At 37.4% G+C, this 72,089-nt stretch overlaps 1 long non-coding RNA gene across 1 annotated transcript; it reads left to right on the forward strand.

The window, feature by feature from the left end:
- The first annotated feature begins 20,327 nt into the window (after positions 1-20,327).
- Positions 20,328-50,483, forward strand: LOC117062104. The gene is made up of 3 exons (XR_004428218.1): positions 20,328-20,478; positions 40,303-40,312; positions 50,473-50,483. It is a non-coding gene; the product is annotated as an uncharacterized LOC117062104 (long non-coding RNA).
- Positions 50,484-72,089: the final 21,606 nt, after the last annotated feature.

Consider the following 72,089-nt stretch of genomic DNA (forward strand, 5'->3'; position numbering starts at 1 on the left):
CTCCCAGAGGGTTCGTGGTCTCGCTGACTTCAGGAATGAAGGTGCAGACCTCGCTAAAGGTAGCCCCAACCCAAAGACTCAGCAGCAGCAAGATTTATTGTAAAGAGTGAAACAACAAAGCTTCCACCGCCTGGAAGGTGAAGGAGCCAGTTGCCACTGCCAGCTCAGGGGGCCAGCTTTTATTCCCTTATTTGGCCCCACCCACATCCTGCTGATTGGTCCATTTTACAGAGTGCTGATTGGTGCATTTTTACAGAGTGCTGACTGGTGTGTTTATAATCCTTTAGCTAGACACAGCTGGCTGACTCATGCATTTACAATCCTTTAGCTAGACACAAAAGTTCTCCAAGTCTCCACCCCACCCAGAAGCCCAAAGGGCTTCACCTATAAATAGCAGACTAGTGCAAAGGGAACAGACATCTTTACCCACCGGCCACTATTTGATAACTAGGTTATGCCTGCATTTTAATAGTTCCTTTAGAGTCATAGCATACTAGTGTGAAGGGAACAGACATCTTTACCCACTGGACACTGTAATGATTCAAGAGAGTCTAAAACTCAAGTGTGAGATTTCAACTTCTGAGATGTAAACCTCCTATATAAGAATTCCAATCAAGTCATAATCAATGACTCTGGGAGATCCCACCAGAAAGAAGCCTGGCATTTGAGCTCCAATAAGGCACTCAGATTAATTCCAAACAGGGGTGGGGTTTACTCATGCACACTGACAAGAATAAGCACTAAGGCTCCTTGCCCAAAGAAAAATACAGATGTAGCCCCTGTTTTTCAATATCACCTTTGTATTGACATAAAGCATACATGTAATAAAGTGTATAAATTGGAAGTTCATAACTCAGTGAATGCTCATAAATGCATATGCCTGGCCAGGCATGATGGCTCACACCTGTAATCCCAGCACTTTGGGAGGCCAAGGCAGGTGGATCATGAGGTCAGGAGTTCGAGACCAGCCTGGCCAATACGGTGAAACCCCATCTCTACTAAAAATAGAAAAAAAATTAGGCAGGCATGATGGCACGCACCTGTAGTCCCAGCTACTCAGGAGGCTGAGGCAGAAGAATGGCTTGAGCCCGAGAGGCGGAGGTTGCAAGGAGCCGAGATAGCACCACAGCACTCCAGGCTGGGTGAGAGAGCAAGACTCCATCTTAAATAAATAAATAAATAAATGCATATGCCTATGAAGCCATCATTCAACTTCAGTTGCAGAAAAAAGCTAACATCCAGAAAATTTCTTTGTGCACCACCAAGTCAAGAATCCTCATTCAGAGTGAACCATTCTTCTCATTTTTATTAGCATGACCATTTTTCTTTCTATTTTTGAATTAGGTATAAATAAATAAATGGAATGATATAAAATGTATTTTTTTGTGTGTCTGGCTTTTGTGCCCACCATTAGACTATGGAGTTACCTGTGTTATGGTACATAGCAGTACTTTGTTTTGATTACTATTTAAGGTCTCTAAAATAACATAATATAATTATTCATTCACTGTACTGCTGATGAACCCTTGGGTTTTTTTCTAGTTTGGGGCTGTTGTAAATAAAGTTGTCATGGGCATTATTATACAAATCCTTTGTTTAGTTCTTAAAATTTAATGTTTAATAAGTATTTATTATTAATTCATTTCCTTTAGATCTATGCTTAGTAAAATAAATACTGAACATTTCTTATATTTTTAGCATTAACAGATAGCTACTAACAATTTTTCGAAGTGATTATACAAATTGATACACTTACCTTCAAAGTGTGGGTGTTCTAGCTGCTATAAACACTAGCTTACTCTTGATGTCATTCGTCTTTTCAGTCATGGTATCTCACTGTGTTTTAAATTTGCATTTTGGATGCATAATGATGGTGAGTCTCTTCCTTACTGTCATTGGTCATTTGAATTTCCTCTTTTGTAAAGCGACTATTCAAGCTTTTCACCAATTTCTTTTTTTAATTTTGTGTGTGTGTGTGTGACTTTTTATTATGTATCTGTCAGAATACTTCATATTTTATGGAAATGAGTCTTTGCCACCGATTTGTATCATGGATATTGTCACTCACAATGATGTTTTTTGATGAACAGATGCTCACAATTTTAAAGTACATTTATCAATATTATATGTGCCTTCTTCAAGAAATTGTTGTCTATTCTAAGCCGAGTTCACTAAGATACTTTCTTATATATATTTAGATACATTGTTTTGCTATGTCTCCCAGGCTGGAGTGAAATGTTGTGATCAGGGTCCAAGGCAGCCTAAAACTCCCCCTCAAGGGATCCTCTTGCTTCAGCCTCCTGAGTAGCTGGAATTACAGGCATGAGCCACCTTGCCAGGTACCTATGCTTTCTTTAAACATTTTGTTATTTTATCTTTTACATTTTGAAACTCATGGGCAACATCAGAAGCAGAGACAAAGAAGCTGTGTCTAAAGTGGACAAGAACAATGGAGTAAAAAGAGACCATGTGCGTGGCGCACGCCTGTAATCCCTGTACTTTGGGAGGCAGAAGTGGGAGGACTGCTTGAACTCAGGAGTTTGAGACCAGCCTGGGCAACATATCAAGGCATTGTATCCACAAAAATAAAAAAATAAATAAATGAGTTTGGTGGTGCATGTCTGTAGTCCCAGCTACTAGGGAGGCTGGGGTGGGAAAATTCCTTGAGAGGTTGAGGTTGCAGTGAGACATAATCACCCCATAGCACTACAGCCTGAGTGGCAGAGTAAGACCCTGTCAAAAAGAAAAAAAAAAAGAAAAAAGTAAGAGATAGACATATGCTGGTAAGTGAATTTTAAAAAGCAATGCTAAAATGATATCTTTTCTTAAATCTACCTGATTTTCTAAGAACTTTCTACTTAATTACCTTTTGGGGGCAACCATATGCATATTTGCTGGCTCTGCCAAAACTCTAGAAGATCATCTATAGTATTCTAAGCCACTACTGGCTACTGTTACTTGACCTAGAGTTATTTTATCTTTATTCTATTATAACAATATTAGATCAAAGACAATGTAAAAGAAAAGTCCAAGGGAATAAATTGGGAACCAGCAGGCAGGCTGAGGAAGAGCATGCTACTCAGATGGTACTAAAATGTGTAGCCCGCAGCCAGCGAAATAAAGATCGGGAGAGGGAAGAGAATATTGCAAATATATTTTCCCAGAAATTTCGATTTTCCCATTGGAAGAAGACCATAACACACAACAATATAAAATATCTATTCCTCTTTGACATCTCCCAGAGCACATTTGAGCTTTTTATAAAATGTAATTGGAGGAACAAAAACAAGAAAAATACTCAACCAGAAAGGTAACACACTTGTGCACTAAAATGATACAACATTAATGAAAGACATTTTAAAAGACATCTCATATCCATGGATTAGGAAAATTAATATTAAAATGTCCCTACTACTAAAAACTATCTACAAATTCAATGTGATCTCTATCAAAAGTCCAATCGCATTTAGTTACAGAACTAGAAACAGCAATTATAAGCTAAATATGAAACCACAAAAATCCTCAAATAGTCAGAACTATATTGATCAATAATAACACAGATGGAGGCATCATACTTCCTAACTTCAAATTATTTTATAAAGGTATAATAATCAAAACAGTACTAGCATAAAAACACACATATAGACCAATGGAACAGAATACAGAGCCCAGAAATAAGCCCAAATGTATAAAAATCAACTAATCTTTGACAAGGGCACGAAGATTACAAAATAGGAAGCAAACACACCCTTCAATAAATGGTGTTAGAAAAACTTCATATTCATAACCAAAAAAATAAAAGTGTAACCTTTCCTTACTTACACACACAAAAAAACTCAAAGTAGACTGAAGACTTAATATAAACCTGAAAATGTAATATCTCCTAGAAAAACAAAAGCACAGCAGAAAAATTCCTGGGTATTGGTCTTGGCAATGAGTTTTTGGACATGACACCACAACACAGGCAATAAAGGCAAAAATAAACAAGTAGGACTACATCAAACTAAAAAATTTTTGTAGAGCACAGGAAACAATCACCAGAATGAAAGGGCAACTTACAGAAACATTAAAAAATGTCCAAACCACATATCTAAGAAGGAGTTAATATTCAAAATATATAAGGAATTCATACAACTATATATTAAATAATCAAATAAAAAATGGGAAAAGGACATAAAGAAATACTTCTAAAAAGAAGAAATTAAAGTGGCCAAGAGGTATATGAAAAGATGCTCAACATCTCTAGTCATCAGAGGAATGCAAATCAAAACCACAATGAGATATCACTTCACAACCTGTTAGGATATCTATTATCTAAAAGATGAAAGATAACTACTGCCAAGGACATGAAGAAAAGGGAACTCTTCTATGCTGTTTGTGGGAATGTAAATTTGTACAGCCATTATGGAAAAGAATATGGAAGCTTTTCTAAAAATTAAAAATAGTACTACTAGTAGTACAACACACACACTACTACTGCAACATACACACACACACACACACACACACACACATCTCAGTGTACATCAAAAGTAATGAAAATCAGGATCAGGAAGAAATACCTGTCCCCTCATCCCTCACATTAATTGCAGCATTATTCACTATAGTTAAGTTATGAAATCAACCTAAGGTCCTCTGATAGATGAATGAAGAAAGAAAATCTGTTTACATATATATATACATATATATATGTATGTATATATATGGGTATATGTAAAATATACACACACATACATATATATGTGTATCTATATCTTTATCTATCTTACATAAGAACGTCAAGTTGTAAATCTTACATATCTATATGTATATACAATTTTATATATTAATATCTTAAAGGTGTTAGCAAAAGATGCCATTTTTAAAGACGGAATTTAATTGGAGAGGACAGAGATAATCTCTCCACCTGTTTCATGTTAAAAAACTAGCTCTGTTTAATGGAAATAGGCACCTATTATCTGATCAGTTCTTCTCTTTGTTTCTTTATAAAAAGATTTTTTATAAAGGAGGAGACTTTTTTTCTGACTTAGAGCAGTGAGATTTCATTAAACATACACGTACAAACACATTCACAAAAGAGGACTCTCTAGCCAGATATGGTCTCATCATGTCGTGTTTCTAGCAAGATAATTATGGTGTAACACATAGAAAACAATGTGGGTACAAAGAGCTTCATTTTCTGCCTAGCTTGCTGAAGGTCAAAGTTTGGTAACCTGTGGAGGAAGCCTTCTAGTGTGAGCACATCATCACATCATGAACAGCAAATATAGCATCAGCTTCCCTCCTGAGCCTTGTGATTGTTCTGTGCTGGAAGGGGATAATCAGTACAGGACATCCTGAGGAAGTGAAAATCAACTTTGCCTTACTTCATTTGTACCAGCTTTCAGAACAAGATCATATTGCCACTGATGAGTTTCTTTTAAATGACTGTTTTCTCCAGCGGTGTTTTATAAATGGTTGTTGCATTAAAGAGTAAATGAAACTTCCCTGAAGAACACACTCCACCATGCCTTTAGTGTCTTTACTGACACATCTGTGAAGACGGATGGACCCTAAAAAGCTAGCTGCAAACTAAGTGAGTCACATTTGTCTCCCAGGAATGTTTTATATGCTGCAAAATGTGACAAAGGCCATTATGGAGATTATATTTCCCAGCAATGAATCCGCTGTCCATCCTCTGCTATTCCAAACATTCAGAAAATTGCTCAGGAATTACTGATGGCCCAGAAAGCAAGCAGTCATTGACTAGCTGCCCTAATATTTTCCCTGAAGATAGGGCAATGACAGTAAATTTCTTAAATTGAGAATGGGTGTTGAAATATATGAAAAAAATAACTTTCTAAATTCTACTCATTCAAAGTTTTATATGAAATATTTTCTACAGTTTACGTTGATAATCAGGTATATGTTACTATCAGCTAAAGGAAAAATTTCAGTGTTGCAAATTATATATTCTTGGCTTTCTTCTAAAATATATAATCTTTGCCACCTATTTGTTTACAAATGTTAAATTGTTTAAGTCAACTAAATCCTTGTACTACTTACTGATAATTTTTAAACTAGGAACACGGTCTCTGACCTTGAGAAGAGTATGAAAATAAAATTAAATGACACATATGCAGGAAAGGTGCATAATTAAGGAGTAGACTATTTGATGCATATCTGGACACATTAGTAGTAGATACACTTACAGGATGCAATAATTGTCAATGTTTCCAGGAAGCAAGTCCAATTCGTGGTGGTCATTAAAGGATGAACTGTTAATTTGACAAGTCCAAATACGGGATGCACTTTTAAGACACTTATGGATTCAGTAAAAATGTATGTGTTGTTTATTAAAGCCACATCACATCTAGGCATGAAAGATGCTGTTTGGCCCAACACACCCATCAGCTCTGACTACAGGCTTTCATGCTGCATTTGGTTTACACCCTGTGCCTGGGTTCTCAAATGGCTCAGTTTCAAAGCTCTCTCGGAACCACAGCTTTTAGCCCTGATTTTCAGCATTTCCACAATTTTGTCCTTTGAAACTCCCAGTAACACCTTCGTAAGGCGTTTCACTTTATATACAAGGCTCTGTTTCTCAAATCAAGCACAGCAACTCCTGATTTCTCTCCATTGACCTCTGGAACTAACTTCACATGCTCCTGGAATAGGACCATGCTATACTTACTGGTGACAAATAGCAAACAGAATGTCAGTCAGAAACATAACAAAACAAAACATCAAAAACAGCAACAATGTATGTTTCTTTACCTGGGCATTAATTTTCCTGAAACTAACTGTTTGGGCATATCAGAATGACTTGTGAAGCTCTTACCCATAACATTATCCATCATCCGTAGTATTATTATGTTTGTGTTTTCAATCTATAACTGAAATCCAGCAGCTTCATCCTGCCTCTTACCAAGAGAATCTATAATGCTCAGTGAAGAACCTGGCGTGGCCCCACAAATACAGTCTTATGAAAACAATTAAGTGTAGAGAGTGAACCCACTCTCTGTCACCTCAGAAGGACAATCAACTTTTAGGACCATTCTTACATTTAAAGGACTTGGGGCAGATATAGCAGGCAAGAAAAAAACATAAAAAGACTGAGACTTAATATAATATAGAATTGATCTTGCATAGCTGAGAAACTTCCAGCTCCTGCATATTCCTTTATTACTGGAAAACTCTGAACTTACTGCTTTTATCTGGGTCCCATCTTACTTACTGCCATATTGAATAGTAGTCAGTTACTTAGAAACAATTAATATAGCTTATTGTAATTAATTTCTTCTTCACCCTTAAAAAATATGTGTGTGTGCATGCATTTGGGTATGTAATAAAAGCATAGCATACAAATATATGTATTCATTTTTATTATACGGTTTGCCAGTTCTAATAAGTTATCAAGAAGGAATTAATTATCAGGCCATGATATAAGAGGTGAGGGAAAACTTACTTCTCAACAGTCAGGTCAGCATCAAAGAGAAGCTGATTGAATTGACTTGGAACACAGCAGAAAATGGGAAGTAATGTCGGGAGCTCAGGAAGACAGAGTAGAGTTGATAAATCAGTCCCGAACATGCAAAGTCATTATTGTAAAGGGCAGTGAAAATACCAAGAAGTGAGCATGATAGAGCTGGATGAATCAGTGGTTAGCCAGGAGGCCTAAAGATCTGAAATCGTTAGTTGAGCCTTGAGTATTTTCTGCTTCTACACCTTTCTACTTCACGAGCCAACCCACTTTTTAAAAAAGGCAGACTGTCTTGTACTCCAAAAGAATGTAGCAGAGAAAATCAAGACATAATTGTTCACACAACATTTTTCATTTTATTTTAGAAAAATGTATCCATATTCTATAATTAAATATATTTACAATATCAAATATATCTATAATTTATCATTATAAATTATATAATCTTTATATATACAGAAAAAGAAAAAAGAAGAAAGAGAGAAGTGGAGATTAGAGAACTCTTGAGACATTCTGAAATGGGCTTATATGAGAAATCCAAAGAATGAATGTATCCACAAATAAAGGACTACATGTAGAAGAGTTAAACAGGTACATATCACAGTAGGTGCCCATGTCTTCATCTAGGCTTGAGGAATAATAGACTGTGTCTATGGAGATTGTCTCTACCTAGCATATTCTTATTAACCATATTTTGGTTAGTGTCACAAGTTAATAACTAAAATAAATCATAGCTATTCATTATTTTACACCACATGTGCCTACTATTATCCCAACAGGTGATTACCAAACAGCTTTCTAATTTAAATCCTTGTTGCTCATTATTCTTCCAAACTTTGTGCTTAGGATTACTGAAATATTCCAGATGTAGCCTAATTTTCCAGTTTTTCTTCTTTATAATGGATTGTTTTGTGTTATACTAAGATGATTGCTGTGCAATCACCTGGTATATGTCAGCATGTTGTAACACTTTGAGTAATTTAACCTTACTTTGTACATACTGCAACTCATTACAAATGAATGCATAAAAATATGAAATATGTATCCCTAGCAAATCATGATTACATAAAGGCATTCAATTTTGTTTTTCCACAGGAAATGTGGAAGTAGGAAATGTGGAAGTAACTTCTCTTCATAGGCAACATACAGTGTTGAACCCTTAGCTCTGGGGTATCCACTGATGAGAACAGTTGGTGAAATAAAGATCATGCTCCCAACAGTAGGTATTTTCAAGTAGTTCTACTTGGCAATTTGTTTTAGTGGTTCCTGTGGCTCCCTGTAAGAGAGGACCACCTCGAATTTCACTTACAGTCTCTCTGGTGGAGGAGGAAAAACCTCTCCTTCTATTCAGCTTTTATATTATATTTATAGTTGTTTGTCAAGTTTAGCTCTGGAGTAGAAGTAATATATTTTACTTCCATAATATAACTATAGGAAACAGTCATATATCTATAATTGTATAAAATTGTATGATTTCAGGTGTTCCTAAAATTGTTGGGTTGTTGGAATCACACCTTATTCCTCTGTCATGAAATTCCGTTCCAAGAGTCCACCATTATAACATATTTTCCCTATAATTTAAGAATTAATTTGTTGCTAAAATAAAGTCAACTGGATTATATAACTATTTAAATGTCTTTAGTTGCTTACACCATATAGTATTTGAAAGATATGGACATCAATATTTATAGGAAGGTACAGATTTTTTTTTTTTTTTACTTACCATGGTAGTAAGGAAGAAATGGCCATTACTGCTTGTACATTTAGTCACATAAGAAATACTACATGTGAAGTTTCTATGTAAACTGTAAAGTAGATATTCAGAATGAGCAATTATTATACAAAGGTAACTGGTATTCTTTCCATTTAGTATGTTAAACCCCAGCCTCTAAGTGATAAATCAATTCATGGGTAATAATGTGCTATCAGATATCAAAATAATTTTGTGTCCAGAGACACAGAAAGAATATAACTGTTAGACTTGACCAAATATGACTTGGAATCTTAATTCTCACACTTACCTTTTTAGCTTGAACAAATCATGTCACTTCTCTGAGTTACCTTCTCTTCAATTATAAAATATGAAGAATGATCGATAAGCCATAGGCCTGCTATAATTAGTTCTGGACATTCTGTAATATGTGACAGGTGTTCAATGAAAGGTAAGTGTTGTTGGAAATATTGTACTGTGGAAGCTCAGCAAATATTTGCTGATAGACAAGCAGAGGACCACACACTGTTGCAATTTAGCATGTGAAATGCAAAACTGCAGTTTCTGAATTGCCCCTCAAGAGATAAGAACTAGAAATTCCTTCTTTCTCCAGCTTCAATTAGAAAAAAAGTACTACACCTGAAGACTTCTTATAAAAATGAGATAATTTCACAGGTTCAGAGAAACCATGCAAGGTAACACAATACAGATTCAATCATTTGAGAATCCAGACAATAACTCAATTGTTAAAATTCAAATATAAAATATTTTTACTCAATCACAAGAAATGGAAAATTTATTACTGTTATTTTTACTACTACTATTATTATTATTAGCTGATACTTTAGAAAATGCACCTTATGTTAGGCATTGTGTTAAAAAAAAATCTTTAATCTTTGATATCACAGAAATAAAGAGGTGGTCATTTGGATGGATCACCTCTGTTGTACAAATGTGACCATTGAGGCACAATGTACAGAACAGAAATCCACCGGATGTATTAAATAAATAAATTACTAGGTAAATGGATTTACTGAATGGTTATACCTGTCAGAAGCATAATCCAGTGCTATACAGCCTGAAGTTTGAAGGTACTTAAAGCTAGGGTTCTATGTATAAGTAGAAACAGCATTAATATTAACCTGCTTCACTTTTGTTGGCCGGTGTCATTGCTCAAATTAAAACTAAACAAATTAAAACCCCAGTACCCGTGCCTATATGTCACAGTGAAAGGGAAGGTTATGGGTTTACAGACAAGGGCCATTAAGGTCTTTGCATCCAAGTGTATTCAGTTCCACAGAGGTTACAGACTAATAATTTGATACCAGTGTTCCTCTGGCCCACATTTGGAACATTTTAGACGTATTGATGATTTCTGGCTCTACTCCAGTACCACCACAGGCAGAATCTCAGGAGATTGAGCTACGCTTGATCAGCTGGAATTGAGAATAGCTGAAATACCCTGCCTTGAGGATAAAGGGGAAGATTAAATATTTTATCCTATCTGCTTTCATGCCTAGAGAACAGCACTCTACTGGATCCATTGAATAAATAAATGTGTAGGTGAATTGATTAATTATCACTGACAGACTTGACTTTCTAATTAACATTTGCACGTTTCATAACTAAGTTTAAAAGTACTCAGTGGCTTCCATCTACTATAATAGCTCTGAATGTTTTTCTAATCTCTCTCTAACCTGGCCCAGCCTCATACTCCACCCCCGGGTGCTCAGTCTCTTAACTCCTTCTCTCTAGTCAGTATCCCATGGGCAAGTACTAACACAAGGTACCATTCAATGATAATCACAATTATTTTAGCCATTTTAAAAACTGAAGACAGTATGTTTTGCATTCTTATTTCCCACTTATAACCAACACAGCTATAGTCTATTGATACCAAAATATTCACCCATAGATGCACACTTCCCAGTCCATACCCATAGCTTTTGCTCATGTTGGTTCTTCTGCTGGCCTCTGGCTACCATCTTGCAGGCTAAGGTTCTCTGGAACCAGCTCTATGGGACTAGTACATGAAAGCTAAAAAAATTTGGATTCATTGCCCTTATCAATCTTGATCATAGTTATCTGTCATTCTGAGACTGCCATTGACCACACACTAACAAAATGCTGTCTGCTGATGATAACACTCACATACCATGGTGAGCTCTCCAAATCACACAAGTAAAGAAACAGTATGTAAGGGATATTTATTACTTCTTCTTCCTGGGTTGCTAATTATTCTAGTAAAGCAATATTATTTTAGGAATCTACTGTACAGGAGAGAAATGTGACTTAAATTCGACATTTCTAAAGCCTCATCTCCAGCAGTATACAACTTTGAGATACTAGATTGTTTCTTCCTCTTTGATCATCGATTTTGAGAAACATAGCAAAGGCTCTATACTTACATAAAAACAGTACAGCTTAAATTTTCTTTTTTTATTTTATTTAGGGTTTTTTTTTTTTTTTTTTTTGAGACAGGCAGGGTCTCACTTTGTCACTGAGACTGGAGTGCAGTGGTGCAGTAATGGCTCACCAAAATATTGATCTCCTAGCCTCAGCCTCCCGAAGTAGCTGGGACTACAAGCATGTGTCATCATGCCTGGCTAATTTTCAAATTTTTTGTAGAGACAGGGACACACTACGTTGCTCAAGATGGTCTCAAACTCCCGGGCTCAAGTGATCCTCCCACCTTGGCCTCACAAAGTGCTGGGATTTCAGGCCTGAGCCACCACACCCAGCTGAAATTTTGTTTATACCAATCAGAATACATATCACATTGGAGATAAAGTACAGGGCTAAATTAAGTTAGTATAATGCCTAAATCCAGACATATTTCCAAAACACATTAGTTTGTAGGATAAAACATTGTTATAGTGATGATGATGATAATATTAATCACTATAATTTTTGGCTGTTGTACTAGGTTCTTTCTACTCAAATCCCAATATTTGCATTAAACAATTCAATTTTATTTTCAAAAGAAAAATGTACTAATACAAGTTAACTCTTTTAATTATTATCACTTAGTTACTCAATAATGACTCCACAATTTGATTTAAAGACATTATATGCCCAAAATGACCTACAATTGTATTTAATGCTCCACTATACTATGGCTAGAAATAATAGTGATATATTAGTCTAGAAATGTCCATAGCTCCTCATCTTAAATACTAGAAATTTATTACCAGTTGATAATTAATAGATTCTAACATCTAGTGTACTTACAAACAAAATATTTCAAAAATCTATTTCAACTAAAAAAAACAGAACTGGTATCAAACTGAAGAATAATGGCTATGCAGATACCCCCTGCAATGTCTTTGCAACCGTGAGATTCCTCATTCTTCTTTCTTGTTTTGTTTTAAATCTTTACGTTCTGTAATTTAGACAAACTTCTTCCAAATATAAAGCAAAACTATAAAGTATAATAAAAGGATCAAATAAAATAAGTGCCTTTAATGGAAAGAATACAAATGATTATGCTCTAATTATCTCAGAAATAAAAGAAATATAATCCTACAACAGTTCCTGGACTAATCAAAATAAAGAAAGTGGAAAAGAGAATTTCACATTTGTTTTTCTTTTGTTAAATCAGGTGCTATAAATTATAGAAATATGAATGAAAATTCTTATTAGCCTAAAGTGTCAACTGTCATGATTAATGTATTAGAACAAATAAATTATTTAAAATTATACTTATATGTTCTGGATTGTTTTATTCATTTTTAGATTTAAATTTTTTTTTCACTTAAATGGCTCAGTAATCTACCTACTTCTAGCAGGAATCCTCTAATGTAGATATAAGCAGATTCAGTGGCATATGCAACTCTAACAAGGATGAAAACACTCATGTGGTCCTTACTACTTGAAGCTGAAATTGTTTAGTAGCTAAAAACATGCATTTTCACATTATGTAGATGAGTATAAATCTATATTTCCCTACAATGGGAACTTAGGCAAATAATTCAAACTCACTAAATCTCAATGGGGCACAGTAGCGCATGCCTGTAGTCTCAGTGCCTCAGAAGCTGAGGCGGGATGATCTCTTGAGCCCTGGAGCTTGAGTTAAACTTGGGTAACATAGCAAGATCTCGTCTCTAAAAAACAAGCTTCAAAAAAGAAAGAAATACAAACAACCTATAACATATCAATATCTCATATGTTAAAATGTGGATAATATCACTTTAAATATTTTTGTAAAAATTGAATAAGGTTATGGCATACCTTGCACATATTAAGCATTTCATAAATAGTATTTTATTAAAGACATTATCATCCATCAGTGTAAAAGGATATGCTCAATTTATATTTATTATATACCTTCCATATACTGTTCTAGCTGTTGCATGTACAAATATTTTTTTAAATTTCTATAATAGAAAAAATATTTCTATGATAGAATAGACATATGTAAAAAGTAATAAGAACAATTTATAGTGCGTTGGTTACTGATGAGTACTACGATGAAAACAAAAGTGGAGAGCCCCACCAGGCTTCAATTAAGAAATGGAATGTTTTGAAATTATAAATGAAGAGGATGGGCAAGGCTTCCTTGAGAAGGAATATTTAAACATACTTATCTTTATACATTTCAGTGTGTGTCAAAGCACATAAAATGCCTGACATACAGAAATCCCCACTCCATTTTGGTTTACATTTTGGCATGAAAAAAATAGGTCCAACTGAAATTATTTGTGTATGTATTTCTGTACCACATTGACTATATTAATGGAGACATGCTTGCACTCAGAAACACACATATATATGTAAAATATAAAAACTTGTATATATTTTATATGTTTATATTTTAATGAATTTATGCACACTTCCACATATTTATACATATTTACATACCCTTATGTTGCATAATAAGCCTCAAAAATATTTCAAATATCATTGAATGCTCCATTAGAAATGGAGGAGCTGACATGCATGATAAATTTCATGGAGATAGAGCTTGCTAGATTTACTATCTGACAAAAGTTGCAGGTTGCAGCGAAGGAAGATGTCTGGAAAAATTCATAGGTTCTAGGTTGGGCAACAATATACATTTTAGTGACATGTAAGAAATAAAAATGTAGAAGGAAAAATAAGCTTGAATGGAAAAATAACATGTCTCACATAGAATATCATAGAGTACACTGAGGTTGAAAGATCTAGGGAACATTAGATATAGATAAACGTCAGGAAGCAACTTGTTACCTAGGCTATCATGTGTAATAGTCACATCACTCTCACATTAGAAAGGCTGATTAAAGTGATGTGATACAAGTTAGCAGAGGAGTTTCAAGAAGTTTGATGAGCAGGTCAAAAGATCATTGTATGTATCAGTTACAAGGTCACGGTTAGTTGGGGCAAGTGAAGATTTAGTGGAGTCCTGTATGTAGACGGGAGTTAGTAGCTTGAAAGCAAATGGGTTGTGAGATGAGGAGGTAGAGCTTGGTTTTGAAAGATAAATATTAAGTCTTCTGTTAAGTGCCTCCATCATTTTGGCGATTTTCCCTTTACGACTCTTCTACATACTGTAGTTATTTGTCTCATGTCTATATCTGTAGCCAGGGTGTGAACTTGACATGATGCATTATTCTTCAGTGAACCCACCAAAATGACACAATTTTGGCACACGGGTATTTCTCCAAAAATAATCTGTTTGAGTGGATCAGTAATGAGAAAAATAGGTAAGTTATTTTAGGGGTGCGAGGATTCTTTTTTTTTTTTTTTTTTTTTGTATTAAGTGTTAATGGATTTAAGGTGTATAAGGACACAATAGAGACAGAAAGAAATGACAATATTGAAAATATAGAAGCATGCGCCGGGCGCAGTGGCTCAAGCCTGTAATCCTAGCACTTTGGGAGGCCGAGACGGGCGGATCACGAGGTCAGGAGATCGAGACCATCCTGGCTAACACGGTGAAACCCCGTCTCTACTAAAAAATACAAAAAAAGCTAGCCGGGCGAGGTGGTGGGCGCCTGTAGTCCCAGCTACTCGGGAGGCTGAGGCAGGAGAATGGCGTAAACCCGGGAGGCGGAGCTTGCAGTGAGCTGAGATCCGGCCACTGCACTCCAGCCCGGGCGACAGAGCGAGACTCCGTCTCAAAAAAAAAAAAAAAAAAGAAAAAAGAAAATATAGAAGCATGATAGGTAGATAACACCCGTCTTGGTTGAAAGGATGTGTAAGGATTGTGGAGAAAGGAGAGAAGGGTAGGGAATAAAATGAAGAACAAAGTGAGAGGGATAATCCATGAATAACAGTAACAAACCTGCTCTGAGAGTTGAAGACAGTATAAGGATATAGTCACAGCTTTAGGTGTGGTAATGGAAAAATAACTTTGATGTTTTCTATTTCTTTGTGAAATAGAAAATAAGGTCATATACTGGAGGTAGGAGGGTAGGCAGAATGAAACACATATTGATTTTGCTTTAGCTCTGAAGACTAAAAGCCACCTGTAGTTAAACAGAAAATTCAGATTTATTATACCAATAGGGCCAGTGCTGGAATCTATTTAGCTAGAACTTTTATTTTTCTGACTGCAGTTTTCCTACTTTCTTTTTACAGCTGACCACAGTATAACTAAATGGACACCTTAATTCTGCATTAAAATGTAAGACTGCCCTCTTTCCGCCATAATTCAAACTGCAGGATGTTCGCATATAATTAAATTTGACATATTGTCCTACCATTTTTCAACTGTATGCATAGTAGAGCTCTAGATTTCCTCTGATTATTTAACTTATATATTAAGTTTGTTTAAGTATAAACTTAATGCTTTGTGTGTGTGTGAGAGAGACAGAGAGAGGCAGAAAATGAACTTGAACAAGAATTAAGACACAAAACTTTTTTGGAAATTAAAATTTAAGAAAATAATACTTATTATTTTTCCAAAAATACAGGAGAAAGTGCAACTATAAATTAACATTCTTCTTTACTGTGAATCCACTGACAGGTTTAGCCCTATGTCTGGTAAGTCTCCAAGCAGATATTCAGGAATATATTCCAAAATCCCATGTTTATTGTCTTCCATAAGCTTTGGTTTGTATGCTTTGCAGTCAGGGCCCTGGCATAGCTCATGTGTGACTTGCTAGGCTGGCAAACTGCTGATGTGGCCAATTAGTTGACTGAATTTGGAAACACGAATATTATGCTTAGAAAAGAGTGTTACTAAGTGAGTTTCTCTCGCCCTCTTTTATTTTTTAACTAATTGAGACAGAGGAATGGATTATACATATTTGTTGTTTTGCATATAAATTGGAAATTACTCCTTTCCCCTACCTGCAGTTGCAAATAATGTTTCCTCCACTTTTGTCTGAACAGAAATCTCCATTGTTAGATGAGCCCTGTCCAAATTATTGGAAAATTATAACATTTGCTGACAGCCTTCTTTAAAGTGATCAAACTTCTCCAAGAGAAAATTATATTTTTAAAGGAAGCTTTATAACTTTAATGGCTTCAAAGGTCAAGTTATTTCTTTTCTTCAGTTTAAGGACATGTTCTTGAGTCAATCAATATTAATTCAACATAAGACCTTAGTCCCCAATTTCACCTCTTACATTAGCTAACATAATTAAACCTGTGTTGCTGAGCAAAAGGCCAAACTTTTTCTTATGGACAAAGTACTCTATCTGGGTTTTCTTTTTCAATTTTCATTAATTTACAAGAGCAAATTTATTTTTATTGTATTGAGGACCAAATAAAAGCAATTACCCAGTAGGCTTCTGAATTTGATAATGAATTTTTTTCTGAATTTGATAATGAGGCTTTCTCTGTGCCCCTTCCCCATCTGTCAGGCATAGAATTGGTTGGACTGTGGTGAGCAGCAGTCACCTGGGATAGTGTTTGCTTAGTCCTAGGTTCCAAACCCCCAGTAAAACTCATTTAAAAACTGACTGAGACAAAGCTCAATGCACTAAAAAGTCTTCTTGACTCTCTCAATCTCTCTTTCAGTATCATGAGCATTGTCCTGAATTAGACTGACTATTCTATCTGATACTTAATTTCTGCATAATACTTTCCATATAATTCTCCGGAATTCTCAATAACTTTGTTCTAACTTTTGCCTTAGATCTCTAGTAACTGCTTCAGATATATGTCTATCCCTCCATTTTATCAGTACTCAAAGCTCAGTGTAATGTGCCTTTCAAACAAGACCAATTCTAGGCCTCACTGAATCTACTGCACACACAATTACACATCTAGAGTTTTCTTAGTGCTAATGGGAAAATGTTGAGACTTTTAGAGAACAAGTTTATTCAGAAAAAAAAAACTGAGCTAAAATGTTAAATTAGATATTCCAGTAAACTAAATGCCAATGCCAATAATGTCTATTTTTCCAATATGCCATTCTGAAACAGAATATTCGGATAATTGTGATACTATTTGATACATTAATGTTTATTGACCTCTCTTCTGACATTTAAAATAAGAAATGTTCATTTATTGCTTAAGTAAATATTATGAGATTGCTAATTGTACATCATTTCATTATGGATGTGTACACCCACACATATAAAATTATATATGTTAAAATATTTGGACTGGTTTGTGTGTGTATGTTAAGTAAAGTAAAAAAATGATGGAGAGGACCCAGATTAAAATGTGAAGTTAATGAAGCTGTTACTATACACCATGTCTTTTACTTCAAAAGACATCAGCCTTGTCAATGTTACAGTATGTATTGGTTGTTTAGTTTAAGCTAAATAGTGTATAGTCAGTTTCTCTTGTTAGAGAATTCAGAAACATTTAATCCAACATTTCAATGCATTAATGATGACTTCCTATTTTTTATATTTCTGATACTTTGACATCTGAGGCCTTGCTGATCCTAGAGACACTGTCCAACAAGGCCTAGCCAATTCCTAGAGACAGTAAAGGACTCACTGGCCTGCAAGGGTGACTTTCATATGCAAACTAACCAACTAGCCCACATTCCCACCACTTCCTTTTATCAGGCTCACACCCTCAGGGTCACTATTCCCCTTCCCTAATCACCCAAGGGCCAGTACCAGACAGCTGGGGACAAACCCTGTGCTCCAAAACATACTGAAATTATTCAAATTATCAGATCTTGAACCTACTGAGACAGAAATCACAATAAAGGCTCTTGTCCACATTCCATATTTTTTTCTCACTTTTGCCTCTTGACTCACCTTGGTCACCGCATGTGGCTCTGCACGGCCTGGAATGCCCCTTCCTCTTGTCAACTGTGAGTACCAAATTATCTTTTTAAAGGCAGTCGTGTCCCAATCTGTTGTCCTAACCATACCCGATTAAAAATCAACACTCACTATTTCACTCCAGGGTTATCATAAAATAAAAGCAAGTACTCAGCATGCTTCTGCATTTCATAATAAATTTCAAAGTTTTTGTTCATTGTTCCATTTATCAAGCATAGAATTGAATGGAATGTGGTGAGCAGTGGCCGGCTGGGATGGTGACTACTGGGGTGGTGAATACACATGCTTCAGATAGACCTAATTCTTATCTAAACCAGATCTTTGCTAATTGTCATAATAAATACTAAAAATGGATTTTCATTGATGAAAGTAGACCCATGTCTATCACTATTGTGGGTGAAATATATAATCCCTCTTTAGTGAAATGAATGTTTTTCAAGACATGTAGATGAGCAAGAATAGTTTAGAGATACTCTGCTAGACTAAGTTGGATGTGCTGTAGTGAAATGGCTCTGTGTCTGGTCAGATTTGGAAGTTTTAGATTGACTGCCTTTTCCATAGTATTAGCATATTTAATCCTATCTCTATAATACTGTTGTGTTTTATTCTAATAAATGTTTAATGCCACATCAGAATATTTACAAGACAGAAAGCTGATGTGTCATCTAATTTAGAGGGCATGTTATATAATTGTGTTGGGAAATTTTACAAGTAATTATTTCTCTAATAAATGTGGGGGATATATCATAGTTTGATACTGGATTTTATTACCTTAGAAGGATTAGAGTGTGCTGGATTAACTAACTACAATTTATCTTGAAGTAGTCAGTGGCTCCAAAAGTCTACCAAAAAGTCGCTTATAATTTTGTATGACCAAACTGTATTAGGTCAGTTCCAATTTCCTGAAATACAGCACTCTTTTTTTTTTTATTTCTTGTTCTTTCTTCTTAATATGTTCCTGTAATGAATAGATCCATTTCACACCATATACTTCCTAGATCTTCTTCTGCTACTATCATATGTATGACTGATTATGTGTGAGTTAGGGGAGGCTGAGTTTAATAATTTTGATTGAAGCAAACCTGGCTAGCACTCAAAGTCTGTACCTGGTGGTTAGTTTATTCAAATGGGCAGTTTCATGTAACTATTTTGCATGTTGCTGATACTTCTGAAACCTGGTTATAAGCTCTCTGTATATTTATGCTATTGTTTACTCTCTCAAAAACCCTAGATAAATGACCAAGTATATTTTCAAAAGGAACAATATTATTATTTCCTCCTGTAATGTTGAATTAAATGGTTATATCATTAAATAATTTTCTGGGTGCTTCCACGGGAGTTCCACATGTAACTCTAGGAAATCTCCATAGGCAAACTGTGACTATTCTCGTGGTATGTTTGAGAAAAATAATGTATTTTTATTTGCATAAACAATCATTTGCTAAATACTCCAAATATGCAAGGCATTATAATGGGCTCTGGGAAAGGAAAATGCAGTGTTAGCAAAGCAGCCCAGGCTTTCAACACATTTAAAATCAAATCTGGAAAGAAAATATATTTGAGAACAATTGTCTGTATCATGTAGGGGTGAATGAAGGCCATCTTTCACCAGCAGATTTCATATGAATGGTGTTGTGTGCCAGCAAATATTGCTTCACCTAATGTCTTTTTACCAAGAAATTACTCCACCCTTCCCTTACATTTGGGACTCTTCTTTAGCTTTCTTCTTTCCCTTTCATTCTGTGCTTTCTTTTCCCTTTCTTTCTTGTTTTTTTGTTTTTCATCACCTAACCTGAGAATCCTTTCCCTTTCTTTCCTGGCATTGTCCAGGTTTACTTCCTTATATTTCTATTTTTTTTTTTTTCTTCAGCTAAAACAGCAGAAGAGGTGACTTATTATATAGTTGTTACACTTGGTCATAAACTCCGAAATAGTCCAGAATGTCACAAGTCCAGGGCAGAAGACCAACATGGTCAGTTTTGTTTATGAGCAAGGTGGATCTCAGAGGTGACAGGCGATCAGAGGGCGATGAAGTTCTAGATCCACTGAGACAAGCTCTAGACAGTAGCATGCAGTCCCACAACTTGTACCAGCATCCCCAGTGCCTGGCATTCCATGTTTCTGCTACTGTGGCCTCCACGGTGCAATAAGCTAGCGGTTTACTTGGACTTCTGCCTCATCTTTCTTCTTTTGCGCTTCAGCATGCACATTCGCTTCTTCCTCCACTTGGCTCTCAAGGCGCAGATGTTTCCAAGAAAGTGCCGCTAAAGCTGAGAGACATTTCCTTGTATTTCATACCAGGATTAACTCACTCCTCTGATAGGACATATTTTGAATAGTGTTATATTTTATGTGTGATAATATGCATACTTTAAAAAGATTTTATACCTGTAGTGTAACATAATATGTGAAGTACTTAGCTTTATGATTGGTTTGCACTCAGAGTGATAAGATCGGGTAATAACATTCAAGAAATCATATTCATCCTTCTTTATCTAAACATCTAAGAAGTTTTGTTCATTAATTATTAACATCAACATGATATTTCTTGTGTGAAGTGAGTAATGCCGAGTTAGTGTGTTTGCTTTGAAACATAGTAAGGATCTCTCCACTTTTCATAACAGGTGTAATAATTTTGCAGGCACAATAACTTTTGACCACTAGACAGTCACATTAGTTCTTCAGTCTTGGAGGACACACACAAACAAAACTTGCTATTCCTATCGGAATGCTGGGATTTCTTGAAATAAGCACTTTAAGCTTTATATTATCTTGAATCGGTAATTACATATTTCCTATAAAAGTAAGTGGCAGAAATTTTAGTGAACCCGCTTGCCTATTTGCTGGATTTTGGAATAAGAATTGTTTCAATTGTTGCTTACTCTCTAATAAGATTGGGAAAAAGATTTATAATGTTCATCTATCTATAAATGTGCTGTGCTGCCAATATTTATATAATTATTTTATTTATTTATTTATTTTTGAGACAGAGTCTCAATATGTTGCTGGGAAGAGTGTAGTGTGTGAGCTCTGCTCACTGCAACCTCCACCTCCCGGGTTCAAGTGATTCTCCTGCCTCAGCCTTTCGAGTAGCTAGGACTAGAGGGGCCCACCACCACACCCAGCTAATTTTTGTATTTTTAGTAGAGACTGGGTTTCACCATGTTGGCCAGGATTCTCTTGATCTCTTGACCTCGTGATCCACCTGCCTCAGCCTCCCAAACTGCTGGGATTTTATATTTTTTAAAGGTCATAGAAGCTTATCAACAATTAGCACCCCAACTTTTGATAGGATATTTTCCTGGATGTGATCTCTCCACCCTAAAGCAGAGGGGCTGTCCTAACACATTATCTTGGTCTGGACTTGTATCAGTACCCCTTGCTTATTGGGGGGAAAAAGTAGAATAAAGTACTGTGTAGAAATGTACTGTATAGAAACTTTTGAAGTGCCAATATAAAAAAGTTAATGAGAAATCATAGTCCTCTTCATAAACAAGTTTACTGGCCCTGAGCCCTAAACAATGAGTAGAGTTGCAATAAGAGTGATAGGAAAGGTCATTCCAGGCAATGGGAATACCCCGAGGCAAGAAAGGCATGAAAGCCTGAAAGTACATGATTATTTCTAAGTTGTGATTGAGACAGGTTTAGATATATTTGAAGATATGTGTGGCATTTTGTTACATTAAGTAGACAGTTGCAATGTTTGAATACTAATAAGTCAACACTTCCTTTTATTTATAAAACATTATATAAAATAAAAATTGATTGAATAAATTTTTAAGTTTCTCCTCAGATACAAAGTCAGTGTATAAGATTGAGAGGGACTGCACAAAGTTGAGAGAATCAATGTACTTTGTTTATTTATTTGTTTATTTTTTAATGATAAGAGAAAAAGGACAAGTTTCAGAAACCCTATAAACTATTACCATGAAGGAAAACTACACATTCAGCCATAAAGAATAACATGAAGGAACCAACTCAGATGTGTTCATCCTGCTGTATGCACTACTAAGTCCCTTAGTCACTCTTGTTTCCATTAAAAAACTCTACCCATATCTCAAAGATCCATTTAATACCAGTCTGCTGTAAGCATTGTGTCTGTATTAGTTTGTTTTCATGCTATGAAGACACCCTACACTGGGTAATCTCCTGGGAAAAGAAGTTTAATTGACTCAAATTCTGCATGGCTGGGGAGGTCTCGGGAAACTTGCAATCGTGGTGGAAGGCACCTCTTCACAGGACGGCAGGAGAGAAAATGAGTGCCAGCAGGGGAAATGACAGATGCTTATAAACCCATAAGATCTCAGGAGAACTCAATCACTATCATGAGAACAGCATGGGGAAAATTGCCCCCATGATCCAATTACCTCCCACTGGGTCTTTCCCAAGACATGTGGGGATTATGGGATTACAATTCAAGATGAGATCTGGTTTGACACAAAGTTAAACTGTATCATTCTGCCCCTGGACCCTCCAAAATATCATGTCTTCAAATTTCAAAACAAAATCATGCCCTTCCAACAGTCCCCCAAAGTCTTAACTCATTCCAGCATTAACCCAAAAGTCCAAGTCCAAAGACTCATGTGAGACAAGGCAAGTCCCTTCCGCCTGTGAGCCTGAAAAATCCAAAGCAAGGTGGTTATTTTCTAGATACAATGGGGAGACAGGCATTGGGTAAATACACTAATTCCAAATTGGCCAAATGAAGGGACTAAAGGCCTCATACAAGTCCAAAATCCAGTTGGGCATTTAAATCTTAAAGCTCCAAAATGATCTCCTTTAACTCCATATCTCACATATGGGTCACACTAATGCAAGGAGTAGGCTCCTACAGCCTTAGGCAGCTCTGTCCCTGTGACTTTGCAGAGTATAGCCCCACTGCCAGCTGCTTTCACAGGCTGGCGTTGAGTGTCTGAGGCTTTTTCAGGTGCACAGTGCAAGCTGTCAGTGGATCTACCATTCTGGGGTCTGGAGGACAGTGGCCTTCTTCTCACAGCTTCTCTAGGAAGCATGCCAGTGGAGACTCTTTGTGGGGGCTCCAACCTCACACTTCCCTTCCACACTGCCCTAGAAGTTCTCCATGAGGACTCTGCCCCTGCAGCAAATTTCTGCCTAGACATCCAGGCATTTTGATGAATCCTCTAAAATCTAGATGGACATGTTTCCATACATCTTCTAACATCTAGGCAGAGGTTTACAAACCTCTGTTTTTGAATTCTGTGCACCAACAGGCTCAACACCATGCGGAAATGGCCAAGGCTTGGGGCTTGCACCCTCTGAAGCCACGGCTCAAGCTGTACCTTGGTTCCTTTTAGCCATGGCTGGGATGCAGAGCACTAAGTCCCAAGACTGCACAAAGTAGCAAGGCCCTGGGCCTAGCCCATGAAGCCAGTTTTTCCTCTTAGGCCTCTGGGCCTGTAATAGGAGGGGCTGCTGTGAAGACCTCTAACCTCCCCTGGAGACATTTTCCCCATTGTCTTGGTGACAAACATTTGGCTCCTTGTTAGTTATGCAAATTTCTGCAGCTGGCTTGAATTTCTCCTCAGAATATGGGTATATCTTTTCTATCACATAATTAAGCTTCAAATTTTCTGAACTTTTATGCTCTGCTTCCATTGTAAACATAAGTTCCAATTCCAAACCATATATTTGTGAATACATAAAACTGAATGTTTTCAACACCACCCAAGTCACTTCAGATACCCTAAGTCATCTCTCTCAAATTAAAAGTTCCACAGAGAAATAGGGCAGGGGCAAAATGCCACTAGTCTCTTTGCTAAAACATAGCAAGAGTTATCTTTATTCCATTTCCCAACAAGTTTCTCTTCTCCATCTGAGACCACCTCAGCCTGGACTTCATTGTCCATATCACTATCAGCATTTTGGTCAAAACCATATAACGAGTCTCTAAGAAATTCTAAACTTTCCCACATCTTCCTGTCTTCTAAGCCATCCAAACTGTTCTAACCTCTGCTCATTACCCAGTTCCAAAGTTGCTTCCACATTTTTGGGTATCTTCACAGCAGTGCCCCTACTACCCAGAACCAATTTACTGTAGTAGTTCATTCTCAAACTGCTATGAAGAAATACCTGAGACTGCGTAATTTATAAAGAAAAAAGATTTAATTGACTCAAAGTTAAGCATGGCTAGGGAGGTCTCAGGAATCTTCAATTATAGTGGAAGGCACCTCTTCACAGGGTAATAGGAGAGAGATTGGTTGCCAGCAAGGGAAATGCCAGATGCTTATAAAACCATCAGGTCTTGCAAGAACTCACTATCATGAGAACAGCATGGGGGAAACCACCCCCATGATTCAATTACTGGGTCCCTCCTACGATGCATGGGGATTATGGAATTACAGTTCAAGATGAGATTTGGGTGGGGACACAAAGCCAAATCATGTCAGTGACCTTTCTAATGTCATTGTCATTGTCCTTCATGTTACTTCTTCTAATACTTAAAGTGTTCCCTCTATACATAACATGCATTGTCACTTAAGAATTCAGAGAAGAACACCATATTTTTATGACTACACTACAGACTCTTAAAGAGATGTGGGCAAGGATTGCTTTAAATACAACCTTGTAGCCTATTAAGCTTTTATCAAATATTTGTTTAGTAACAATCATTACAGAGTATCTAGAAAGTAATATTATAGTTCTTAGTCCCTTGAATCTTTTGACTGTGGATAATTTTGAAATGCAATGACACATATAGCAAATAAATACAAATCAGCAGGAAACCTTAATTAGTACTCAATTTTAGAAATCCATATATCTAGAGAGAATGGCACATTCTAGAACAGAGCCCTGGTCTTATGGACCTTGTATAATGACCTTTCTAAAGCAAGAAAGTAGACTGAATATTATATATGGATTGCTAAACAACAAAAATGATTTCGAAGTAAAGTCTCAGTTAACCCAGCCTCTTGATTAATTACAACTTTCCACTTATTAAGCTGTTCTTTTAATTAAAATGTTCCTATGTAAAAATTATAAGATACTTTATTATTTAGAAAAAAATTGTAAACATTGAGGTTTTGTGCCATATCCCTTCCACAAATTTCCTGTTACAGATTCTGTTTTCTAAAAAAAGGAGCATTTAAAAAATGCTAAATAGAACTTCCAGAAGGTATATCATAGTTCTGTCTGGCTTTTTGATTGATACCGTAATCAAGCAGTGTGAGTTTTATTTATTTCCTCATGTGACAGAATTCAATGTTACCTTGATATTAATCATAGTTGCTTAGCTTTTCCCTATTTTGATGGCTGGATAAGTTCATTTCTGAATAATGACTAGGCAAAGTTGTTAGAAGCATGCATTTATCCCTTCTACAATTATTTGTTCAATACATATTTAGTGAATACCTACCAGGGAGAAGACACTATGCTATACATGTGTGATACAAAGGAAAGCGAATGTGAGATACTCACAGTCATACTAAAACTTCTTTCCTACCACTTGAGTATATTTTTCAACAACTCTCCCCTGTACAATCCTACATATCCAAAAATGTGCCCATACAAATTTAGAGAGCAAGAGTAATCTTACAAATTTTTATTTTTGTACCAATTATGTATCCTTAAAGAAATTGTATACATGTAGCTTCTCCCATGTAGCAATAGTATGCCTTATTTGTTGTTGGTGGTGGTACTTCTATTGAGGTAGATATTGTTTGACCAAACCATTAATTCATGTAGTATTATCAACTCAGCTGTTCTATTTTAATGTACTTTTTGTTGAAACATGTAGAGTCACAGAATATTAGCACAGAAAGAGTCCTCAGAGTTCAAGTAGTGCAAATCTCAGTTTTACTATAAACTTTGCCCAGAGAAGCAAAATTAATCATTAAATGTGACAAACTCAATTATTTATTACTAAAACTGGTCACAATGATGCATTACAATAGAATGTGAAAACTTATTAAATGCTTAGTATTCGAAAGTCTCAAAGTACCAGTTAATATGCCTGCCATTTTGTCACATGCTCCTCAAGTACCATTTGAAAAGCTTATCAAATCACTAAGAAGCATCAATGGCTTCTTAGTTTTTTGCATTACACAAATATTAATTTTTTTAAAAAAATGTATTTAAGTTTGCAAGCAATAAGAAATTTAAAAATCATGTTTTAATTCTTCTTAATTATTTAAATATAAACTTTCACAATGAATACCAGCATATTCCTCAAAGTAAAAGGAAACCAACTTTCATTCTATGTGAATATATTTTCCTAGCATAACATAGTATAGATTATATAATTTCTGGCATCTATGGAGTCAGGATATTAAAAGAATGTAACTTCTTCATGAGCCAGCTGTGATATCGCTATGAGATTTTTATGCTGTCTCATAAGAAGCATACACACTGCTACTCCCCTCTAATAATAACCAAGTCACAGCTACCTCAACTCATTATTGCTCGCTCCACTGTTGAGTCAACCCAAGAAGACCTTCTCAAAGACTTTTGTCTTGGCAGCTACTGCTAATTGGTCAATTTTGACAAATAAAATAAAATCTACTTAATGTTTTTGATAAATTATAATCTTCACATTAAATCACTTCTCTTTTCTTTTTATTTAATTTTTCAGAAGCTAGCATTTAAGTTATGATTTAACAGTAAATCATGTGCCATTATTGTAGCTGCTGTCATGCAATATAATGCAGCAGCTGACCACCCGTATTGATATAAAATATAGTTAACAAGGTTTTTGTTGTGCATGTAGTATATTTCAAATATTGCATCCTTGTCTTAAGATCAGAGATTAGATTCTGAGGAGATTATATGATTATGCAATTAAAATGCCAAAATGAATGTTAGGGTGTGTAAATTTAGTAAGAGTTCAAAGGCAGCAAAAATACTTTGGGCCTAGTAATTGCGAAGGACTTAATATAAATTGTGGCATTTGAGTAAGACTTGAGAGGGTTACGTTTTTTTCTGTTTGTTTGTTTGTTTTTGTTTGTTTGTTTGTTTGTTTTACAGGGTCTTGCTCTGTCACCCAGGCTGGAATGCAGTGGTGCGATCATGGCTCACGGCAGCTTTGACCTCCTTGGACTCAAGCAATCCTCCCACCTCAGCATCCCAAGTAGCTGAGACTACAGACACATGCCACCATGCCCAGTTAATTTTTTTAATATTTTATTCTATTTTATTTTATTGTTTTGAGACAGGGTCTTGCTTTGTTACCCAGGGTAGAGTGCAGTGACATGATCATGGCTTACTGCAGCCTCAACCTCCTGGGCCCAAGCAATCCTCCCACCTCAGCTTTCCAAAATAGTCCTCAGCTGGGTCTACAAGTGTACACTACCACATTCAGCTAATTTTTGTATTTTTTTGTAGATATGGGTTTTCACCATATTGCCTAGGCCAGTCTCGAACTCTTGGGTTCAAGTGATCTGCGTGTCTCAGCCTCCCAAAGTGTTGGTATTACAGGCATGAGCCAAGCCCGTCCTAATTTTTCATGATTATTTTTTATTTTGTAGAGATGGAGTTTCACTATTTTGCTCAGGCTGGTTTCCAGCTCCTGGCTTCAAGTAATGCTCCCACCTGGGCCTCTGAAAGTGCTGGGACTACAGGTATGAGCCATTGTACCCAACCCAAATTTTAAATCTTCTACAAAGCAGATAGCAAAGGGTTTATTATTGAAAAAAAAGTACCAATATAAATCTACACTCTAGTAGGTGATGAAGCATATATATATAGCAACTCAATTCTTGTAACAACAACAGGAAATAAAAGAAGACATTTATTTCATAGTCCATTGGGGATCACTATTATAATTTGGTAGGTAGGGTTTACTTCATTTATAAAAGTTTTACAAGAAGTAAAACATAAGTGCTTTCTTGAGCATAAAGCAGTTCACTCCTGTGTTATTCACTTCTGCATAATCTACATGCACCTTGAAAATGTGGGTTATGAAAAACTAGTTTAATATGAATTTTAGCCTTGAATAATAAAAATTAAGTGTTTTAGATGATTACTCTTGGCAATATACTGTTAAGTAATTTCATACATTGTCTCCATCGTCACAGTAGATGAAAAATTTGAAGATTAAAGGTTAAATGACATGATTGTTATCACATACCTACTAATTGTTAAATCCTAGGCTGGAACTCATGTTTTAGTAATTATATGAGAATGATGTATTGAACTAAGGAGGTCTTCTTTTGTTATTGTTATCCATCCTTGTCTTGTTCTTTGGATGATGACCTCATATGAACTTCATCTTTGATTATCAGTGGTCCTGTGAAGTGCCAGCTTTTTAAATTCAATTCCCAGTTCATAATTCCCTCCATGAAAAGGATCTGGAAACATAATCTTTATTATAGCTAACTATTATCACCACATAACATCCATGGGAATTATCACAAGTGAGGAAAGAAAGAAGGCACTTCATTTTGCTATAGGGCTGTTTGAGTTATTCTTTTACAAAGGAGAATCTGAGTCTTTGGCTATTGTGCCATGCTCCAAGCACATTAAATTTATAAAAAAGCTAAAACTTTCAAGCAAACTTTAAAAGCCATTAACTTTAATAGAAATACTCTAGGGAAAATCAGTGTGAAATCTATTTCCTTATTATACACCTATTATGAAAAGTTATATTTCTAAGTATTTTACTGTAAGACTGCTGATTTAGTTTATGCCCAAAGGAGAAGAAATTCAAATTCACTTTAAAAAATGAATTTTGACAAAGGACCAGTTAGGAGAATCTCAGTTTGGGAATTGCTTTCTAAGAGTATCAGGGAATATGTTGTGATGTTGTACTTGGCGTTTATTAATCCCAGTCTCAAAATTAAGGAATAATCTCTCAAAATTATGGTATTTAAAAAATGAAATTTGGTAAGGAGAAGAAGCCATTAAGAAAATACATTTTATCGGTGTCTCCAAAATGATAAAAGTAGTTTTAAATGTCTCAATGATTTCTTATTTAAGACTTTTAAAAATAATTTCAGCCCTTATCACACCTTGAGTTGATACATTCTTTAAGGCAACTTCTGGTATGTAAATGTTTGTTTAGTTGAACTTTCAATCTTTAATGTGCTTCAGGTACAGGACTATTTAAGATAATTTCTTCTGGTAGAAACTGAAATCATGTTTAATTTAGTGAATGTCAAATAATTTCAGAGTTGCTAAGAAACAAAATTCCAGAGGTTGAATATTAGCAAAAACTTTCATCTCAGCAATTTACAATGCCAAAATAGGTCCTATTTACCAACTATTTCTTGTCCAAATGTTTATCCTTCATTTGAGTAGTCTTCAGAACTTAACAAGATAAATAACTGGAATTATATAGATTAAATCATTTCTACATAAATTTAAACACTAAATTTGGGATGTAGTAAATGAGTAACACCACATAATAGCAAGTTTATGGCAAAGCCTAGAATAATAATTGTAGTAGCTCCTATCCCATTTTCCAAGGAAACTAAAGATTCCTAATTATTTAGTTTGTGGTGAGACATTTATGCATATATTATTCTCTGCAAAACTTTGTGAAACCAAGTGAGCAGACCTGAGTAACATTCACAATGTGAAGGTCCTGATACTTTCTCATTTCCTAGCCTTCTGCATAGCATATAATAGATATTTATTTGATCTGTACATTTGTATTTGAACAGAGGGCAGTACAACTTATTTGATTGCATTGCCCTTTGTTCTATTTGAAGATGTAAAAAGAATTCGAATACAAGGTTGTTTGGGAGTAACCTGCTCAGAAAACATTACACTGTTTTATCTAGGAAGAATATAACAAAGTAGACTACTTCAGACTGATAGGAGCCGTGATCCTATGAAAGAAAATGTCCCCTTAAAACTCTAAGATTAATTTTATTTGTTCAATTACAACTAATAATATTCACTTCACAAGTGTGGCAGGTTTATTACATATTTTAATTTATGGTCCCTAGCACTACTTACTAAGCACTCCATTTCGTAGTGCCACTTAAAAATTCTTAAGTTAGATATGTACATAGATGCTTTGTATTAAACTATGTTGATATTTTAAATCTATAATTTGGGGTTAACATTGAATGAATTTAAATGATAGTTAATAAAAATTTAATAGTGATTTCCTCAAAATAAAAATGAACAAGAAAATAAACTCAAGCGTTTTATTTTACTTCTTTCATGTATTCCCTGATAAAGTAAGTAGGCAATCAGTAATTAATCACCTCTAGCCAACAATGAGGGTATTGTAATTCTGGAAAATATGAATTCTCCTAAAATGGTTGGATAGTAACCAAGCGAGCTTAGCACAAACATTAGGATAATAGAAAAGAGATGATGAAAATATGCTGTGCTCTGCTGGAAAAGCCAAGAAAAAGTAAATTAATATGCAAATATGTAAATACGTGGAAGTGATTTTTGAATGCACATTAAAACAGAGCAAACTTTGCTGAAGTCTCATTTGAGTTTCCACAGGGATGATCTCCTTTGCCTTTACCTGTTACAGATTAATAAATTGCCTAACAATTTAATCTTAAAGGTATTTTGGATTCTAACACAACATAGGTTACAAGAAAACAAAATGATGTGGATAACATTAAATAAATTATGATTGATAGTGAATGTTGTAGTAAGACAAAGCAAAATCCCATATAATATAAAATGAATTGCCATTTTCTACCTACTAGGAAAAGATAGTTTCATTAACTTATGCCTATTCCCTTTTAAAAACAGCCAGGAAATAACAAAAGAATAAGGGAATCCCACATCTAATATTTGTTTACCCATCTAATTATTATATTATACAAATTACTAAGCCTGTCAAAAGTTTGAGACACTCCACAATGTTTTTGTTTAGAGCAAATGTGGTTATTTGTTAACCCTCAAGATATAGATAGGTGATAAATAGATAGAAAATAGATAGATACCTAGGCAGATAGATTTGTTTTTTCCCTCATCTTCTTCTTCAATAATTCCACTAAGTACCTTCCTGCCTACCTAATTTGTCTTAATAACAGTGCCTATAATTTTGGTAATTAGCATAAACTTTTCAAATTTGTATGGAATTTTTTCCACAATTATCTGAATTATTAATGGATAATGATAATTTCTTAAGCTTCCTTATATCCTGAGGATTATATATCTTCCAGTAACATTTCCAGAAGTAATTAGGCAATGTTATAATTTTATAAGAAATATCAATTTTTATTGTTCACATTGTTAAACAAATAGACAGGTTTTTAATAAATGAATTTATTTAATGTAGAAGCAACAATTTTGGAAACTCCAAATAAGCACAGACCTATCTCCTTTTTCTTTTGAAATATTGGCCTTCTCCTCCAGAAAGTTTGGTGCAAGAGAGAGAAAGAGAAGTTGGTATTGAGATAATAAAATAAGTGGCATTATAATGATATAAGTCATTAGAATACTATATGAGAATTTGAAAAATGTTTTGAATAAGTATGCAATGACTGACACTGACACAAGAGGCATCTGTGGTCTTTGTAATACATGAAACTTGTGCTCATTTTGGTTCCTGAATTAAATTATTAAAGTTACTTTCACAGTTAAATGCAATCTGATAGCATTCAGTAGAAGTTTTATTTATCATATATTATTTAATCTGTGCTTGGAGCAAGGACAGAAGAAGTGTCAGAAGTTAGAGAAGGGAAGTCTTCTCTGGGCTTCACAATACAGCCAGATGTACTAACTCCCACAGTCATGGTGAGAGACTCTCAGTCTCTGTTAGGTGGAAAGATCCCACCATGAAAGATGGCCAGGTTTCAGGCCAAATGGTGGACTTGATCTCTACAGTTTGTCCTCATAGATCCAAATGTGTAAAATATTTTGGTAGAATTATTCAAAGAATTTTGTACTTCAATATCAGATTTCCATTTGAGAAGAGAAATTTACTACAAAGTTGAAGGACAGATATGATGAGGACATGTGTTGTAACTTTACCTTTTTTTTCTCATTTCCCACTTAAATTACATTGCATTGAAAAATTTCTATCCAAGAGCTTACCGGAGCTTATTGGTCAGTGAGGGAGAAACAGGGTCTGACTTGGAATAAAGAGGCCATTGAATGTCTCTGAGTTTCCAAAGTAATGAAACAGACCTGAAATCCTGGAAATCCTGAGAAGAGAAAGTACATTTCCTCAACGTATTAAACTTCCATTTTACATATCAAAATCCATTCATGATGAGTGTTTATTGTACATACCCAGGTTATAAACTAGAACTAACAGAAGATTAGATCTTCCATTCCCAGAGTATCAAAAGACAACTGAATGGGGCCAAGTACCGTGCCTCACCCCTGTAACTCCAGCACTTTGGGAGGCCAAAGTGGGCAGATTCGCCTGAGGCCAGGAGTTCAAGACCAGGCTGGCCCAAATGGTGAAACCCCATATCCACTAAAAATACAAATATCAACCTGTTGTGATGGCACACCTATAATTCCAGCTACACAGGAGGCTGAGGTTCAAGAATCACTTGAACCCAAGAGGCAGACGTTGCAGTGAGCCAAGATGGCACCATGGCAGTTCAACCTGAGCAACAGAGCAAGAGCCTGTCTCAAACAAACAAACAAAAACAAAACAAACAACGAAAAAGACAACTGAATGTGATAAATATAGTGAAATGAGTCCTGATGTTCCCTTCAGCACGTAAGTTATCTTCAGTAGGGTTAGAGTAATGCCATGAGCAGAGTACTTTTTGATGTGCTTTGGTCTGAACCACATGGCAAGTACCCATAGACCATGGGATTAGGCAGAGAAAAAGCTCATATTTGAATGTTTAAGCCACATTGGCTCCTATGAATGTGAAATATATCAAGGAATGTCCAAAAGTCCTATAGCTGGGAGAAAAATGCAAAAGAAGGCAAGATGAGTGGCTGGTGAGCCACTCAAGGGAGTTTGTGGTGGGTGAGAATTGAGCCTATGTCCATGAGTGGCAGGACAAAGCTTGTACGGTAGATCAAAAGAGAGTGAATTTAGGCCTGAATGAGTACCTGATGCCCCTAGGTATTATTGTGAGATTGTCTTGGCAAAAAATACCAGGGTCCCATTAGTGAGAAGAGATTATCTTCTTAATATCATTGAGCTTAATCTGTGGTCAGAAAGGCCATCAGGATGACTGGCATCCAGAAGAAAAGGGTGTTGACAATGATATCAAGAAAAATAAAGAATAGGACAATACGTACATCTGAAAGCAAAAAATTCCCTCCTCTTTGATTTGAGATTCTGAAAGCACTGTTTTCTGCACATACTTAGACACATTCTGGGAGAGCAGTAGTGGAGAAGAGAAAAGGTATGAGGGAATAGAAATTTATCAAAAACGTGAAGTATGTCAAACAATTAGAACAGAATGACAGTGGACTATTTTTTCGCTCTACGTTTTCTTTTTTTTTTATTTTTCTCTTTTGAGACAGAGTTTCACTCTGTTACTCAGGCTGGAGTGCAGTGGCATAGTGGCACAATCTCGGCTCACTGCAACCTCTGCCTCCCAGGTTCAAGCGATTGCCCTGTCTCAGCCTCCCGAGTAGCTGGGATTACAGGCACATGCCACCAAGCTGGGCTAATGTTTTTCTTGTATTTTTAGTAGAGAATGGGTTTCACCATATTATCTAGGATGGTCTCGATCTCCTAACCTCATGATCCACACACCTCAGCCTCCCAAAGTGCTGGGATTACAGGCATGAGCCAGTGTGCCCAACCCCCCCGCATTTTCAAGCAGAGTGGAAGCTTGGATGAGCAGGTCACATGAAGACAACAAATTTACCACTTTTTTATGTTGTTGCAAATACATTTGGGACTCATTAACCAAGTGTCTTGGCCAGAATGTAACTAAGTTGTCAATAGATTGGTATGGAGTTAGGGTAGAGCACCCAGGGGATATCATCTTACGCTCCAGACAGGAAAACCAACCCAAAGGTCATGGGGCTTTTATGGCAAGTTCGTTGGTCAAATGCCTTTACACACGGTAATGGTCACCAGGAGCTTTATGGTAAGTGATCTGAATTCTGTTCTCAATTGCAATTGTATATAGGCTAACTGTAACAAAATATTAACATATCCAAGTTTCAATTAAAAAATATTTCTCATGAAAAGAACAGCCTATCAGACACTATTTAAAGTTGGCTCATTTCCCCAGCCAATATTTTATCCATACTTACTTAGAGCCCTCTGTTTAACAAGTGCCCACTTATTTCTGAGATATGGTATTGCTCAGAAAATCTGTATATTTACGGGGAAAAGTTCCAGGAGTCAGTGATCAATATGGATTTTGTCTCTCAGAAGAGAGGTAGCACGATTTAGATTTGGCTGAACAAGAGGTGGCACAAGTTGAAGTGACTTTCAAAACAAACCCAGCCTCACAGAAGCTAACCCAAAATCTATAAAGTCAGAAATGACTGTTTGTGTCTTACACGAGTAAGACACAAACAGAAAAATCTAGAGATAGTTTTCTATTCAAGAAATAGTTTCACAGAATCATTTCTCTATTCTATCCTCAGAAAAGTATCTGGAATATTGTAATTATGATGTTCCTACTTACCTAAAAAGTCTAATTGCTTAGCAACACTTCCCTTTATTCATAATTAGATCACACATAAAGCATATACCTTCATGTGAAGGAGAGATAGAAAAGAAAAAGAAACAAAGAGAAAGAAAAAAAGATTCTTTCATTACAGTTTGGCAATCATGTTTCTGTATTTTAATCTAGTTCACGTAAGATTTTTTTTTAAAGTTTCATAAAAATATCCATTTGTTCACACAGAATAGTTATAAATACTTATCAAATAAGTAGGAAAAAATTTTGATTTTCTTAGCATTACCTAATAACTTTTATAGTAATGTTTTTGAACATTTTCAATTATATTATCTCATTTTACACTGTGTCATAGCTGGTGATCCTGAATGTTTATTCTATTGGTTCTTATGTGCAACCAATATGTTATTATCAATGTTTTCTATGGATTAGATCAATTAATCCTATGCTAAAACGTTTGGATAGGTTATCATACTTACCCGCCAATATTGTAAAATAATACTGATGCAGTAGAAAATTTATCAAATGAGAAAAGTATTCCCAAGAGAGTGGAATATACATAGATAGTCCTTTACTGACATTATGCAAACAGAGGTGAGGGCCAGGGGATTTCAGATGTTATGGTATAAAGAAAAGCATTGTCTCCTGAGGAATGAGAATGTGTGCTTTGGAATTCAGTAAGCCTAAGTTTTAATTCTGGCTCTGCCACATTCTAGTTGTATGACTTTTCACAACCAACTTAATCTCCTTGAATCCCAATTTTACTATCAGAAAAATTGGGGTAATTATTCACTCAAGTCAGTATGAAGTTTTGTAGAATAATGTATGTCATGTGCTTAACTCAGTCCCTGACTTACAGCAAAGGGCTTTATAAATAACTAGGTAAAATTATTTTCCTTATTTTTTTTAGGGATGATTTTTTTTTTTGTTTTTTTGTTTTTATTATTATTATACTTTAAGTTCTAGGGTACATGTGCATAACGTGCAGGTTTGTTACATATGTATACTTGTGCCATGTTGGTGTGCTGCACCCATCAACTTGTCAGCACCCATCAATTCATCATTTATATCAGGTATAACTCCCAATGCAATCCCTCCCCCCTCCCCCCTCCCCCCTCCCCCCTCCCCCCTCCCCCCTCCTCATGATAGGCCCCGATGTGTGATGTTCCCCTTCCCGAGTCCAAGTGATCTCACTGTTCAGTTCCCACCTATGAGTGAGAACATGCAGTGTTTGGTTTTCTGTTCTTGTGATAGTTTGCTAAGAATGATGGTTTCCAGCTGCATCCATGTCCCTACAAAGGATGTAAACTCAGAAAAATGCTCGTCATCACTGGCCATCAGAGAAATGCAAATCAAAACCACAATGAGATACCATCTCACACCAGTTAGAATGGCAATCATGAGAAAGTCAGGAAACAACAGGTGCTGGAGAGGATGTGGAGAAATAGGGACACTTTTACACTGTTGGTGGGATTGTAAACTAGTTCAACCATTATGGAAAACAGTATGGCGATTCCTCAAGGATCTAGAACTAGAAGTACCATATGACCCAGCCATCCCACTACTGGGTATATACCCAAAGGATTATAAGTCATGCTGCTATAAAGTCACATGCACACGTATGTTTATTGCGGCACTATTCACAATAGCAAAGACTTGGAATCAACCCAAATGTCCATCTGTGACAGACTGGATTAAGAAAATGTGGCACATATACACCATGGAATATTATGCAGCCATAAAAAAGGGATGATGTTTTAATATTTAGATCTGGAAAATTAGGTACATAGCCATTGAATGGAAAAAGAGAAAGTCTGAGGGTTGTAGGAGAGAAGACTATTAGACACACTTAGAACAAGCTTCACAGTGCTGCCTGGGTCTGCCTTTACCTCTAGAAACCCTAATTGTATCTTTTCAAAAAAACTACCTGATGTCCTGATTCAATTCCGGTCATTTACCCTATACAGATAATTAGAAATGGGATCAGCTGACTTCTCCATCCTTCTGTCCTAATAACCATGGTAAATGCACATAAAGATAGATGAAGGCAAAAGAAGGAAGGAAAAAATAACATGCTGTTTCCAACTCTGACTTAATTCTACTCTAACCTGGCCTATTTATCACTATAATTAGAATCATTTCTTTGTTTTCAATGAAAGATTCTGTAGACAAGTCAACATTTCATCTTCATTATTATGAATTTAGGTGTACAACCTCTGTGTCTTGTGTGGTTTTCTCTGACAATCTCCACCTCCATCCTAATTCCTCCACCAAGATTTGGGGGTTGTCAAGGAAAGGACATTCTGTGAAGACATAGTGTATGTGTTATACATTTCAATGTAAGAATTAAATTGATTCATATTTCAGCCTAAATGAGATTTTGCCTCCCTCTTGGTGAGTTTTTCTCTTGAGTAACTTGCAAAGTGTGGGCTGGGAGAGCTAGCTATTCCTGTTTGGAAAATACACCAACCTGAAAATGCCCAAGGTGAGCAGATTGGCTTTGATGCCTTTATAAAATTATGAGTCCTCCTACTGAATCATTTACTCTCACTTCCTTCAACTGGTCTGTTCTTACTGTATGGTGGCAAGTTGCAGAAGATTAAGATTAGGCCTAGGGCTAATTAAGAAGTAAAAGTTAGCACCTTATCCTGCCTCTAAAATGAGTAGAATTGGTCCTCCCCATGACCTGCACAGATTTCAACTTGGCCAGCATATGACAGCCCCATAGGAGCTTTACCAAAAAAAAAATACCTGTTTGTTGTTTCTATTCTACGCAGGTCAATCAAATCAAAATGTATGTAGATGGAACTCAAGCATAAGTTTACTTTTATAAAATGATCTTTAGGTTATTTTAATATGCAACCAAGCTTGAGAATCCTTTCATTGAGTCTTAATTCACTTATGGTGCACACTTAGATTTGGAGCTCAATCTGATTTAGGGCTCATATAATGCTCACTTTAGGCCTCTGTGCCCATTTATCTGTGGTACTTTCAGAAGAGTAAAAGACAGTGACTTGTAGATAGGATTTGAGTATTCACATTCCTGAAATTTTACAATTTCTCTTTATATCTCACATGGTTTATCTATCAGTAGATCTATATACTAAATACATAGGTCATTTACATAGTTTAATATATAAATGTGAATATGTCATGTATAAATGTTTACTTATGTATACATTTATAATGTATAAAATCATACTACAAATATATTTATATATTTATTGATAGGAAATTTGTGGGGGCTCACCAAGTAGTTGCACAGCTGTCCCTGCATCTAATGCTACAGCTTCGAGTCCACAGGCATGCAGAGAAGAACATGTGCAGCCTGGATCACATAAGTATGAGAAGAAACCTAACAAGGTTGGTCTGAAGCCTGTGTCAATTCTTGTTTGTTTCCCACCTAGAGAAGAATCCTGTAGAAACTGGGTACATTTCCCATGGTGCTGAACCCACATACACACACACACACACACACACACCCCTAACTCAGGAATCATCAAGAATCATAGAAACTGAAGAAAGATCCAGAGAGAAAGTACAGCAATTGCAGGCCTAGCTGCCACTTCATACTGACAAGGTGAATCAATAAATCAACAGCAGCAAGGTAGGTGTGGGGGTTTTAGAATGTAAAAGATTCCACTGTTTTCTCTCTTCTTTGCATTCTCTTCTCTCTGCATCTCAGATAGAGGGTCTTAGTCCCTTTTAAAAGAGATTCAACATAATTAAGTCTGGGGCAACAGAATATCCCACCTTTTGATTACCTCAAAACCAACTGATAATGGAGTTTAATTACATCTGCAAAATCCGAAAACAGCACATACACTAGTGTTTGATTGAATTACTAGGAGAAAGTGTGTGTACGGTAGATAGTGGCTGCTGCCTTCCTCTGTCTGCCAACTCCTGTGAGACAATCTCCCTTGTAGTCTACTCTAACTAAAAATGACCAGAAAGGGAATTCTGGGGAATATATTTCAGCTCAGTCAAATTGACATATCATAAAGCTATCATATATAGCTTTCATGAATCAACAGAAGTGTCCTAAACTTTTTCCGGTGTGAGGGAGACCTCAGGTTCAGATCACGAGCTACTCAAGATGTATCAGTCCATCAGAGTATCTAAATTGTACAGCTGGTGTTTGAAAGCATTGCTTCAAATTTAGTGAGCGCCTCTCTTCTAAAGACAGGCACCTCAGATCAAAACTTCACATCTTGCCTATCCCTTGCTTTCTTGTTTATGCTCTTTGTATCTTCCAAGTTTTATAGGGCTAATTAATATAAGTATTGGACTTCAAAATGACGTCTTCAGTCTTCGCTTAGTTCTCCTTCCTTTATGCTTCTGTCACTAGAATAAGCAAATCAAAATGCTATTGATTTGTTAGAACATTTATACAGGCATTGCAGAACTCTCATGATGTGCTTAACACAACTGATATGAGAAGCCTGGCTTTTGTGAAGTATGGTCAATTTGCTTGTGGGATTGCATTGATTGCACAATGATCTATTCAATTGCTCACTCACTCAACTATGAAGAATCAATCCAGTTAGTCACGTAGAGATGCCCGTGCTCTCACTAAACACTGTAAATGAATTCAGTTTTTATTTAAAGTAGTCATAAAAAAGGGAATTCAGGGAAAAAGACAGAAATTCAAGAGCTATTTGGGAGGAAATCACTCATCCTCTTGCATTCATGATAGCTTAGGTTGCGATTACAACTGGCTAGTGAATGTGTTACAAAGATAGGGCTACGTGCATGTCCCCAGAATGGACTAATCCTAACCAAATTTATGAAATGGCTCTTTCGTTTTTTATTAGTGCACCAAGTCTGCCCTTCGGACAAATACTGGCAAAAAAAAAGAATAGTAACTCCAATACATTCTGGTAGGTGGTAGTTAGTTATCCTCTACCACATAATTTCTCTTCAAAACTCTTTTGAAAATGGCACGAATATATTCCATCTCAGCTTGAACAAATGTAAAGCCTCATGTTCTGAAGAACCTATTATAAGGCGGACAAAAGACTTACCTGGATTAAATTAATCAAATTAAGTTTTAACGGTGGAATGTGAAGCATAATTAGCAAGTGAAAGTAAACACACAAAAAACAATTTGTAGGCAGGATACATTTAAACTTTACTAAGTTGGGACTGTAAGACTACCTAGAATTTTCACAATTGTTTCAAATGTGCACATAAGTACTTGGTGGGAGGTACGTATCTCTAGGTCTAGCAGACAGAGCAGTGAGACAGAAATATCATTGGAAAAGTCATTTAAATTCAGCCCCATAGTAAGATAACCTGTGATAATTTAATCTTAAACCCAAATACTAACATCTCTAAATTGAAGATAATGACATTTTCTTTTCTTTTTTTGTTGTGGTTTACTTCACAGAATTTTCTTAGCCCCAAAAGCCCAAATAAAATAATACATTGGAAAGAGTCATGGATATTACATTACATTGTATTTAGATGGGTTGATGTCAAATTTAAAATTTTTTTACATTATAAGTAAGCAGGGGCATAAAAAGCTTGAAGAGGCCAGGCACAGTGGCTCATGCCTGTAATCCCAGCACTTTGGGAGGCTGCAGCAGGCAGATCACCTGAGGTCAGGAGTTCGAGACCAGCCTGACCAACATGGAGAAACTCTGTCTCTACTAAAAATACAAAATTAGCCAAGTGTGGTAGTGCATGCCTGTGATCCCAGCTACTTGGGAGGCTGAGGCAGGAAAATCACTTGAACCCGGGACACGGAGGTTGCAGTGAGCCGAGATCACACCATTGCACTCCAGCCTGGGCAACAAGAGTGTAACTCTGTCTCAGAAAGAAAGAAAAAAACAAAAAATCCTTGAAGAATGTGTTCTAATATAATGTATTATTTAATTTACTCATTGTTTACTTGCTAGGTCTTGCATAATCAGTAAGAATGTTCTGTTGATTATTGTCTTTAATGCAAATCTTTGAACTACAAATAGTATAAGTTCCAGTTAGGTTTTGTCTGCACTGTCTCAGAAGACATTGCAACTTGGCAGGACTTGAGTGCAGTGTGACAGAAGCAGCTTAGCACCTGGTTTCTTACAACAACCAGCTGTATTGAGACTATTTGCAGTTGCCACCCCTACCTGAAGTGGGCACACAATTTAAAAGAATGAAAATAATGTAACCTCAAAGTCATACAAAACACTCCATCATGGATGTGGACATGACCATGCAGATTCATCTTCTTTTTCTTCCATGGCTATATGATGATTACACCAAAAAAAATTAAAAGGTATAAATCTGCCAAGATATGAAAAGAAGGTGGAGGTCATCAGTTGCTAAGAGATTTGACAAACTTTCAAAACAAGACAGAATAAATTACGCAGTATTTGCTAAAGCAGGGGATACTGCATCTTTGATCATGTGACCTGAAGAATCAGAACAAATGGGTGGGGCACTCAGCCCAGCAGAAATCTGGGCAAACTTCCAAGTGCCAGATCCCAAGGGGATGAGCAGGAGACCTGGAGTTGAAAGGAGGGGGATTAATTGAATGTCTGAGTATGAAACAGCTGAACCTTAACCAATCCTTTTCTTGACCTGTTTGGGCTTCTGGACAAGTAAACCTGAGGTGAAATCTCCCACCTAGCAAGCTCTAGAGACCAGTGTCATCATTTAAGAGCTTCATGTGAAACACACATGCACTCACATATGCACATACAAGGACACACATTCTCACGCACATCCAATTCTAAAACAAAATGACAGTTATTTTAAGAAATGATGAGAATAAAACTTAGAGATCATATACAACATAGATATGTATTGAAACATCACATTGTACCCCATAAATATAGACAATTACAATGTGTCAATTAAAAAATAAATTCAGAACCAGGTGTGGTGGTGTGGGCTTGTTGTCCCAGCTACGGGAGAGGCTGAGGCAGAAGGATCACTAGAGGCCAGGAGTTCCAGGCTGCAGTGAGCTATGATCATGCCACTATCTTTCAACCTGGGTGACAGATCAAAACCCCATCTTTAAAAAAATAATTAATTAATTGTTAAAATGTGTTATTAATCCCCCAAAATAGCTTGTTCTGAAGGAAAAAATTGTTTGAGGGAATTTTATTTTAAAATGATTCTAATATATAGTTTCAGAGAGAATTATGAAAATACCACATCCATATGAAAAAAGGTAGTATTATTTAAAAAGGAACAACTTAGGGCTACTGGAAATTTAAACCACGATATCCAAAGTAAAGAAAGTCAGAAGAGTCAAAGCAACGTTTATACATGAACTACCAATATTTGGGAGCTATGGGAGAAGTGTAACTGGAGAATTCATTTTCTTAGTAGATAGTTTTTAGATATTATGCAAATGATTAAATAAACAGATAACATATTGTTGACATTATAGCAATGAGAGTAACACCAAGAAAGACATCTGGAACTAAAAGTGTTTCTTTTCATTATAAGCCTTTTTGCACTACTCAATATTTTAAACAACAACAATGCATTATTTCCATTTTAAAAATAAAAATCATGTAAAAAACATTACAGTTTTTATAAATCTACATAGTATATCACATTTTAGGCTTTCAGATAAGGCATAATTGATGTGATGATTAATCTCTGTGTGATCTCGAATTAACATTGCTTCACGTTTCTGTTATTTTTAGTACCTCTGAATCATTGTCATGAATTAAAAATAATATGCCTAAACCAGATAATAGAATTTGTATTCACAGGATGCCATTAAAAAAATTATTATTATTAGAGTTGTTGAATTCATCCTATTTCCTTCTTCCTACCAGCGTCGCTTTTAAAGCCACAGAACGATCTCTCTGTTATTGCAAGGATGTGTAGAGCTGAAAGAAAGGAGGCCATGGTTGGTTCATGTATCCTCTGTCTCAGCAACAAGGCAGGGAACTGCTCTTCCACTACATACTACAGTGAAGTTAATGAAACATCACACAGCTATAAGGAAGCCCTACTAAAAAAGAGAACATGTTTTGCAGTCAAAACAAAGGGTAAATTTTTTATTCACTTTCAAAAAGCAAAGAAGACAGCTGGCAAGAATTGCTCCCAATAAGCAAAGAAGTCAGTTGCCAAATATTGTTCTCATTGGCTGAGAGCTTCTACATCAAGCTTGTGCTTAAATTATTTTTTTCTCAGAAAATTGTATTTCTAAACAAATACTGTATATTATTGTTTTTCTTCACTGGTTTGCTGTTATATTTTAAAATATAGTTATGGGAAGCATTCTTGCACATCTAACAGGTAGTCAAGAAAAAAAAGAGATAAAATACATGCTCAAAAGGCAATGACAGTGAGTTCGTCTGAAATGTATTTTCAGTTTTTAATTTAAAAATAATAATAAAAACCAGTGCTGTGTGGATGTCCTTGCCCAGAGGTTTCTGTATGAAAAGAAACTGAACTGAATAAAAAAGTCTATAAGTACCATTAAGGTAAACAAAGTTATTCCATTTGTATCAAACTAAATACTATAAAATAGACTGAACATGGGAGAGGAAATGTGGGATTTCGTTATCTATGTGGTCCTCTTCAAGAATCAGATAAATTTCCAGGTGAACTGATCTTTTGAAGACCAGTCCCATGGTCTTCACACTCTGACATTGTAGAATTAAGAAAACAGGTGGCAGAGGCTTCATGAGGACCTATCTGATTGGCTTTATTTTCTCATTCATTCATGTATGTATCTACTTTAACAACAAATAATTATATCAAGCATCCTCTATGCCAGGAGTTGTCCTAAGCAATTCAGAATAAGGAAAGGGTGGATGTACTTGGTCCCCATTGACTGAGTGCTCTGCACTGCTTTTATCATGGGTGGGGAAGACAGGAAAAGAAGGATGCCTGTCCTTGAGCTTCCTGTTCAATTGGCAGTCCAGACAGATTCACTATGGCTGGTGAGTGTGGAGTGAACTCCTATCAACAAATGCTTGTTTAGAGATCTCTCTACTTTAGACTTTGTGTCTGGGCCTGTAATATACCTAAAGATGGCCAATGGTAATATTCAAGATGTCTTTCATCTTGTCTTTCACAAATAGGTGTTTATCAGAAATATTTAAACATATTCAAGTCTCCCCATCTTCAAACAAGTATAAACCAGCAAAAGATGGCCGGGTGATGCGGCCCACACCTGTAATCCCAGCACTTTGGGAGGCCGAGGCGGGCAAATCACGAGGTCAGGAGATCAAGAGCATCGTGGCTAACACAGTGAAACCCCATCCCTACCAAAAATACAAAAATAAATTAGCTGGGCGTGGTGGTGGGTGCCTGTAGTCCCAGCTACTCGGGAGGCTGAGGCAGAAGAATGGCCTGAACCGGGAGGCGGAGCTTGCAGTGAGCCGAGATCACGCCACTGCACTCTGTTGCCTGGGCAACAGAGAGAGACTCCATCTCAGAAAGAGAAAAAAAAAAAAGCAAAAGACAAAACAACCAATAAACTCGCCACTTGCTCTGCTCTTGTTCATTTTTCGGAGGGCGTGGGGATAGGACTGGGGGTGTTATTGTTTTCTCTCCTTCTTTAAAAGCCAAACTTGCCAAAAAGTTATTCTTTCCTACATTTAGCTTTCATTATTTCACCTCCTATTATTTTCATAATTCTCTTTGGCCCTAATTATGACAAACACAGGGATTCTTACTAAAATCACTAATTACATGTTGCTGAACCCATGAGACATATTTTATCTTCTCTTAACCTTATTTTTCAATAATACCTCAAATCCTGCCATTATCTACTTCTTAAAATTTCCATCCTTTGTCTTCCATAATTCTGTAGTCTCCTCTTGCTTTGCAAGCTCTTTCTTAGTCTCTTATATCTCATTATTCTATACCAAGGCATTGGATATTGGCATTTCTTAGGCTCATTTCTGGAATTCCCTCTTCTTTTATGCTTCTGTGTTCTCCCCAGTATATCTTATCTATGTTTATGGTGTAGATTACTCAGTTCTGATGATTTCTAAATTATTATTTCTCTCACAAACCTCTTAATGACCTGAAGAGTTAGGTATACAATCTGGCAAAATGTTTCACTCAGACATTTTGAGATTCCATCAGAAGGAAGTGTCCCCAAACTGAATGTATGTTTTCCCTGGTGGTTTTCTCCTTCTCTCTGTTCATCTTTGTAAATGACATCAACATTCATCCAGTTGTCCAAGATGGAAACCTGAATTATCCTAGAAACTTCTTTTTCCCTCCTTTCTTACATACAACCCATAACATAGGCCTATTGCTTTTATCTCATAAAGCTATTTTGAATGTGTCCACTTCTCTCTTTCTCATGAAGACTCTTTTATATACAGTAATAAACACATTAGTGGTCTCTTATCATCAAATTCCATCTCATTAAAACTTATTGTTCATTTTATAGCCAGAGATGGCATATATGTATGCATATTTTATTGTTAATCTCCTGCTTAAAACTCTTAAATTGTTTTTCAAACGCCTAAACATGAGCTGCAATTTTGCTGTGTGAACCTTGGTGATGATGGAGATCTTGCCCAAGATTTGTAGGTTCTTGAGTTTATCATCTCTCTATTTGTTTCACCCATTCAATAAATAATTATTTAGTTCCTGATATATAAAAGGCATTGTGCTATGCACTAAAAATATACTGCCGAGAAAGAAAGATAGCACAGAAAACCTTCATAAAAATTGTGTTCTCAGGTAGAGAAGCAGTGATGATGTAATTGTCTCATTTGTTACTCTGATAGAGGACACTGTCATAGAAAAAAAAATCACTTTACTTGCTTTCATGAGACATCAGCTCCAAGTAGTGGTGTGGTTCCCCAGAGCTAAGAATCACTGTAAAATGAGAGTTCCTCTTAGTCTTAGATAAAAGACCACTTAAGTGACCTGCATAGATCCTTCATTTTTCTGGAACCAGTTTAGTTTTTCCACATGTAATACACTTCCCTGTGATGCTGAAGATGCCTCAAGTCCATCTTTGTATACTACTCTCAAAGACCAATGCAAATAAGGCAACATAACTGTAGAAAGTGTGAGTCCAGAAACTAGAATCTAAAATAAAGTAGGTATTCTCTATGGACACAACAATGTTTAAGATTTTTTGTTCCTTTCACACTCAAACTCTGGCCCATAACACCCAATATTTTTCTAGTATTTGAATCACGTCAGAGCCCCTCCTTGACAGAGATGAGGTGGTGTGTAGGTGAGTAAAAGATCTATATTTAATATATAATATAATCAGAGAGAGAGAAGAGAGAGTAGTTAAATACTATATAAAAACACGAGAAAGGGGAAAAGAGAATCATAATATGTAGGTAAGCCTACTGATGTATATTTTTTTTTTACAAAAAACAAGAAACTCATATAATTGGAGTGGAGGAAAAGAGATTTTGTTGAAAATAAAGATTGACATGTACTTAGGGACCAGATCATAATTATTCTGAGCAGCACATAAATATGGATTTTATTCAAAGGTAATTAAGAGGTTTATAGATATTTTTAATAAGAGAGTGCAATAAGATAAAACCTAGGAAAACTGTTTAAAACTCAGAAAATTAATATTTGTACTAGACAATCAATGGAATATTTTATATTAAAAAAACTGTTGTTTCCATTAGGGGAGCCTAGAGGCAAAATTTCAGACTAGAAGATGATTTTTGTGTGTAGAATGAATGTAAATAATAAAGTATCCTGTTGGGCTACTCATCACAATTTCTAAATTTTACTGTTTGATTTAGCATATCCTTCCTTCTCCAAGCAGATCCTGAAATGTAGTCATTAGTTTTACCACTCTTGCCTCATTATTCTTCTCACTGTCTGGACATATCCTGGTAATCTGTATATTTGTATTTTAATCATTGAATTTGCCTCCTCCTGATTTTTGCTAATCAGTGAGTTTCTCCCAAGCCTGCCTCAAACCACACTTTCTCATATAACATTGACTAGCTTTATCTTGAATATCACCCTGTGAATTGCTTTTGTGTTTGTGCTTGTTGTTTCTACTTCAATTTTATTATGTCTTCTTGTATTCATTTCCTCACAGCAGTAAGTAAAATGCTGGGCACAGAAGAGGCCCTTTGCCCTCACATTAAATTAATGAATTATCTGTCGGCTGGGTGCAGTGGCTCAAGCCTGTAATCCCAGCACTTTGGGAGGCCGAGGCAGACGGATCACAATGGGCAGGAGATTGAGACCACCCTGGCTAACCCAGTGAAACCCCATCTCTACTAAAAAAGTACAAAAAACTAGCTGGGCGAGGTGGCAGGCGCCTGTAGTCCCAGCTACTCGGGAGGCTAAGGCAGAGAATGGCGTAAACCCAGTGATTTGCTTTCTAAGAAACTGATTTGCTTTCCAGGAAACTAATTGCTTTCCAGGCTTACCAGGGCGAGTATTAAAGGACCAGTGAGTAGGCAAGGCTAGGAGCAAAACTGCAAATTTAGTTTTTTTTGGTCACCTAGCTTCAGGGAAGAAAGTGTGGAGGGTGAGGTCTGTCGGCCTCCTTGCAAAGGAGGCCGAGAGAGTCACCCGGTGGAGCTCTTGGGCGGAGTTCCTGCAGTCCCGACAGGACTGGGGGCTGAGGAAGTGCGAGCAGCGCGCCCCCCCCCCACCCCAGCAGCTTTTATGTCCTGGGCCTGGGAGTGGGAGGGCAGTGGGCGGGACATAGGCAGGTCGGGGGCCGGGCGGTAGGCGTGGCTAGGCGGGTTCCAGTTTTTCTCCGTCGGAGATTGGGCTGCGCCTGCGCAGTCGACCTGTGTCTTTTCCGGGCGCGGGAAAGTTGACAGTGAAGAACCCAGAACTGTGCCATCTTGCCTCCGTTCGTCCAAACAGTCCAACCTTTTATTGATAATAGTGATAAGGAGCGCCGTGGTCTGTCTGGCTACTTCCTGCTGTTATGGGACGTCGTTAAGGTTGGGGTCTATGGTTGGTATTTGGACGTACGGATGAAGAAGCATCTGGTTGAAGGTGAGGCACGTGATCTCTTGAACTTTGGCTCGGAGAAGTTTGATTAAAACAGGAGCAAGACATAAGACAAAACAGAGGATTAGTATGGGAATTAGGAATGGGAGGATCTGCTGTATTACGGGCAGAGCCATATCGGTGGTCCGGGGGTGAAGGGGGTATTGTAGGTTTTTAATTCTGCTTTAATCCTGTTTAGGGTTTGAATGTTAGTGTCTACTAGGCCTGACTCGTTTACATAATAGCAGCATTCTTCTCCTAAGAAGAGACATGTTTCTCCTTTTTGGCAGTAAGTAAATATAATGCTCGCCTATTCTGTGCTGCTACTTGGGCCACTGAGGTAATTTGACGCTGTAGAGAGGCCAGGCTTTCAGCTGAAGCCTCTATGGCCTCTCAAATTTGAGCTGTTAGAGATTGGGTAGACTGTACCAAGTAGGCTAGTGCCCCAGTTCCAAGCCCTGGCGCCACTAGGGAGGAGGCCAGGGAGACTCCGATGACTAGGGGAAGGAAGACAGCCCATTTTTGGAGGTCATTAGGAGGAGGGTTAAATTGTATGACAAGTTCAGCTATTTCTGCTTTGCTATATAAGGTTAAACTAGGTACTAGGGACACTGGGACACAGAGGGATTGACCAATGGATGTGTGATTAAGGACCTTGAAGAGGATTTTGTTGCACCAGAAATAACCTCCGATGGGAGCCGTCTGGGTCTTAGAGGGTGGCTGGGTATAATTACACCAGGAGGTGTTTGGAGTAGAGTAGCAGAAAGGAAGGACTGGACTTTCTGGGTTTTGGTATAGTGGGACTTGGAGTAAGAACGGTTTTTGGGAGGTGCTTGTAGAGTTAGTTGTAGCAGCCTTGAAAGCAGTAGGTAAAGGGACTGCCACTAAGGGGGCTCTTTCAAGGGCCGCACAGAGAAAACAGTGGGAGAGAGTTGTTATGTTGGCTGCCTGTGTTAGGTTTAACCCTTGACGGACTAGTTTTAACCATGAGAAGGGGTCTTTATTGGAGGAGTGTAATTGATCTTGTAAGGCCTGTTCTTGTGATTGTATGGCTTAGGTTAAATTCCGTAGGACTTGTATGTTTTGAGGAAGGGATTTTTGCTGGACAAGTGTTCTTTTTATCAGGAGAGTAGCCATGGGAAATGAACTAAGAATTGTGTAGCCTGTGTAGAGTCCACCTTTGACTCCATCTGCCCATCGGGGGTCCTATGGGTCTTTGATATTTAATTGGTATTGAAGGGGGGTTCGTTGATTCGCAACAGTGAAGAGAGCAGTGGGTTTCTCCTGTCTCAAGGTTGCATAATGGATCTTACAATAAATATAAGGGCATCCTAGGTTCTTTTGTTTCCAGTAAGTCTTACAATTGTAATGTGTCTGATTGTGCAGGAAGCAGAGAGTCTTAGCTCCAGCCCCACTGCAACACGATAGGGTGAAATTTATAGTAAGATGGGGTTGGCAGCCTGAAGGGGGGCAGTCAGCAGTGCCTTGTAGCTGTGAGTGCTGTTTATTTTTGCGTGACCAGGTCTCAACTATAGAGAATCTCCATATGAAAGTTGGGTTAGTAATAGAGACTGAAATGCAAGAAAAAGATAGTACTATAAATATGAAATAGGACTTTATCTTCAGTGTAATCACCGAGTACACCTTGCCACTGAAGATATTCTATAAAGGTAAGTGGGAAAACCACTGTGATGGGCTATTATCTGGAGGCAAGTAGGGATCTGGGGTAATATATTGGAATTCTGTTATGTCTATATAGAGTATGGCGAGAAATCGGGATAAGCGTAAGAGGTCAGGGAACATGTGGTGGTTGAGGGAGTTTGGTGAATTTGAGGTGGGTAGGGGTAAGTCTAGTAGATGTTCACTGATTATCTTCTGTGGGGGCCTTTTCTAATTGTGATATATGGACTCAGTGCATGTGTCCCAGAAGTTTGGCTGCTGTGTATGTGGATAGGAGGACAGTATAGGGACCTTTCCACCTGGGTTGAAGATCTTTGGCTTGGATATCTTTTAAGTATACTTGGTCTCCTGGGCTGAGAGAGAGATGTGGGCTATAGGTGTCTGTTGGAGGGGGGTGTGCTAGTTCTGCATGTTGTCTCAGGAGTTGTCTCAAGAGGGTGAGGTATGGAAGATAAGTTGCCAGCGGGGAAGAAAGGGTGGGTAACTGCTGGAGGGTGAGGGGCTGGCTGTAAACTAATTCAAATGGAATGAGGCCTGTTGGACTCCATGGGGCTGCTCGCAGCTGGGTTAGGGCTAAAGGAAGGAGAGTTACCCACGATTGTCGAGTCTCGAGGGTTAGTTTGGTGAGCTGTTGTTTGATGAGTCCGTTAGCCTCTTCTACCTTACCAGACGACTGAGGTCTATAAGGGATGTGGAGTTTCCAGGTGATGTGTAGGAGGACTGCCACCTGTTGGACTACCTTGGAGATGAATGCTGGACCACTGTCGGACTGACGGGTGACCGGGAGGCCAAACTTAGGGATAATATGTACAGTGAGTATTGAAGCAACAATGTTAGCGGTTTCTCCTGTGGTGGGATAGGCCTCTATCCACCCTGAAAAGGTGTCCACAAGGGTTAAGAGGTATTTGAATTTTTTATGTTTTGGCATATGTGAGAAATCAATTTGCCAGTCTTTGCCTGGTTGGTGTCCTCTGAGTTGGTGGCTGGGATGGGGATTACGCAATGCGCATTGAGGATTTGTCTTTAGGCAGATAGAGCACTGCTGGTTGATTATAAGTGTTTTTGTAGTGTTGGACAGTGAAGGAGGGGATTTAGAAAATTGTATAAGGCTTTGGGTCCTATATGTAAAGAATTATGTATGTCTGTTAGAATGGTATGGAGTTGTGTTTCAGGAATAACTAATTTGTTATCAATATATATCCAGTCGTCTGTAGTTAATCTGGCTGTTGGATTTTGTAATACTTTGGACTTTTCCTCTTGGGTGTAAATAGGGGTATATTGAGGAGAGAGAAAACAAATAGAGGGAAGCATGGGGGTGGAGAATCCGGCAGCCGATTTGACAGTGGTGTCGGCAAATCTATTGCCAGCTGCTACTGGGTTAGATGGAGTTTGGTGGCCTTTACAATGTATAATGGCTACCTTGGAAGGTGCCTACAGTGCATCCAGTAGTTTGAGTATTTGGTTTTTGTTGATAATAGGGGTACCACAGGTGGTTAAAAACCCTCTCTCTTTCCAGATGACTGAATGGGTGTGTGCAGTTAGGAAAGCATATTTAGAATCTGTGTATATGTTTACTGTTTTTCCTTTTGATAGGAGGAGTGCCTTGGTTAGTGCAGTGAGTTCTGCCTGCTGTGATGTGGTCCCTGGTAGTAGGGGTTTTGCCTCTAAAACTGTGGAGGAGGTAACTACTGCATATCCTGCCTGTCTGTTTCCTTGAGGGTTGATAAAGGAGCTGCCATCCACAAATAGGGTTAGTTGTGCATTCTGAAGGGGCCAGTCATGCAAGTGTTGGTGGCTGGGGGGATTGAGCCTCCAGGACTTGAGGACAAGAATGTTTAGTATGAGGTGGTTTAAGAGGGTCTGGCAGTAAAGTGGCTGGATTTAGAGAGGAGCTCTAAAGTAACAGTGGGGTCTTCTATGAATAAGAGATGGAAAAGTTGGAGCCAGGATGGAGTTAAGTGGCTAATACTTTTATGAGAGATGAGATCCCTGAAGACGGTGTGTGGAGAGGACTGTTAAATTACTGCCTCTAATGAGTTTTTTTGCTTCCTGGGTCAGGCAGGCTGCCGCTGCCAACGCATGCAGACAGGGTTGCCAGCCTTGTACAGTTAGGTCTAGTTGTTTGGATAGATAGGCCACAGGGCGGTGGGTGCTGCCAACAGGCTGGGCTAAGAGACCAACTGCCACTTTCTGCCGTTCATCTGTAAAGAGTTGGAAGGGACGCTGGAAATCAGGCAGTGAGAGTGTGGGTTGTGAGAGAAGGCAAGCTTTTAAGAGGGTAAAATGAGTCGAGATCAACTTGGGGTTGGACAAAGGCCCATGTGGGGTTTGTAGATGTGTCAGAGAGACAGAGAATTGGGGGCATTTGGGAAATGAGTGGGGTCTTTGAGCTTGACAAGAACTGGTGGGTGGTGGGCCGCTATGACTGGGATGGAAGTGTCCCACACTTGAGAGTGTACAAAACTAGGGAAGATGGGGGGTGGGGGTGGCATAGGAGGAACGTGTGCGCATGCACCAAGCATGAACAACAGGTCGTGAGGGGATTGAAGGGGAGTAGATGAGTTGGTGGGAATGGATATGGAGGCCTTTAAGGTGCTCAAGAGGTCTCGGCCTAATAAGGGGGTAGGGCATGGGGGTATAATGAGGAACGAGTGCGCAAAGTAGTTGTTGGCCAGGCAGCAATTAAGGAGAGGAGTTTTTCACGGAGTGGACGGCCTTCCGTTTACTCCTACTACGAAGATATTGGATGGAAGGCTAGGTCCAGAGAAGGATGGCAAAACAGAATAGGTAGCCCCACTGTTGATCAAAAAATTAATTGTCTTACCTGCTACCAGGATAGTTACCCGCAGCTCGGCGAGGGTGATGGGTGTCCCCGAGTCTTGACACCTTCAGTTGTCGTCGTCTAGATGTAGGAGCTGGAAGGAGCTCCCAGGATCCTGGGAAAGGGGGTCACGTTGAGACGTGGCACCTGTTCTCAGGGTGGGGCAATCAGACTTCCAGTGTCCTTCCTGTTGGCAAGCAGGGCAGGGGGTTGCTGGTGGACGAGGGTTAGGACATTCACTGGCCCAATGTCCTGACGCCTTGCACTTATAGCAAGGCTGCGTTGGGGCTCAGGGGCCTTGTGGACACCTGTTGGCATAGTGTCTTGCCTCGTCGCATTTATAGCAGGCTCCTTTTTTAGCCTTGGAGTCTGTGGGGTGTGTGCTCTCTGGTTTGGGGTTACGACTGGGCTGTAAAGCCGCCACTAGGAGCTGTACCTTCTTTTTGAGGCGAGCCTGCTGCTGTGCCTCAGCTGTCTCCTCTCTGGAGTTATAGACCTTAAAGGCTAATTTAACTAGATCTTGTATTGGTGTCTCGCGACCATTTTCCACCTTTTGGAGTTTTTTTTGCAAATGTCAGGAGCTGATTGGGAAATGAAATGAGATGCCAAAATGGTGGCCCCTGTGGGTGAGGCCGGATCTAGCTGGGTATATTGGGTTAGAGTCTCAGTTAGCCTATTTAGGAATGCGGCTGGATTTTCTTCCGGATTTTGAGAAATTTCTTTTAATTTGTTAAAATTTACAGCTTTGTTTGAAGCCATTTGCATACCAGCCAACAGGCACTGGACCATGATGTCTCTCCTACGGCGTCCAGGCTGACCTACTTGGTAGTCTCAGTCTGGGTCTGCTGAGGGGACTGCTTGCTCCCCTAGTGGAATGGTGGTGTCAGTTAAATGTTGTTGGTTGGCGTGCTGCCTGGCGGCCGCTAGGATGCATTCTTGCTCCTCAGGGTTTAGGGTAGAGGTTAGGATAACCTGGAGGTCATGCCAAGTTAAGTCATAGGCCTGACAAAGGTATCTAAATTCCTTTATGTATACAGTGGGATTAGCGAGAAATCCCCTAAATGCTTCTCAATTTTGGAAAGGTCAGCCAGTGGAAAAGGGACATGTACTCTGACTACCCCATCCGCCCCAGCTACCTCTCGCAAAGGCGCTAACACTGTAGGAGGGTGTGGGGCAGGAGTGGGGGCATCAGCAGGGCACTTAGAACGGGTGTGGGCAGAGGTAGGGGACTCAAGACAGCCAGTTGAGGGCAACGAAGGAGGCACGGGACGGAGTGGATTACTAGTAGATAAGGAGGAGGAAGGAAGAGTCTGGACGGGGGGGGGGGGGAGGAGAGGAGGAGTGTAGGGCGGGAGTGAGGGTGTGGAGAGAGCGGGGAGAGAAGGAGTATAGGGCAGGCCGGGACAAGAGCGTAAGGCCCAAAAGCCTTGTATGTAATTAATTTCGGACCACTTGCCTAGCCGCTGGCAGAAATTGCTGAGGTCGATCAGAACATTGTGGTCTAGGGTGCCCTCCGGTGGCCACTGAGACTGATTGTCTAGTGTGTATTGGGGCCACGCCACAGTGGAAAGGAAAATTAACCACTTTCTTTTGAGGTCTTGTTCGAGTTGTAGAGTTTTTATATTGGCTAGGAGGCACCCTAACGGGGTGCTCTTTGGAAATTTGGACTGGGGGTTTCCCATTTGTATCCTCTTTACTTACACAATGGACACAATGGAAATGGAAATGGATCTCTGCCTGGCTTCAAAGCGTCCTTTGAAATCACCAGAGACAGACTGGAGGCTCTTGGAGCCAAGGTGGAGATTACCTTCAGGTGGACGTCTCCGTCCTGAACGGGTCTCCTGAGCCACTTGGCGGCTCAAAAGTGGGCCTCGGACCTGTGAAGGATTTTTGGCTGAGGGAGGTAAAGAGGAGACAAGGGCACTTACCCCAGAGAGGCCGTGAGAGTGAGGGAAGCGGGTCTCAGGTCCTGGTCCATCCGCGGCATGGAAGCAGGAGGAGGTTCCTTAATCCTTAGAGGCCTGAGGAGGGGTCTCCTCCCGGGTTTTGGCACCAACTGATTTGCTTTCTAAGAAACTGATTTGCTTTCCAGGAAACTGATTTGCTTTCCAGGCTCACCAGGGCGAGTATTAAATGACCAGCGAGTAGACAAGGCTAGGAGCAAAACTGCAAATTTAGTTTTTTTTGGTCACCTAGCTTCAGGGAAGAAGGTGTGGAGGGTGAGGTCTGTCGGCCTCTGGCAAAGAAGGCTGAGAGAGTCACCCAGTGGAGCTCTCGGGCGGAGTTCCTGCAGTCCCGACAGGAGTGGGGGCTGAGGAAGTGCGCGCAGCGCGCCCCCCCCCCGGGAGCGGCTTTTATGTCCTGGGCCTGGGAGTGGGAGGGCAGTGGGCAGGACATAGGCAGGCTGGGGGCCGGGCAGTAGGCGTGGCTAGGCGGATTCCAGTTTTTCTCCGTGGGAGGTCAGGTTGCGCCTGCGCAGTCGACCTGTGTCTTTCCCGTGCACAGGAAAGTTGACGGTGAAGAACCCGGAACTGCGCCATCTTGCCTCCGTTCATCCAAACACCCAGGAGGTAGAGCTAGCAGTGAGCTGAGATCAGGCACTGCACTCCCGCCTGGGCGACAAAGCGAGACTCCGTCTCAACAACAAAAATAAATACATAAATTATTTGTCACTTCTAAATTAATTATTTATTTTAACTGGTATGAGTCATTGTATGATATTCAAAATAATACATGTTGTCAGGATCGTGGAAAAATTTAAGATGTGGCTGAATGAATTAAAAAAATCAGGAAGCAAGAAAAAACAAAAACAATGATGTTTATCTCATTGTGTAAGTCTCTTCATGGTGGTTAAGTTAGACAAGAAATGTTCCTGAAAACTTTTATTTTCTAGTTAGTGCTATAGAAAAATAACACATATTCCTAGTAGGCCTAAAAATATTTCTGTGTTTTTATTTAAATTTTAATATAGCAAAGATTTTAATTTCCAACCTATATAATCCCCAACATGGCATTTTCTTCTTTAGCTCTGGAAGCTACGCTCCTCCTCAGTTCACACACTCATTAATTGATGCACTAATTTATATTTCAAAAATATTTAATTTCTCATAAACTCTGCTAGGACCAAAAAAAGAGCCAAATCACAGGGTGGGAGCAATGGCTTAAATCTGTACTTTGGGAGGCCAAGGGGGAAGTATTGCTTGAGACCAGGAGTTCAAGACCAGCTTGGATAACGTAATGAGACCCTGTCTCTACCATTTAAATAAATAAATAAATAAACAAACAAATAAACAAATCACAGAACCTGAGCTGGAATCTAATAAGCTATTCTTACTGTTTCTTAACATTTCAATTTTTTTAGCAACTATAATAATGAGTCAGATGACACTTTTGGCATTTATCTGCTAACACATTTTAAGATCCACCCTTCCTTCTTCCCCTTCTGCCCAAATCTGGGGAAGCTGAAAAGAAAGCTCAGTTGCTCTGGGAAATTCCAAGCATGCAGGACCCTGCCTTTGCACAAGAACTTTCACCCCAACCTCAACCCCAACTCCTCATTTACCATAAAAAGCCCAAGCCACCAATTTCCCATCCCTGCTTTCTAGACCTATTTTTAGATCAGCTTGGAGAATCTGATTGCTCTCCCCAAAAACCACACTATGTGAATAAAAATCTTTCCAAATTTTCTGTGTGTAGCATTATAAGTCTTGACATCCAAATCAAATTTTGGGTGGGAGTCCCTCTCATTTCTAGGGAGTGATATAACAATGGATTTTCTTGATTTTCAGGCCTTTTCTCCAGATTAATTTTTTATTTTTCATAAAGTAAGTCTATGATACTCTTCAGGACTCTCATTTTCTTGAGGGTTCAGGTCCCTGATGAATTTCTTTATTTGTCATCAGCTAAGTCAAGAGATATGATTTTAAAATAATAATTTATACTGAAATGTTATGTGTTGCTTTACTAGGGGTAATTTTTTAAAATAAGTTAGTTTGTTCTATGGCCAGAAGCAGAACACCCTTGCCATGTCTTAGAAACTATTGCAGTATCCTTCATCATTGATAGTACAAAAATATTTTTGGAGTACAGGAATTAATGTTTGTTTCATAATTTATACATTTAACATAAAATCCATCATAAAATATATATACATAAAAATTGGCCTAGCAACTTTCTGTCAAACATCTGATAACATGTATTTTATTTCATAGGTATAGACAATCAATCTATATATGCATGTGCATTTGTACATATTTATAAGTTGTATGTATAAAAAATAATGTTTTTTCACAAAAAAATTGCATAGGGAAAATAATTTAAAGTTAGCTTATATCTTATATAAAGAAAGCAGTTTATAATAGCACAGGGATTTAGGAACCTGAAGGGCTAATAAGAATGACCAAAGTAAGGGAAACACTGCTCTGTTTTATTCTTTCTATAAGGCTTTGAAAAATCTGTGTTTAAGTACCCTAACCTTGTCTTTTCACTTTCAGGTCTTCAGAAGCTTGTCTTTATTGGTAGTTCAGACCTGTTAACAGAACATGCAATACAATTGATGATCTCAATTTACCTGATTCTCTATTTTCACTTCTAATTTTTCTCTCTAAGGCCTGCATTCCAGTAACAGATTTTACTTTGATTCTCTAAAATGTGCTCTGGAATATAAAGTCCTTTCTTATACTATTCTTTGTGCTGGAAAGGAAAGTCCTTCTTATTTCTGGCCTACTAAATCCTACTCATAATTGAGCTTTAGACTCAGCCCTTCAGGAAAGAGAAAATCCCCAGTATCTTTCCCAACAGCAACAGCTATCTCTTTTGGTATGTACAAGGCAAATTACATAGGCCTCTATTATAGTCCTTGCCAGGTCAAATAGTAGTTTTTTATTGATAAGTAGGTCTTCCAAACTGTTCCCTTAAATCCACATGGGAAGTCCTTATTTCACAACCATCAGTAAGAACCCTAGCACAACACCTTGTACACACAGCAGATAACCAATAAATATTTGGGACCATATACAAAAATTAACTCAAAATGGATTAAAGACTTAAATGTAAGACCTGAAGCTATAAAAATCTTAGAAGAAAACATAGGAAAAACTCTTCTGGACATCAGCCTGGGTGGCATGTATGACCAAGTCCTCAAAAGCAAATGCAACAACAACAACAAAAAACACATAGAACTTAATTAAATTAAAAAAGCTTCTGCATAGAAAAAAAAAGACAATAAAAAGATGGCATACAGAATGGGAAAAATTATTTGCAGACTATGCATGTGACAAAGGGCTAATATCCAGAATCTACAAGGAACTCAAACCACCAAACAATAAAAAATAAATAAATAAATAAAAAGTGGGAAAAGGACATGAATAGACATTTTTCAAAAGAAGACACACAGGAGCCAACAAGCGGGTTAAAAAGTGTTCAATATCATTAATCATCACAGGAATTAATATTAAAATCACAATGAATTACCATCTCACACAAGTCAAAATGGCCATTATATTAAAAGTCAAAAATCAACAGATCTTGTTGAAGAAGTGGAGAAAAAGGAATGCTTATACACTAGTATGGGCATGAAGATTAGTACAACCTCTAGGGAAACCAGTATGGAGATTTCTCAAATAACTAAAGAACACCATTTGTTCTAGCTAGCCCACTAGTGGATATCTACCTAAAGAAAAATAAATTGTTTTATCAAAAAGACAATTGCACTTATACATTTATTGCAGCTCTATTTACAATAGCAAAGCCATGGAATCAACTAAGTGTCCATTAATGGATAATTAGATAAAGAAAATTTGATATCTATCCATATATGTATATATATATTTTAGATAAACACATACACACACACACACATCCCATGGCATACTACTCAACCATAACAAAAAATAAAATCATGTATTTTGGAGCAACATGGATGGAACTGGAGGCCATTATTCTAAGTGAAATAATTCAGAAATAGAAAGTCAAATGCCACATGCTTTCACTTATAATTAGGAGCTAAATTATAGGTACTTATAGACATATAGAATGAAATAACAGACGTTAAAAACTCCAAATGGGCCAAGCACAGTGGCTCATGCCTGTAATCCCAGCAATCTGGGAGACTGAGTTGGGGGGATTATGATGTCAGGAGATCAAGACCATCGTGGCTAACATGATGAAACCCCATCTCTACTAAAAGTACAAAAAATTAGTTGAGTGTGGTGGCAGGCACCTGTAGTCCCAGCTACTGGGGAGGCTGAGACAGGAGAATCGCTCGAACCCCGGAGGGGGAAGTTGCAGTGAGCGGAGATCGCGCCACTGCACTCCAGCCTGGGTGACAGAGCGAGACTCCATCTCAAAAAAAAAAACCTCCAAATGGTGCAATAGTGCAAGTGGGATAAGAGTTGAAAAATTACTTATTGGGTACAATGTTCACTACTGGGGCAATGAATACATTACATGCAGACACTACACCACTATGCAATATATCATCTAACAAAACTGCACTTGTACTCCCTAAATATACCAACAAAATTTTAAGAACATTCTCTTTTAATATAAGAGCTATATGAAAAGGTTTCATTTATCTTTCATGAAAGCTTAACTTTTTAAATGTTGTATTATGTACATTTGGGTAGAGGACTATTTTAATGGAATTAATTTACTCAATAGCTTAACACAACACTCATTAGGTATTTCTCCTCTAGAGTCACAAATGCTTTCTTGATGATGGTGTCTAAAAGGGTGGAGGATAGACTATAGGAACCATAACCCTTCTCTTCTATGCTAAAAAGATTTAATATAGAAAGTTTCACTGCCATTCTTCCAAATGCCTCCTTATAGAGTTGGCTCTTAGGTGGTATCTTGGAACTTAGCCTTCAGGTTTCCCCCATGCTCAGAACTGATAAGAGCGAATGACCATGTCTGAACTCTTTGTACAAACAGTGTGATTTATACTAAACATCTGTTTTTCTTGTGGCAGCCTGTAATTTATGCATGTGCCAGCAGGAGCTGCCTACTTGACTAGACCCCAACAAAAATCCTGAGTACTAAGTCTTTAACGACCTTCCCTGGCTGTTAAAATTTCACAAATGTCACAACTCATTGCTGGGGAACTTAAGTGATTCCTATATGACTCTATGACTCCACTGGGAAAAACCCTTAGAAACGTGTGCCTGGATTCCCCAGGACTTCACTCTATGTGCTTTTTTTTTTTTTTTTTTTTTTTTTGCCATTTTGCTTTAAGTGCATTTGCCACAGTAAATCATAGTCATGAGTAGGACAATATGCTGAGCCCACCTTGTGAATAATCTAACCAGAAGGGTCTTTGGAACCTCCAACAATTTCAAACCACCTTTTCCTCCCTAATACTTTCTTATTTTTGTCCTCACTTCAAGCCACCTTACATCTGCTCTCCAAACTTTATTTCCACTTCCTTTTTTTATCTTCTTTTTTCTTTCTTCTCTCCATAGAAAACAGGACCTATTAGGTGTACACTTCCCTGAAACTTGATCCATTTACATATTCAGTCTTACACTGAACTATGAAAACTCATTGATCTATTTGATAAGCATGTAACAGGCATTTGTTACATTCCAGGCTCTGGGAAACAAGCTCAGTAAGAGAGTCTTATTCAGCCACCTAAACCTTACATTCAAATGAGGAAAACAAATTAGTCAGAAAGCAATTACTTTGTTGTAGCTATATATTGCATTGTGAAAAACCACCTCAAACGCTATTGTTTTCAAGTATCAATTTTATTTTGCTCATATTTTGTAGGTCAGACATTTAGGAGCTTAGCTGAACACTAGGTCTCCGGTGCATGTGGTGTTAGCCGCAGCCTCATGACCAGAAGACCCACTTCTATAATGGTTTTTTTTCACTTACTTGATTGACGTCTTATTGGCTCTTGGCTTCTCTCTTTCTGTCTTTACCTAGCATCTCAATTGCCATGTAAATGTGGCTTAGGCTTATTACCGCATGGTGAAACCAAGGCAATCACAATTCTTACACAGAGACTGGTGTCCAAGTAGCAGCAATCACAGCTGCCAGGCCTCTTAAAGGATCTTCTCATAACTGGCATAGTGTCAACTCTGACATGTTCTATTAGTCAAGTCAGTTGCAAATCCTGCCCAGATTCAAGGAGTAGAGATATAGACCCCATCTCTTTTTAGGGGTATGGCAAGTCACAGTGCAGAAGAGCTTATTGAATGGGAGCTACTGTGGCAGGCGTTTGAGAAATGCAAACTACCCCATATTGCATTGTGGAACAAGTTTTACACAGATTTAAAAAATGGTTTGTCGGAGAACAGAGAACCTGCCTTAGAACAATGAAGTTCAGTAGTTTTCCTGGAAGAAAAATGGGTTTAATCCTATTGAAGGTACCAGAGGTGAATATGTTCTAGGCTGAGATGGCACTGAGGTAAGACCCAGAGGTGTGAATGAACATTTTTATTTCTAAACTTAAACAATTCCTGGAATTGTCTTTTTTTGGAAAGTGGGTTTCAGTGGTGTGATGGGAGGTGCAGCTGATGAGGGTAACATGTATAATGGGCTTTCTACAATCCCCTAGTACTGGGATCTGCAGCCATGTCCTGTAAAGGGCCAGAGAGTCAGTATTTTAGGCTCACAAGCCAAGAAACAGATCAAGGATATTGTGTAGGCAATTGTGTAATCACTTACAGTGCAATGATTGTTTAAATGTAAAGATTATTCTTTACTTTCAGAGCTTAACAAAACAAGTGGTGGGCTAGATTGCCCATGGGTCATAACTTGCTAACTCCTGCTGCAAAAGGTTTTGAATTTTAGTCTACAGGCAGTCATTAAAAAGGTTTTATTTAGCAGAAACATATAGTCAAATGTGAATTTTGAAAAAGATCAATCTGATATCACCATGGGAATGGAGGCAAAACTAGTGACTGTAACTAGTTTCTGCTACAGAAGACTTTGTTGAAGCAATCTAAGTGGATATGATAGTTATCAGAACTAAAAAAGTACATTGAGTAGAACTTTGTATCTCCTTTGAAATGCCATACATGGAAGTGTGAAGAAACAGTGGTTAATCAAGAATAACTTGCAGTATCTTATGTATTTCTTATGTATAAAATCGAGCATTACTCATGAACTGCCATTAAAAAAGAAGCCCAAGAGGAGATGTAGGTAGAGATGATGGGTTATGATTTAAATATAACTATTTTTAAAGTCTGTGAGTAAACCAGAGATGGAGATATATTTTATGTAGTTGTTCATTAGTGTGTGTTTATGTTTTGGGGAGAGCTCTTATTGGTTATAAAGATGTGGAAGTCATTAATCTATTAACAACAACTGAAACCACAGGAATGACTGACCTTACCAAATGTAACAATGCAAACTGGAACTTAAGGAGTCTCCACATCTTTCCTACAATATTATTAGACATGTATGTTTGTATTCCAGAACTGCTTAATTCAGAATGTCCCTTTCTAGCTTATGTGTGGTTCTTCCTGGTAGCAACTTCATGCTTTAATTGCATTGATTCTTAGATTTCCATTTGTTGCGCTTACTTAGACAAGCCTTTTAGTGACTGATTTAAATCCTTCCATTTAACATAATGCACTTAAAATTTGTTTAGTTGTCTGTAATCTTAATATGTCTACACCCTAGATTGGTATTGATAACATACCTCATTTTCACCTATCTTTAATCTTTGACTTTCTGAAAAGGTATTTTAAATAAATGGCTCAAATCATGATAGGCAATTAGTTCCAGATTGCAAAGAATTGTCCCCAACTACATTTTAAAAATTTTCATATGCTCTGTGTGACTGAGAATAGCAAAAGTGTCAGTTTTGACAGTAATGTTTCTCAGAAAGAAGAGACAAGAATGAGTCCAAAAGACTGTCTCACTTTTATAGTTCCTTATCATGCCAAATCACATAAGGCCTAGTATTGCTAGTGAGCTAAATGGAGGTCCTATAAATTAATTTTCTTGTATACACTTGTTCTTACAACAAATATTGATCAAGCAACTTCTGTATTAGTCTTACCATATCTTCATATATAATTCCACAGGGTCAAGCTGATATTCTATACCAAGTTGTGGCCTGTTTGGTTTTATTTTAGCCACGTTTTGTAATGTGACCCAAACATAATCCTTGAAAAGAACACAAAATAGGTAGAAATCTATAGTAAGTGGAAATCTATGGTATAGAAGTGATAAATGCCTACAAGCCATGAAAATATTCCCTTTCACCCTGAGACTTGCATATTGCGCAGGTTGATAACTACTGGTCAGTGATTCCTTCCTTGGAACTGAAGTATGTTCTGGACATTTTAACAGATGAAGGTCAGACTTATTTACATGGAAGAAAATGAGTCAGATGTTGTGTATTGGAAATAAACTCTAATTAGTTTCCAAAATGTGATGTTTATAAACAAATGCAACTTCTAATTATAAAGTACTGTTTTTTTGGCAATCATTGGAACAGTTATTTTCATTAACTGTTGTTGAGTGGAAGACCACATAACATTAGAGCCATTAATTGGCACAATGCAAAATAGATTTGACTTTCCTTCTCAGTGAAACCAGAAATCTTGAGAGAGTTGAACTAACTAAACAATTGTTTGAGAACTCCTGAGAAAGTAGTTTATAGTCAGGTAGAAGGTACATAGGGCCAGACTAGTATAAGAAATTTGTTTTATTAATACTAAGCATATTGGCCTATTAAATTTCTATAGTAAAAATATTTATGTGTAAAAATAGGAATAATCATGTAGCATAAGGAATGATATTTCAGCATTCCATGTGTCTTCAAATCTTCTGTTTTGAGCATCCATCATTTACTGGGCTTCGCCAATATCAAGATTTGTCTCTTTGTGTTTGAAACATTGGTATTTGACATTTGTTTCTTCCTTTCTGTCCAAGTAACTAGTGCTTATAACTAATGGGCACTGGGCCTAATACCTGGGTGATGAAATAATCTGTACAACAAACATGCATGACGTGAGTATATCTATATAACAAACCTGTCCTTTCTGCCCTCTTCAGTGTGTCTTTTCCTATTTCTGTGCTACATTCAGGTACTATAATTTCTCATCTACTTTTGATAGGTCTTGTGAAGATATTTTCATGTATGTATAGTTGTTCAAATTGATGTTTCTGTGGGAGTACTAGCAATGGAATGCCCTATTCTGCCATCTTGCTGATGCCTGATCTCTGTTTTTTCTTAAACCTGGGAATACAGTATTTAGAAACTGAAGATGAATGGATACTGCTTCCTGAATGACACATACAGATTATGACTTGACTAAGAAATACCATTATTGATTAAGCCATTGACATTAGGGGATGCTTATTTCAGCATTTGTCATTACTTGCTCAGACTAATGCAACTTTTCACTTGCCATTATTAGAGTAGAAATTGAGAAACTGTCATGCTTATTTGCAGATGTGTATCAGATTTACCTGGACACTTTTGAAGAGAATGAATATCTAGCCCAGTCCAATTAAGTTGACGGTGAATGCATAATGGGCATGTGTGTGTCTCAAAAAACTTACATATACAGTAGTCCCCTGTTATCCAAGGGTCATACATTCCAAGACTCTCAGTGGATACGCAAAGCCACGGAAGGTAGTGAACCCTATATGTACTGTTTTCTCCTATACATGTACCTATGATAAAGCTTACAAATTAGGCACAGTAAGAGATTAACAATAATAATAATAAAATGAAACAATTATAACAACATCCCAGCATCACTACTCTTGTGCTTTAAGATCATAATTAAGTAAAATATGGAACTCAAGCACTGTGATACCAAACAGTTGATGTGATCAACAAGATAGCTACTACGTAGCATATACAGCATTGTTATGTTAAAAGAAGGGATGAATGGAACAGGATGGGGCAAGATTTCATCACGTGACTCAGAAGAGTGCACAATTTAAAACTTATGGATTGGGATGGGCATGTTGGTTCATGTCTGTAATCCCAGCACATTGGGAGGCCAAGGGAGGTGGATCACCTGAGGTCAGGAGTTTGAGACCAGCCTGGCCAAAATGGTGAAATCCCGTCTCTACTAAAAGTACAAAAATTAGTCCGGCGTAGTGGCGGGCACCTGTAATCCCAGCTACTCAGCAGGCTGAGGCAGGAGAATCGCTTGAACCCGGGAGGCAGAGGTTGCAGTGTGCCGAGACCACGCCACTGCACTCCAGCCTGGGCAACAAGAGCGAAACTCTGTCTAAACAAAACATAACAAAACAAAACAAAACATAAAGGCCTTATGGATTGTTTATTTCTGGGATTTTCTATTTAATATTTTTGGACCACAGTTGCTCATGGGTAACTGAAACCACAGAAAGTGAAACCACAGATAAGAAAAGGCTACGTAATTCTGATCCTTATTTATGGTCAGGAATTCCTCTCTAAACATCTTATCTTAGGAGTATATTATCCTTCATAATGATCAGCTTAAATCAATCATTTCAAATTCATTATATATATATTTGCAGCTATCACTGCAAGAGTTGGTATTCTTATAATTTAAAATAATTATGATTGACTTATTCTAGGTCAAAACTCTAGGTAACATGCTTCATGCACAGTAATTATCAGAAGTAACCTCAAAAAAATATTTTAGATAAAAGGAAAATCCAATCTAATATGGCCACCTGACCCACCACTTTGCTGAAGTTTACTCAGTTTTGTAAGATGCAATTTAGACTTACATATCTTACATTTACTTTTCATCTTAAAAATTTCTGCCAAATGGCAGGGCACGGTGGCTCACATCTGCAGTCCCAGCACTTTGGGAGGCCAAGGTGGGTGGATCACGAGGTCAGGAGATTGAGACCATCCTAGCTAACACGGTGAAACCCTGTCTCTACTAAAAATACAAAAAAAATTAGCTGGGCGTGGTGGTGGGCACCTGTAGTCCCAGCTACTGGGGAGGCTGAGGTAGGAGAATGGAGTGAACCTGGGAGGCAGAGCTTGCAATGAGCTGAGATGACACTACTGCACTCCAGCCTGGGTGACAAAGAGACTCCGTCTCAAAAAATAAAATAAAATAAAATACAAATAAAAAATAATAATGAACAAATTTAGCCTGCTTGATATATGATATAAAGGAAGGCAGTTTTCTTAATCCTGTATTTCATCTCAGAAACTGACTACATCTGTTGAGGACACAAAAAGACAAGGAAATATTGGGATGACAACGCTATATAAATATCTCTGATGAGTCAGTGGATCCAAAATATACCTACATAATACATAAAGATACAGATGGAAAATCCCATATGTAAACTGCAGGTTAAATCATCAAAAGCATCCTTTATTAATTTACTTTTTTATTCATTCAAAATTCAAACATATCTATTGTGTAACTCCTACTTTTCAGGTCTAGAACTTGAGAGTAGAACAATGACTATAGCGTCTTTCCTTTTTAATGAGATAGAGTTCACAATATGTTTGCCATCTTGCATCAAAGAGTTGGCAAAAAACTTAACAGTAAAGAAAGATGTTCTGACCTCAAGTTTGGAGAAAACGAGTTGTAGGTTCTGGGACCCATCGAAAATAGTCCATTCTTTGTTTAACAAAGACAGTATCAGGATAACAAGACAGGAGCTCAAGCCAGGAAAAATTTGAAAAAGAACTAAAATGTAAACCCATACACTTGTTTTTTGCTATTGTTTATGCTATTGTTTATGTTTATTGTTCACAAATAATTTTTTAAAAGCAGCACTAAAAAAATAATTTAAAAAATTTGGAAAATAAGAGAAATAGTGATTAACTTGTATAGGTAGTTTGTTAAATGGCTGTAGTCTTATGGGTTGGAAGGCTGTGGGAAAAAAGGCTCAATCGGAATCATGATTACAGTTTGTATGCAAAAGAAAAATGAGATGAAATCAAGGAGAACATTCTATATTGTTGTAAGTGTGTGGGTAATTTTTAATGAGTTGAAGTGTAGTTTTATGCAAAGATGTATCAAAACTGAGTGTTTTGTATTGCTGAGTTGTACATGTCAAAGTCATCAGTAAAAACTTTTAATTTTGAAGTGTATGACAGAGGATAACAATTGTTAACAAAGGCCTTTAGACAGTCACATATATCCATGGGAGATCACTAACAATGCGATGGGTTCTCACCTGGTTCTATGCAAAATCAGTAGGCATGTGTCACCTTATTACGGTAAGTAAAACTTGAGCAGTAATGACAACCTGCTTTCCTTATTTTGAGACTAGTCTAGATCACAGCCACTGACTCCACCTGATTTCTCTCATAGTTCTTCTCTCTGTCAGTTTATCAAGTTGGAATGTGTGATGTCCTATGGCATAAAATTAAATGGTATAATTCATGTGGAAGCTCTGAAAGCTGTAGACTGCATATTAGTTATTGCACTGCATTATTCATGAACAAATGTGATGTTTCAGACCAAACAAGCTGGACAGTAGGTTGCTTGTTATTTTTGTTGGCACTCAGAATGAATCTCTGCTTAGTATTTTTCCAAACAAGTTGCTGTAGGAGCCCATATTTGGGGAGTTAGCGATTATCCCTCCAGGGAGAACAAGTGTTCTACTTGCAAATCCTCTTGGGAAGTTAACACACTAAGTAAGCTACCGCCCATTTTCATTTTAGAATAAAATAATGTATTTTTCTTTCCCTTTGATAGCAAAATATAGAATTTAAGATGCTATAGGACCAAACTCAGTAAGTTTGTGCAGCAGTATAGAGTTTTCTAGAGAGAGAGAGAGTAGATTAATGCCCCTGGGCAGCAGGAAAAAATTAGTGTGAATGAGCCCTGGTCAGAGTCAGGAGAATCCTCTCTGCATCTTGGCCTTGCCACCAACTGCTTTTATAAACTTGGAGGCATCTACCATTCATTCGAGATGTGTACATTTTAATAGCAATATTGCCAAAGTTTGAAAATTCTAAGCAGTTTAGAATATATGAGAACATTCTAAGGAGTATTTACCTCTGTGCAAATAATGTAATCATGCACAGTTTTAAGGTCATTTATTTCCCTAAACTACATTTCACATCTACTAGTTCTAATAGTATATGAATTTCCATTTTGTCTATTGCTTTAAATTGATTATTTATTCTAAATCCTGAAGTAAAATTAAACCAGGCTAATTATGAACATGTTATTGCTTTATATCAAATATAATCGAACCTTCTTAAACAGTAAATACAAATTATTTTCCAGACAATTACATTTTTAAAAAGGATTCAAACAAATCTTAGTAAAACATCGCTTCCACGATTAGATGAAAATAAGTGAGAAACATACAGATTAAGTGGCTTTAAAGAAAAATAAAAGAAGCACTACAGGAAGAAGCCTTTTTGGTTTTAAAGTTTAAGACGTGGATAACACTAAATGTATTCTAGTTAGCATGTACTTTTCACATTAAACGGAAAAAACAAAACTAGAATTTTTACAAAGAATTTTTTTCACATGCATTTTTAAAGATTTATCTCTGATGTTTTGATTAGATTGATTTGATTGAAAAAACATGTTTTACAGTAATTTTTTTCAGAAGAAATTCAGCTTTACTTTACATGTGTTATTTCTTCTTTAAGCCATCTCTCTGTCCTCTTCCTTAAGCCACTTTCTTATGTTTCACTGTTTCCTGTTATACCTCTTTGGGTTCTGATTACAAGGCAAAGATCAAGTAGTCAAAGGGAGGAATTCAAATTTTAGATTTGCTTTTTTTGTGCATCGTTTACTACCATGTTCCCTCATCCCACAGAATGTAGAGTGTTTAAGGTCTTGTATTATGGCTTTTCCAGTTTTGTCAGGGCATAATTGAGAAATAAGCATTATATCCATTTAAAGTGTACTCTTAGCTGGATGCAGTGGCTCACGCCTGTAATCCCAACACTTTGGGAGGCCAAGGTGGGCGGATCATAAGGTCAGGAGTTCGAGACTAGCTTGGCCAACTTGATAAAACCCTGTCTCTATTAAAAATACAAAAATTAGCTGGACATGATGGTGCAGACCTGTAATCCCAGCTACTCAGGAAGCTGAGGCAGGAGAATCACTTGAAGCTGGGAGGCAGAGGTTGCAGTGAGCCGAGATCATGCTACCAGACTCCAGCCTGGGCAACAAGAGTGAAACTCCATCTCAAAAAAACAAAAGGATAAATAATGCGTACTCTTTCTTTGTTTGTTGTTAATGATTTTGTTTGCCTAAATTATGTTAAACCTATGTGAATATAACCTCTGAGCCTACAAGACTCCTTTTAGGTACTGAATTCATCACCACAGCAAGCATTGAGCACCATGAAAAGAGACTTTCCTGTGCATATGCACTCATGGTCTTAGCTTCTGAAAAAACAACCTCCACAAATTCTTGCACACATCGCAGACATTTCTGCTACTGACCACGTATTCAGGTCTTTGTGCTAATCCTTGTCTTACACTTTATAATTTGATACCTTGCTTGAGCAGACGTTTAAGTCTGCTCAAGAGTGATCACCTTTCTGCTCACCCACTACATCTCCTTGTGTTTCAGTGATCCAGAAGCCAATCTGAGCCTGAATCTACTCCTCACAGGCTGTGCGATAGCTGAGTACCCATTGTTGTCACTATAAAAAACTTGCAAGACTTCAGCATGTATTTTAAGTAATAATTTTGAATCCATGTCAAATGGATTCTAAATATAGCATGGTACACTTAAGTCAGTTAATAATAACATATATTTATTAAATTACTGCCCAGGCATGATAATCAGTACATTTTATACGTCTTACCACTTACTTTACATGGCAATATCAAAATACTTACTTAAAATGAGGAAATTGAGATATAAAAAGATTAAGTAACTTTGCCCAACCATCTAGCAGTGTCATAGAACTGGTAAATAAAATGTTTAGATCAATCATAATGATTAATTCTGACACCAAAGTCTATGCTCTGGTCCTTTAAATATATAGATATACATAGACCTATAGATATATAGATACAAAGAGAATTAGGTACTTAAAGATATGGATGTTAATATATAATTTTCATTATACAAGTAATACTTCCTTCTTTTTTTTTTTTTTTTTTCTAAGACAGAGTTTCACTCTGTTGCGCAGGCTAGCTGGAGTGCAGTGCTGCAATGTTGGCTTACTGTAACCTCCACCTCCCAGGTTCAAGTGATTCTCCTGCCTCAGCCTCTCAAGTAGATGGAACTACAGGCATATGCCGCCATGCCTACCTAATTTTTTGCATTTTAGTAGAGACAGGATCTCACCATGTTAGCCTGGTTGGTCCTGAACTCCTGACCTCAGGTGATGCACCCACCTCAGCTTCACAAAGTGCTGATATTACAAGCATTAGCCACCACGCCCAGGCACAAGTAATACTTCCTTAATGTGAAAAATTTGTAAGATAAGGATGAGCTAAAAGAACATTAACAACAGAGGGCACTTTTGCAATGGCAGAGTAAAGTCCTCTAAAAATCCACTTGAGATAAGGACAAAGAAAATAGTAGCAAACGCTCCAGCCTGGGTGACAGAGTGAGATTCCATCTAAAAAACAAACACACAAAAAACAAACAAACAAACAAAAAAACAAACCCCACAACTCCAGAAATTTATTAAATACTTGCATTTATCTGAGGAGTATTAATTTTAAAAAATGATTGGATCTATGTAAGAGCAGCTAGCTTTGTAACATTTTAATCTACCCTGACCCTATCACTCTCCTTCCAATTTTTCAGTAGCTGTGAAAACCAACAAACTCACAACTAGAATATCTATGAAAACAAGCAGCCTGGGACCACTGGAACAGGCAGGGTGGGTTTGGTTCTCCCCAGAAGTCCTGTCACCAGAAATGTTTCTCTCTTTGATCTAACAGACAGCTAACCGAAGAGCTCAGTTCCCAGAACTTGGTATTACCTGTGCTGATCCAGAATGAGCTCTCTGCAAATAGTTTTACCCTGTGTACATTTGTCAAGAAACAATCAGCAGCAATAGTTTAAGATTTACAGTGGCTGGCTGGGCACAGTGGCTCACCCCTGTAATTCCAGCACTTTGGGAGGCTGAGGCAGGCAGATCACGAGGTCAGGAGTTCGAGACCAACCTGATCAACATGGTGAAACCCTGTCTCTACTAAAAATACAAAAATTAGCTGGGCCTGGTGGTACATGCCTGTAATCCCAGCTACTTGGGAGGCTGAGGCAGGAGAATTGCTTGAACCCAGGAGGCGGAGGTTACAGTTAGTGAGATTGTGCCACTGCACTCCAGCCTGGGCAACAGAGTGAGACTCCATCTCAAAAAAAAAAAAAAAAAAAGATTTTCTGCTACCTGAAATGATAATACCAATTGAGTCTACGAAAGTCTACAACGTTAAAAGAAAATCTGTGGAATAAGATGTCCATAAAAGTTTTGAAAAACACCGACATACTATTGAGAATCTATATGACCACACTCATGTCCAGGGCTGTGTGCATGTCCATGAAAAACTGACGACGTTCCTAGTGTCTCACCTCCAACTGACATTAAATCTCTGCATAAGGAGAAAGTGAAGGCTAAGAGAGAGATGTTAGCTGCCTGTTGAAGAATTAAGGAGGTACCACAATACACAGACTGCATTAAAGAGCTGCCTGTTGAAGAATTAAAGAGGTACCACAATACACAATACACAAACAGACTGGAAAAATGATGTATCCAAGATATTTGAGGAATAGCTGTGCAATCATGAGATAACCAAAAAGTTACCTAAGTGGAGATTTTAGTGGTTGCATAAAAGAACTCATTAAACTTTACATAGTAGTCTACTAAAGTCACTAAACAAACAAAACGCAACAAGAAAAAAATAGCAAAAGCAACAAACCTTGGGGATCTGATTACTAGGATTGACATATGTTATTTAAAATGGGTAGTTTAAACAAAAATATATGAGAACTATGAAGAAACAGAGTAATATGGCCTATACAGGGAATACAGAGATGCAGGAAAGCGGTCAGTAACAACCATCTTCGAGGAGAACTAGACGTTAGACTTATGAGACAAAGATTTTAGTGCCATTATTATAAATATGTTCAAAGAACTAAAGGAAACGGTGTCAACAGAATTGTACAATAGCATGAGAATAACTCATCACATGAAAAATACTGATAAAGAGACAGAAATTATAAAAAGAGAACCAAGTACAATTTTGGAGCTGAAAATTATGACAACTGAAACATAAAACAAAACGAAACAAATAACAACAACAAACACTCTAAAACAGCACTCATCAGCACATTGGAGCTTGAGGAACACAGATTCCTTTTTTAAAAAATACCTTGAATTTCAGTCTGAGGAACAGAAATCAAAAAGTGAGAAAAAAATGAACGTAGCCTTAGAGACTACCAGGCACTATAAAACACACCTGCATATGAAAAATAATTGTGTCAGAAGGAGAGAAAAGAGAGTGAGATAAGGGGGTAAAGAAAGAATATTTGGAAAAAAAAGTCTGAAAACTTCCCAAACATGAAAGACAAACCTACAGATCTAAGAAGCTAAATAAAATCCAATTAGGGTAAATTCAAAGAGACCCACACTGAGACACATCATAATCAAACTGTTGAAATCTAAAGACAGAAAATATTGGTTTTCTGTTTCTTTGTTTTAGCTTCTGGCATTCCAGTTACTTTGTGTCAAAACACTAGCTGGACACACAACACACAAAAAAGAATGCAGTATTTGTAAAAATAATCGGGAAAGGTCACTAAACAACCATTAACAATTCAAAAGATAGAGAAAAATCTTAAGTGTCCCATTTTATTTTACTTTACTTTTCTTTCTTTCTTTATTTTTTTATTTTTTTATTTTAGACAGAGTCTTGCTCTGTTGCCCAAACTGGAGTGCAGTGGTGCAGTCTTGGTTCATT

Source organism: Trachypithecus francoisi, unplaced genomic scaffold (assembly GCF_009764315.1).
Source record: "Trachypithecus francoisi isolate TF-2019V2 unplaced genomic scaffold, Tfra_2.0 Lachesis_group17, whole genome shotgun sequence".
Classification (NCBI taxonomy): Eukaryota; Metazoa; Chordata; class Mammalia; order Primates; family Cercopithecidae; genus Trachypithecus; species Trachypithecus francoisi.